We start from the raw sequence: 72,089 nt of genomic DNA, 5'->3' as shown, positions 1-72,089 counted from the left end.
AAAGATTAAAGTTTCAACGGAATGTTTTTCCTTGTGACCACATGGCGTGGCCAGCTTGTACCCAGGCGTAATAATTTGATAATACTAGATCATAATATTTCCACTTTACAAAAGTACATACAAATTACACAGATGGAGCATGTTTTCCAGAGAAAACAATATGTTCGTAGTGTATATTAATAATCGAAAATGCTACGATTTGCTATGTGTAACGTAACAATGGAGATCGAACATGCGCAAAATCATATGGAACAATTCCTGCAAGTTTAAATGATGTACTTCGAACACCTTCTGATAAGCTTGTATCTACCGTCAGGAGGACTGTCAGAAAGATAGACGGACAGACAAACGGACGGACAAACGTACACGGGGGTTCCAGTATGCATACAAAATAAGGGGGTTAAATACACTTCACAATTACGCACCAAAACAATTCTTCACTCATAACGCCCTTAATATAAACTTAGGTTCGTTTATGAAACGAAATTACTTCAAGTAGTGATTATTAGCTATAATGCATATATTAGTGTTCAAAATATAACAAATCGTGAAAAAAATGGTCTTCTTCTTCCCATTAATTGCAGGGCTCCTCTGGAGCATCGACTCAATTAGACTTTTGGGCCTGGGTAGAACCAATACTTGGTGTCTTTGGTGGAGATCGAACTAGAAATATCCCACAGTGGGGACACCATATCCACTACACCACCGCGATTTTGTTGAGTCCAACACTTTGCACCGGACAAACCTTTCGGACAAGCAGGTTAACATGCACCTGCTTATAGCACAACGTTAGAATGCGGTGCACACAGTTTACCGAACCTGTCAATAAGTTTACTGCGGCATATTATTATTTATTCGTTGTGGGCATTATTATATACTAGTATATCCGTTTTCATCAGACATACGAAAAATAAACTTTAGCACATCTTCATAAAAAGAATGCTTCTTTTCGAATGTGCTGTAACTGTAATCAGTGCTATAACAGATTGTAATGATAGTATATCTTTAAAGGCGTTAAAGGGAGAAACACACAAGCTACGGTTACATCTGACCATTTCAAGCGCATGAAATTGTTTTCTATTATTGTTTGGAAAATTGCTAAAATTTGAGACGACATATTCGTAAACCACGTTATTAAAACAACGTAACGAGACTAAACTTGAAACACCGGAGACCAAAAACGTGTTCGATACCATGTCGAAACCTATATATGTTACGTTACTCACAGTGTTTCAAATATATGTACTGGCTGAATCACCTTAGACAGTGTCTGAATCAATCAAACTGGATCCTAGTAAATATCAATGGGCCATGTATAAGCAGAATAACACGTTTTAAACACGGATTTGGAATTAAATAATGCGTTCATAGCATGGGTAACACAGTATCATTAATTTTGTAGCTGCTTAAGAACGCAATAGGAATTCACGTATATAATGCATTTCAGTAAGATGTTTGCCATACGTTATTGGTTTGTGCCAAAGACAATTATGGGATTCTTATGTTTATAGTAGGCTTCTATATAAACATTCAAATGAGTTTAACTAATAATGACATTTTAATATTTTCAATACATATTTTCCTTTAAGAATATAAAGTTAATCATTTAACAAACATCATATGATATCATGTTCAAAACATTAACCTTAAAATGTATTTTTTGCGTCGTTAATGCTATTAACAAGTGCCAAAATATGTCCCCAAACAACAGGGCCTGAAGATTACTGTTAGTAACCTATGATCGATTGTAGCAAAGAAAGACAAGATAGCAGAGACGAAGGAAGTAGGTCTAGATTAGGTGTCTGTTAGAAATCGGAAGGACATACGTGTCTTAATGTGTCTTAAAGTTAAGTCCTTTAACAGTCATTGTCATAATTCATATAATCCAAAATAAAATATTCCCCTGAATCAAATTTTATCCTATTTCCAGTAAACGTCAACAAACATCCGACAGCTGGTCTGCACATGCATCAAAATCTCGCTTAAACCCTTCCAATGCATCATTTATGTTAATCAGCTTTCATGGTTTGTTGTCAAAACTAGTGAACGATTTATTTCAAATATTCAATAAAGAACCGTATGAAAGTCCACACGGTGGGACAAATTTTATGAACGCTCAAAACAAACAAGTATCATACTATGAGTATTTACATTTTAATAATTGCATTCAAGTAAAGTACAAAATAGCGTCATATAATACGACAAGAACTTTACCACCGAACTTTCTATCCACCAGTATTATTTCCTCCCTCTCTGCGTTCGTCAGAAGGAAAATATATGTGTTTGCAATAATATTACTACTAACCAGAAATTAAATACAAAACAAATACATTATTCTTTAGAAGGTGACCCAATGTCCTTATATTCCTTGTGATAGAGAATATGCAATGTGATGCAGACATTTCCCACAATCTTTATTTCACACTCTTTTTTCTGTGATGTCTGTGTTCATTTAATACAAATATAACGAGTATTATTGAATGATTTACAAAACAAAAACTATTGCAAACTAAGTTATGATCAAAACTTGAAAACTTGCTCGAAACATCAAGATGGAATACCTAACAAAAGTTAAAGGCGCCAGATGGTTCTTCAAGGGCCTACCACTTTACATTTTTGTAAACAATAATAACAAAATAATGCATGTTTGTCTGCGACAGCTGTTGAAACAGGTGATAGAATTGTTTGTCAGCATGTTTCTTGATCTTGTAAATAAATCGACATGAAGTCAATACGTTTTTTGGCTCAAGAAATGAATCTCACGCCCATTTTGTTTCGCTCTTTTTATTTATAGACATGGGCGCTGAGAAGATCATGGTAATATTTTTCTGATAATTTGGTCTGATTATAACAATACAAATTTCGTTCAATAACTTTTTACATATTTTTTATACATAGTAAGATCGTGTAAGTATTCTAAATAGAAAAATATCTTTGTATGGATAATTGTTGTTTAATACACCCACAACATGATTTGATAGAACAGTAGTATTGTTAAATTTTCTTTGATAACGATGGTCTGTTATACGATTTTAAAGGCGTTTAACAATACGAATGTCTACATAAACAGATGAAAATTGTGCGTGAACATCCCCTAAAATAGTCTGTCATCACTTGGAAAACAGCAACAGGGCTTGTTTTTTTTTAACAAGATTGGTCTCGTGATGATATCTCAAAGATTATGTGGCCTTAAGAACCCTTGCTCCTCTACCGGTGTACAAGCAAGTCTTCTTGAGGCATTCCGTGTCGTTCTGGGACGTGCACAAGCCGCAAAGCACTCTAGAAATCATGGATATTCCAACTCCATTAATTATGTTTTTATTCCATTTTCCTGAGATTTCTGCAAAGAGCAAAATTCCAAGAGTCATATTGGTTTGTTTCAGTGAAACAGGTACTGACACATCAACAGGTGTTTAAATATCCAGTTAATGTTGACGCGCCATTTTAACCGATCATATTTCATAAATTATCAGCTTGTTATGATGATTCTTTAAATGACTTATAACTGAAGAATATGCTAATAAATTATATAAATTCACCATAAATCACGGCTTGGCTATGTGAGTGGAAACTTAAAATTCACATGTATCACCACGATGCGCAGATTCAAATTCAAATTTAAACAAGTTTAAAATATGCATTACGAATGTAAACATAGACGATGTTAAGTGGAACAGAAACAATAATATGGACATGTATATGTACAGAAAGCCAAAATAACATCGTTGAACGTGCATACTATTTGTATTAAAAACTCACCTATTGCATCAAGCTTCACTAGAATTAGAAGAAAAGTCAACATCATCGTTATGAAAACGTTCTGCCTGTTCCAAATATCCATTGTTATAAAATTGTTATGTACGTTTACAAGAATACAAGCATTTCATCTCTTGAATTAAAAAATCAGTTGCGTTACAATGCTCACTAACTTAAATAGTGTTCTTAACCTCAAGACCACATACACGCTTAGCGAATTTTAGCGAATTCTAATTGTTCGAGTTTGATACGATCTATCAACAATTTTATAACAGTTTTTTACGTCGTTACGTCTGTTTCTTAAGCTGATCGTGAAACGTTATTCAAATGAACTCTTTGGTGTAAGCTGTTGTTCGATTGTAATTGATTAAGTAAAACAACTTTTTTAAATAAATAATTGATGGACTTGCCTGGTGAATACATTCTTATTGAATGACGTCTTGGAAAGGGAGTTTTATACATGTAGCCATCACGGCTAAAATTAAGTTTGCTTCTCAAAAGATGCGAACGGCCGGTGATGTTTTAGGATGTGTCGTTTATAAAAAGGAGGATATAACTTATCATTTCTATAAATAGTAACCAATTGACGTCACGAGCGGATCGTTATCGGACTTGGCCTGAGTTTTCATATCCGAAAATAATTAGATCGCGCGACTTCAACTGAACTGAATGGTACAATAAGAACGTGTGTATGGTCTAAATCGATTTGGGTTTACGTATTTACCTTGAAAAAAATAACAAGCATGCACAACGGAAAATTAGCTATCAAATGTAATACTTGTGATGATATTCAAAGAGCGTGGCTTATCAGGGACGACGCATATTGTATAGACCGGATTTTCGTTAAAAAGATATTTGTTTTAACGAATAAGTCCATTCAAGCGAAACGTCTCGCCCCTGATCAGCCTGTGCGGACAGCACACTGTACGCACATGCATTAAGCGCAGTGTTTCCAGAACGAGGCTTATTCAATACCAGGATGTTAAAGCCGCATGCTATTGCACGCTTATAACGAATAAATTACCATTGACGAATAACGTTTTAACATGTTTATAACAAAAAAGGAGCAATACTATATTGTTCGGGATTACATACAAGCAAATGGTTAATCAACGTGTATATCGTGCACAAACCAGAAAAGGGCTAAGCGAAATCCTTTATAAAGTGATTAGACAATCAAAAACATAATATGGTTAGATTAATTTTAAACCAAACGAAAATAATCAACGCATTTGTTTCACACAGAGAATTCAAAGTTTAAATTAATTAACTAAAATAACAGATATCTACACCATAAATGAAATAGAAAAATGTCTGACTCATTAGACATCAGCGAGATATGCAAATGCTTTTAACTTTAACGAACGCAGACACCAACCGCAAATGCATTAACCACATTGATTTACAAATATAAAACAATTTATTGAGTGTTTTTTATTAGGCCGTGTTCTGAGAAAACTGATCTTAATTCAAGTGCGTAAAATTTCGTCCCAGATTAGCCAGTGCAGTCTGCATATAAACCGTATTAATCATATCAAAACCATAATATCCATGAATACATATATTTAACACATTGGAATCATATTATTAAAATTACTGTATTATCAAACATTCATAATACTCTTAAAATGTGTCATAAAGGAACCCTACACATAACAACATGATTACACTCATCAATCACAGAAAATTAATTTTTAATGAAAAAAACTTCAACTTTGATTTCATAAATTATACGCAAAGATAATCCCGATGCATGTGTTTATATCAGTCCCCCAAGCTGAATGACATGCGCATACACTTTGCGCACCAATAATAAGGTGCTTATAAAACGCCACCTGGCGCTTATTTCAATCCAAAGAAGAGACATTAATGTTCAAAAAATCCCTAACACTCAAACTTAGAAAAAAATAATTTTCATTTTGTTGCTAATTAGTCCAAATGCACACAACTTTTAATCACATGCTATTAAATATTTCTTGTTAAAAAAATTATAACATATTGTCTTATCTTATTATGTAAACAAGGTGAAACTTATCCTGGTTCACATGTGAAATACAATTGAGGAGCGTCGTGAGAAAACCGGGCCTATTGATATTTACAACGTCAAATGACGTTAAAGATCTCCGCGTAAATGTCGTACAGTTTTTTACCGAAGAAAGTTAACAGTAAAGTGATTCATAAGCAATATGTTGTGATTTTTCTCAATATGGACGTGGAATTAGAGGTAAGCACCTTTTACATTTAATTTTCTGATTTGGTTGTGAATTTGGCATGCAGTTGTAGTAAATAAACTTGTATTATTTGGCATGTCTTTAAGCACTGTTTAAATGTGGCGTGGTTTTCTCGAGAAATTTGGATTACTAGTAATTTTAGTTCCATGTACTCAGTTTGATCGTTTTGTTTATGACATGCCCGCACTTATATCATGATATTAATAAAGTAACAATTTCAGTAGCTCTGGTATTAAATAAACATCACCTCTACGACCGATGCATTGGTAAACAGGACAGAAGAGCCACCGCTTGTAATTTTGTTTACTAATTGTATGAGTTTTATTTCGTCATTTTGAGTTTATGCATAAGATATAAAAGTAAGAATTTATATTTCAGCTGTGTATAAGTTGCTTGTTGAATATGTTGTGAAAAACATGTTTGATATTAGAGTCTTGTCAAAATTGCGAAGTCATGATCGATATCAGTCTCGGTATGAATACAGTAAAAATTGTAAACATGTGAATGTTGTAGCCGCGGAAATAGCGCAGAAGGTTTAGTGGCAGAGGCAGAGACTGTTTTTAGTCGAGTTCGAGACCTGATGGACACACTTTTTTAAATGTTATTGTCAAATGATTGACTCCTTATAAATAGATAATACAACTTTCGTTTCTATTTAACAATATGTAATTAGATCTAGATGTTTAATTATCACTTTTTAAACGAAATAGAAAACCATCAATTTGGAAGGACCCACTGAAATACACTATTTGCATCTCAACAGTCATGTAGCAGTGACAGCGAGTCAGACGATCATCTCTTTGAACAGCATCAATATCACGCGGAAGTGATAATGTGTCGACTTCAGGCTGCTCTGCTAGAAATTCAAGATGAAGTTTTCGATGATGAAGACCTCTCTTCATTGGCAAATGATTCGGACTTAAACGAATTTATGAAAAGCTGTGGGTGTTCAAAAGCTGTCAAAAGCATTTCAGCTATGACAAGATCCTATCAAGTGTGTAAAATATGCGAGAAATGAGCAGAGCAGAGAAGGATCAGTTTCTTATGGGTATACTCAGCAACGGTTTCTTTTGTACTGAAACAACAAAACGGGGCAACAAAATACAAAGGGAAAAGAGGTCATTTGCTAAACATGGTAAAACTGTGTGTAAATCGACATTCATGTTGTATTACGATACAATACGCACTGTGCTTTCAAACATGTTAAAACATGCGACTTTGCACAGAGCTGTTCCCAGAGTCCACGGAAGCAAAGGCCGGCGGCCCTATGCGCGCCATACAGCTCGAAGATGTACAACGGTGGTGCATTTCTTGAAATATACTGCTGAGACGATTGGGATATTCTACCCGGCAGCTCCACGCGAAAATGACCGTATTCCGGTGGTGTTCTAACCATCACATAACACGAAACTGGGCATTCATATTGACTACAAGCAACTGTGCATCAACGAGGCTGTGAAGTATTCACGTCTTACAGCCTTTAAGACGATTTGGTCACGTTGTGTTTTACACATCAAGTTCGCCAAGCCACGTGACGATGTATGTGCGATGTGTGAGTCATTACAAACAGTCATCTCGAACGCAGTTACTGAAATCGAGAAATTGGACTTTGCCGCAGCCATGACCATTCATGTTAATGATGCAGAAAAGGTAAAATTGTGTTTAAAACTGTTAAGTGGTGTCTAATATTATATAAACTGTATAATATTGATAAGAATGGGAATGTTATTAGACATTCTAATTAATGAAAGGCATATATGAATATGTTTAAATGTTAATGTTTATAATAATAATAATAATAATAATAATAATAATAATAATAATAATAATAATAATAATAATAATAATAATAATATATAAAAAATACTTTTCTAAACAAATGCTTTCTTAATCGGGAGCGCGAGCTGTACATCGAGCGTGTGAGACTTGCGTCAGCAGACCCTGTGGACTATATCCATTTTACATTCGACTTCAGTCAGAGTGTCAGCAGTTCGCATAATAGTAGGCAAATGAGTCCATTGTACTTCTTGTCTTTGCTGAAGGTGATGATGTTCGGATTTCGAGTTAGCGGTGGGAGTCAAATTAATTTTGCATACGACGAGTCGCAGACGATTGGCGAAGATGGGAAACAGTCACAGGGCCAAAATGCTGTCATTTCTATGATTGATTGGGCGCTTAAGGTAGCGCACCTCTAATGGGCACATATCCAAATATAATCTAAATAATTATTTTCTTAATCAGCATCATTTCACTGAACTACATGCAAATTTGTAGGTAGGCTTTCCATGCTTTTTAAAAAAATATACCGATTTTTTCAAAACCACCCCCACGCTCGGCTTTTGTCCAGTTTATTTACACCCCTGGGGTATATAAAAGCTCCATAATTCATTCAAATTTCCAAATATGGGCATGCAGTTGGTGTGTACAGATGCTGTAAAGGTGTTTAAAGTTTAAACAAGATGAAATAAGTATTCTTTTACAGACATTTATTTTTTACAAATTTTTCTCTATGGAAGAGCGCCATGAAATGTAAGTGATTTCAGCCAAGTAAAAATGGGGTCGGTTAAAAACAAAGTGTCATAAAATTCAAAATAGTTTCATTTAAGTCATATTTTAAACTTAGTTTTTATAGAAACACTATATACAGCAAAAAAAAAACCAAGAACTAGACAGATTTACCGTTTACTTTTTGAAATAAAAATAAAAATGCAACATGCATGGTTCGTATTTTCAACAGTAAATCACCCAATTTCGCCATAACGTTGTTTTAATTTTAATAATTGAAGAATATGCATAAAAATTGCAACATATTTAACAATAAATATAGCTTATATGCCATATTAAATCAAATTACGTTAGAAAATAAATAAAACGCGTCGCAAAAAAGTATACGTCGTCGGCAGGATTCGAACCTGCGCGGGAATATCCCAAAAGATTTCTAGTCTATCGCCTTAACCACTAGGCTACGGCACCTAATAGTAGGCTCTTCAACCTTCGAAGAAATCGCGGGAAATCATTAGAGGTGCGCTACCTTAAACAGCACTGTCCATTGGCATCGTCCAACTTAATTCACGCAGACAACTGTCCTGGTGAGTTTTTCAAAAGTATTGCTTGTTCACGAAAAACAAGGTGTTTAATGCTTCCGACTTTGTCAACTGTCTACAAGTTGCAACATTATTTAATAATATCACTTCCCCATGGTTTTGATCTTTTTACTGCGTTCTAATGAGCTGAAGACCTAATGTTGCGTTATATTTTTTGATAAAGCGGCTTGCATCCATGAATACCTGATGCAGATAACAGGTATATACCGTTGCTTCCAACATAAATGCAATCATGCAACGGTACAGACTGACTGATGTGGAAACCCTGGTAGAGATGGCAGATGTTGTCGAGCAGTTTTCAGTTACCAACACTGCCATAACTTATCCGCTCTGGCCAGGGACTGGAAATCATTTCTTAAACCCCGCGTAAAAGCAGTTCAAGGCATTCGGTATTTATTTAGATATGTATTTAAAACAATAACTATAGTTAAAATATTTTTTTGTCTGAATATCGGGATACGTTGGCCATATTTTCAATAATTAAATTAGATTGTTTAATCTGTTATGATACAATGGCACGCAAACTGTTAATGAAAACAAATGTTAAAATGTTTATACACGAAAAATTGCACATCTTCATTGCAGAAATTTTCAGTACTTCCGATTTGATAGTGATGCGCCTGGGATCGTTTTCTTGCGAGAGCGACGGGATTCCGAAGATATCAGTGAGCACAATGAGCGACCGTCCGTTTTTTCACCAGCCGGACTATCTGAGAGCAGGCGAACCAACCTGACCAAGTCCGTGATTCAGTACATTTCTGAATCAAAGCGGAATGTGTTTATTTGAATCTCTGACTGATATTTCAAACACTGATGTGCGACGTGAATGTATGTTCTTCTTTAAATAAGAAGAATGAAAATAAAAATGAAAATATTGACACATAAGAATAAAAAAAGATAATACATTTGCTTGAGGTAATTATGGTAGAAATTATGTGTTTCTCATGATTTAAACTGTTGCCCTTTTATTTAAATGAAATTATGTAGGTTTTCCTCTACAAAGAAAAAAATCATTGTTAACTGACCGTCTATTCATAAACAACGTTCATATGTTAATAGCCCGGTTACAAATTCTAGACGTCATGACGTTGACGTTATTTACGTAAATTCCGACGTTACCATGGTATACAAATCAACGGTAATCACACATTTTTGAAAATTAAAATAAAGAGTTTTATGCATAATTTTAATCACAGGAAAAAGATCTTTCATTTAATATAGAAAATAATATAAAAAAATCGATTTGTTTTGTCAATAATGCAGTTTTTTTTCACGACGCGAAACAAAATCGTTTTCAATTATCTCTGTATCTGATATTTAGCACATCAATACATTCATAAACTAAAGCATTGGTTGTTTTATAATATAATAATTATAATATATAATTATATATAAGCCTTTTGAAGAATTATGCATTAAAGGAACAATGAAAGTAAAACAAAACAAACCCTACAATCTGCCCTCAACGTCAAGTAGAAATAGCAAATTTAAGAGTTTTTTTATGATAGTTCTATATTTGGTTTTGTCGTAAAATGAAGGATAACGATTCAGAGAATAATGTTTACATTAAAGTTGCATCAAATTGATACAATTATTTTTCGGCGTAAGCTGAATTAAGCCAGCTTTTCACCTCTCCTGACCTTTGTAAGTGTCTAATAAAATTCCAATAAAATTTCCCGCGGCTAGGTACGAATGAATACACTTCATTTATTCCATTGGCTGATTTGAGTATTCCACCAGAACATTGGAAACATATCCGCGTCTTTGTAACACTGTTTTACTGCATGAAACAATTTTATTTCTAATGAAAAGGCTTAATAGATAGAACAGTTTTACACTCAATTCTCGACATAAATACAGTTTGTGCGTACACCTTTTATTTTCAGAGAATTACCAGCGCAACGCGTTTATATTTAAAGGCTATGTTCTCATATTTAGTACTTACTTCCATATTCTTGTCAACATGTTAACATGTAAAAGTATAAAGAGCAGTGGAAGCGAGGCCTCACTTTAATACATTGCATTTCAACCCGGGTCAATTCGCGGCCAGTGTATGAATGTCAGAGTTTATATACAGGTCATCTCCGGAGTTCGCGGCCAGTAAAATAATAGTTATATAATAAATACGCTATCCGTGAACTAGGTGACCTGGAATTTTCTTTAGACCAGAAATATGTAGATTCTTAATGTGTTTTCAACAAAACAATGATAAATATTATTTTTGATTAATTTAACAATAATTATTCCACCATATTGACCAATGTATTAAGCATGAGCGCGATGATTATCGATACTGTTAATAATGGAATCAAACCACTAAAACAGGTTTGTTCGAAGAACGCGCCTATAAATACGGATACTTCTCGTGTGGCCGGTTGACTCGTATGTTTTAATTTCACTTCCATTCTTCTTTTGGTTTTCTGTTTTGTATCTATAGGTTTATGACCAGCAATATGTAAAAATGTAAAATAAGCCGCGAAAACTCCGCGTAACATCCCGTACTGCGTGTGATGCAGCTAAGAACTGCACAGAAAAAGACATTCGCTATCCTTGATCTCATTCAGTTATTGCTTTAAAACTACCTTTTGCCATGTCTAACGTGGCATTTATCTATAAATCAAACACGCACAACAGATGGAAAGAGGTATATTGTGATTCCAGTTTGCACACACATCAAAGGGAATACAAATACAATTATAAATTACGCTAAAAACGTAGCCGTCATTCATAACACACTTAATATAAATATTGGTTCGTTATTGACAATCAATATAAATAGAAATGCAAACAAATGAATAGTAAGGCTGTATATTGCAAATTTAAATGCCCCAAAATTGAACAAAATTGTAAAATAATTGTGGGTCTTGAATTATGCAGTTGACATTCAATACAAAAGTCTGAAAACTTACACCCGCGGCATAAGCGTTATTACATTTGCTATGTGCCACAGTTGAAATAAATGCATGTTTAATGCCCCTTTTCTCTGTGGTATTGGTTAGAAACATAACGTTGGTTCAAACATATTTATTTTTGCTCGATTGCATTAAAAGACTTGGGCTTATCAAACTGCTATCGAGTCTTTTTTTGGTTATGACCAGTACATGGTGTCTCTGGGAAGATCTTAACGAGAGCGCCGATGGCGCTGAAAGCATAGTTGCAAGATACAGGGAAGATGCTGCTGAAGTAAATGTTTAGGTCAAAATATACTAAATAGTTTCCTTATATGTTTCGATGTAAAAGCGACAACTTTGAGCGAAAATAAATACAACATTTTGCACAAAGAGACCCCCATAACCATACCTTTTCTTGACGGGCATTCTTAGCTGAATCGATTTAAGCAATAAAAAAGATTTGTCATGTTCAAACCAAAAACAAATTCGACTCAAATCAAAATCGACTGTTTTTGCGCCTTTTTCGGCCGTTTTCTAGTGGATTGTAACCTTTTGCAGTGCCATTTTTTACTTTAATCTCCAACTTTATCCTATTTCAGGGATTAAGTAGTGAACACCTATGCTTCCCCTATCAATATCTCCAAACGATAAAACCAGAACAAAGTGTACAACATGCCTTCGAGGAAAATATGATGATTTGTTTAGAAAGTACAGCCCTTCATGACTCGATTATTTAGTATATTGTAGCCTTAACGATTGCTGACATCACGAGTCGCCCCCCTTGTCAACAAAATGCTCTATTTTTAGAAACGGGAATTCCAAATAGTGACGAATGTGAATGGTTACAAAATGACATAACTATGAAAATAAATACGTAGAATTACATTATTTCACGCATACCATTATGCAACCATCCGTTTTCTTTTCCGACTTGATACATTTACAGCTTTCCATTTAATATTTTACAGACACAGCACTCGTCCAGAATTCACGCGAATCCATTAAATCCGATGCCACATTTAAACCGTTAACTCTACTCGTAACGTAAATTTCTGGCTCAAAGTAAAACATTTTAACTTCAATTAACACATCTCTTACTTTTAAACTCTACTTCATCAAATCCATAGAAAGGCACGTCAGAATCCATGTCATAAATCAGAAAACATTCATCGTACTCCGCCATTTTTTACACATTTTCAAAGAATAAAAGTGCTTTATGCCCCACTTCCTGCTGAGAATATGTTTTAATTTCTATTTATAATTAACCGATGAAATGTTCCATATACTTTAACCAGGGCCTTATTAATTCAGTTATGTAAACATTTGACCTCTCACAGAACAGTAAACGAAGGAAATAGAAATTGGGATCCCATATAGATCTAAATTAGGTGTGAGGTCACTATCAACAAGAACAGAATTGTTTTACGAACGAAATTTGTTCTAGGTTATAAGAAGATTTTTTGACATAAAACGGTCTTAGAAAAATTCACTAAAAACGGTGTCAGTAATATTCTTGGAAGAAAACGTTAGAAAAACGTTTCCCCCAAAAAAATTGTAAGAATTACCATATTCTAAATTAAATAGATATTTCGTCTGATTTTTAATCAGGTAAGGCTTCAGAAAGGTTAACCGACCGATGTGGATTTTCAAAATGTGGTATATACCTTAAGCATAGGTGCAAGCACCTATGCTAAAAACGCTCCCACATTGGGGATGAAACCCGTGACATCACGGTCGCTAGGCGGACAAAATATCCACTACGCCACGGCGACCTGAAAAAGTCGTTAGCAATGTACATGTGTACCTTCCAATATGCATCTACGGATCTCAGCCGCTTCGTACTGCAGGCCGGTGCTGTTACCGTAGTAATAGGAGCCCTCTTTTAAAGGGAACTCGTTGGTACCAGACGGCGTCAGGACACGCATTGGCGCGTGAAACGGGCTGTCGATCTGGTGTGATCAAATGAAAATCGTTCTGGAAAACTGGGTTTAATGCATGACAGTACAGTGTCGTCCAAGACAACTGGGTTTAATGCATGACAGTACAGTGTCGTCCCAGAAAACTGGGTTTAATGCATGACAGTACAGTGTCGTCCCAGAAAACTGGGGTTAATGCATGACAGTACAGTGTCGTCCCAGAAAACTGGGTTTAATGCATGACAGTACAGTGTCGTCCCAGAAAACTGTGTTTAATGCATGACAGTACAGTGTCGTCCCAGAAAACTGGGTTTAATGCATGACAGTACAGTGTCGTCCCAGAAAACTGGGTTTAATGCATGACAGTACAGTGTCGTCCTAGATTAGCATGTGCGGGCTAATCAGGAACTTCACTTTCCGCCTAAACCGGATATTCCTTCAGAAGAGACTTTGAACGAAAACTATTACAAAGGCGGAAATTTTCGTCCCTGATTAGCCAGTGCGATTTGCACATAACGCACATCTGCGGCTCAAATTGTTGTCGATGTATCTTGCAGTGGAAACTATTGGGCCCGAGATGGCGTCAGGACGTTATCGAAAGTGCGCATGCGTATATGCGGTGCTACAATTCATTCAAAACTATTGTACACTACAACGTATTATTCCACGCATGCGAAGTGTCCCAAGGGCAGCTTTTACTAGGAATTATAAATACATATATAACTTAGGGTTTATTTATTTTATTTTAAGCAGCCGTATAATAACTACATGATAACAGAAAATCTTATGTCGGTGATAACGCATAACCCATTCAGAAGGGTCGTTAATAAACGATTTACAGTTTTGATGCGCTAAAAGAGCCAAGCTTTCATTTTTGGTAGAACCGTATCTACAAAACTGAAAACGTTTAATTTTTAATTATTCAAATCATTTTATTGCAAATTTAGATTGCATGAATAAGATATTCTGATGGTTGAGGTAGGGGCCTATTTAAGGCCAATGTTAGAGCAGGAAAAAGCCATGCACAGCGAGCATTATTTTCAGTTGTTTACAGCCTTGCATAAAAACGACGAAACAATCTCAACAGAGATTGACGCGAGCGTTTTAACAAAGAGATTTGTACATGACCCAAATATAAAGATAATACTAGTATATTAACTGGTTTATCGAAAAAAATATAACATCAAATTGATAGGAATAATACTACATGTAAAACCTATACATTAACCTGCAAAGATATACTTTTACGATTCTAACCAACCCTTCTATCGTACTGTAAAATAATTAATTTAGTTTCGCTCGATTGAGTTGACCGCATTCGGATTCTAAATACTCGGTCAATGGCGTTTCATGACAAGAAATAATATTAAACAACCCACGCAAAAATCTTGAGATCGTACCCTGGACTTCATGATCTCTAAACGGCCAACATAGCCGCTAAACCACCATGGTAGCTCAACCCTTCCCCACTTTAAAGCAAAGTGAAAATGACAATGTGCAAGCAGCATAAAACCAGAACAGCCTTCGAGTAACTCGCAGTCTGTTCAGGCTGTATGCTGTTTGCTGCTCATTAGTATCTTAGGGTTGGAAATGAAGCCTTTAAAACTTGAATTTAGTGAGAAAGGTCTTTAATTAAATATAACTTTCTACGGGACTACAAATGCGTGAAAATACGTATCTAAGTAGTAAAGGGTTAATTCTTGCCTGAATCTGCCCTCTCGGTCCCATGATGGTGGCGCTGTTCGTTCATAGGCCTGCGGCTGTGTGGTAAGTCAAGTTGGCCAGCCCTCCACCTTTGTACTTCAGCACGATCACTGCACTCTCGTCCACCGCTGTGTAAACAAATATTTGAATCATAATCATTTAGTTTAAACCGATTTATTGAGCTCGATTGCCCCGAAAGACTAATGCTTATCGAATGCTCCGGATTCTTTTCCTAGATAGAATCGGTATGTGAAGATATATAAGAACCAGAAGATCTTAAGAACACACTCACTGTGGAGAGCGAACCTGGGACATAACGGTCGCTATGGAGACACCATATTGACTTCGCAACCTTTGAACATTGGAATAGTGAAAATATATAACAATAATCGAGTGAATTGTGTATACAGACGTCGGTCTTTTGTTAAAGGACATTGAAGAACTTCCACTAAGATACAGGACAATACCTACAACCCAACACTGAACATATACATGATTAAAGATCATTGTGTCCACAGGTGCCGCTTGTGTTTGTTCGTTGTATAATGGGTAATTAAGAAGAACTATTTTCATTTTCAGGCATTATGTGCACGAGACGCCTCCACTAAACCTTCGCAAAAGGAATCATACTGTTTATAAGTTCAACGCGTTGTGTGCATTAATTCTCTGCATAATTTTAATCAATCAATTGTAAAATCCTTCTCCGCTGGATTTGATGAATAAACAAACGAAATCACTTTAAAACATGACTTTAAATAATGCAATATAATATGCTTGTTTAGAAATAATTGTATTATTTTGCGGACTATATCCTAGTGCATGCAGAAATTGAAATGTGCTTTGGCATTCGATTACAGATGACCATTACGTACAACCTCCGCGCAGGGATTTGACGGGAACCAGCATAGCTGGATCAAATCCATGCCTTCATAACCAACCACGTGATAATAGCCCAGCAACGTGGTAAAATAATTTAACCGTTGTTATTTTTACTTTTCTTTTTTTAATGTAGGTAATTATTTTTTTTATTATGAACCTAAACTTATATACTATTTTCATATTGTAATAGAAAACGATAGCACCTTGCATAATATAATACTTAAACCAATAAAATAAAATCATAACAAATCTGGTAGCATTTTCTTGAAATGGCAGAGATTGTATGTAAGAGCAAGGAACTTTAACTCTGCGTGGAGATTGCATGACGTAGTGACGTCTTGGTAGTACATACATACATACATACATACATACATACATACATACATACATACATACATACATACATACATACATACATACATACATACATACATACATACATACATACATACATACATACATACATACATACATACATACATACATACATACATACATACATACATACATACTACATACATACATACATACATACATACATACATACATACATACATACATACTACATACATACATACATACATACATACATACATACATACATACATACATACATACATACATACATACATACATACATACATACATACATACATACATACATACATACATACATACATACATACATACATACATACATACATACATACATACATACATACATACATACATACATACATACATACATACATACATACATACATACATACATACATACATACTACATACATACATACATACATACATACATACATACATACATACATACATACATACATACATACATACATACATACATACATACATACATACATACATACATACATACATACATACATACATACATACATACATACATACTACATACATACATACATACATACATACATACATACATACATACATACATACATACATACATACATACATACATACATACATACATACATACATACATACATACATACATACATACATACATACATACATACATACATACATACATACATACATACATACATACATACATACATACATACATACATACATACATACATACATATACATACATACATACATACATACATACATACATACATACATACATACATACATACATACATACATACATACATACATACATACATACATACATACATACATACATACATACATACATACATACATACATACATACATACATACATACATACATACATACATACATACATACATACATACATACATACATACTACATACATACATACATACATACATACATAATTGCTGCCGTATTTGATCGACGTTAAGCCAAATAATTTTCATTTTATGTGAAATGTGAAAGGGACTGGTTTCGCAGATTTTCTTGATACAGAAGAATTATTCTAAATTAAAAAAACATCCATTCTTAATTCAAATAATAATAATTAATAATAATAATAAGCAACCGTCGACATGATTCCACCCCGGTTCCATTTGAAAATCTAACCCGCTACCACTCGTCCATTAATTCTTTATTGGTGATAGTTTAAACATCATTATGTTCTAAAGTCCGAATGATCGAGTGGTAGTGCATTAGAACTCTCTCCCAAAAGACCATGGCTCGAATTCCAACACAGACAACTAACTTGTTATGCCATTAACATTTCTCTTAAGACTGTCATTATTTTTTAATATTCGAAATACTGAAATGTTATTTGTAAATAAATGTAATAAAGTTTGTAATACGTGTCTGTGACTAAATATCATCAAGAGTGTAATCAATACAATGCAATGCAATACAATTCAATGTAATACACGGCAATACATTTCAATGCAATACAATACAATACAATAGTATACCAACCAAACCAAACCAATGTAATGCATTACAATACAATACAATAGAATACATATTCACCTCCCATCAGATTTCCCACGGCCGTAATGAATACCGGCATCTCATTGAACACCATACAGGCCAGCTGCACTACGTATATCCCGATGTCCAGGAAGCCCCCGCCATAAAATGGCGACGTTCTTCACCCGCTCCACCTTGGAGATGGGGACGCAAAAGTTGACCAACACCAGGCGGGGATCGCCGATGGCTCCCGCTGCTAGTTCCTTTTGGTAAGCTGGGAACCACCTACTCCAAACAGCCTGTACGATAAATGTGGCAGTGCTTTTGAACAACATCGAGAAAATATCATACATAATTATTTAAAGAGCCTTAGCAATATGAACAACAGGTGATTGAACTAGCCAAACCCAAAACCTAAGTAACAAATCTAAGGCGTCGTCGATTTGAATCAATTAACATGGTTTATCAAGTCTTTTTGGGACTTTGTAAATGTCCTTGGTCTTTTGCAAATTCTATCTTTAGTGCTACAATCAAATTTCCCACCAGTGTTACTCCAGTCAAATCAAAACATTATAAGGGAAAGATGAGGAAACGCCTATTCACCAAATAGAAACGTGCTCCGTCGTTTAGTTTAGTTTATGACAAACGGGAAGTACATGTAGAGGTAAAAGCAAATATGCCAATCAAGAAAAGTCAATGCTGTTTGTATTGAATGCAGCGCGAATGAATATTAGTCAATTATGACGTTTCCTCAGGATAGAGTAGTATATATTTTCCGAGGACAGGTAAAAAATTGATTAACTACATTGTTAAAACGTTAAAAATCACTATCAAATAAGGTTGTCAAGTAAAATAAATGGAATATGAATGTCATTTGTGGAACAGCCAAATAGCCCTTTTATCAATTTTTACCATTTATCCATTATCATTATTTATGTACTAGGACGTAACGAAGTGTTTCATAAAACGTCGTAATGTACGTAAGACGCGGCCTTCTACTGGTACTATGACGTGTTTGGAAACAGCCAATGGCGTCTTTCTTAAAGGGGCCTTTTCACGTTTGGGTAAATTGACAAAATTGAAAAAAAAGAGTTTAAGATCCGCAAAGTTTCGTTTTAGTTATGATATTTGTGAGGAAACAGTAATACTGAACATTTACCATGCTCTAAAAAAGCCATTATATACTAGTACATCTTTTGACAATTTAAAAACCCGAAAATTATAAAGCGTTGCAACGCGAAACGAATTAATAAGTGTCGTCTCAGATACGCATGTGCAGTCCGCACGGGCTATTCGTAGACGACACTTTACGCACATTCACTTTTATAAAGAATTTGTTAGTTTCGAGGAATTCTCTAAGCGAAAATCCATTATTAGCGTGAGCGTTCTGCACAGGCTAATCTGGGACCTTACGCACATGCATTAAACCCCGTTTTCCCACAGCTAGGCTCATTAAGTTTATCCCCGAAAAGTAAACCCGAATGTGATTGATAATACTGAAAAAATTACACTCTGAACAAATCAAACATCGAGATATGCTGAAAGTCAATGACGGAAGAAGGCTCACGGACGCAGAGCTAATTTCTAATTAGCTCACCTGGAATTACTTGATATGGGAACCAAAACAATAGAAGTACATTTGTCTTGAAAAATTGCAAAGCTTCGTTCGGTAATGTACTTCATATAACTTACTCGATGACAAGAACACGAAAGTGTGTTCGAATCGATTCTTAGAAGCTGTGTGTGGCGATCAATGAAAGCATTTTAGTGGCCATGGACAGTGAGCAAAAAGCACTTTCACTCAATCAAATTTCCAGCAAATACTATTCGCTATACTTTTGGAAATACAAACTTGACTTCGTCAGATAATACTCAATGGAATTAGCTAGCATACGCTTTATGGTCAGGAGAGTTAGATGTAATCTATCTATCCTCCCATTCATGCATCAATGTAGGCAGGCAGGCAAGCAGGCAGCCATGCAGACAGATAGACATACACACAGACAGTCACACAGTCAGACGGACAGACAGACAGACAGACAGACAGACAGACAGACAGACAGACAGACAGACAGACAGACAGACAGACAGACAGACAGACAGACAGACAAACAGACAGACAGACAGACAGACAGACAGTCAGACAGACAGACAGACAGACAGACAGACAGACAGACAGACAGACAGACAGACAGACAGACAGACAGACAGACAGACAGACAGACAGACAGGCAGGCAGCCATGCAGCCAGGCAGCCAGCCAGACGGACACACAGACACACAGAAACACAGCCAGACACACAGACTGACGGACAAGTATGTGTAATTATTAACACATATCTTAAAAGATAAAACATAAAACATAAAAGATAAAACATATTTCATGGTAAATGAGCTTTTCACGACCGTTCCAGTGGTGACAATTGTATTAATTGGAAAGATTTTTTTCCATGTTTTTGTGTTATTTATAGTTGTTGTTGTTGTTGTTGTTTAGCTTTGTCACACTGTTTGGCAGTTGGTTACTCCCGTAATGTCGCACATGCAATAAGCCTAGTTTTCGCAGAACGCGGTTTTAAGTATTGTGATTTTGTTTTCAGTTTAAGTTAAGTATGGTCGCAGATAACCACAGCGACGAATCGCCTGCAACGAAATTAACACAGGGTGCAGGATCACGTGACCTTATGGGGTTCAGAAATTGATGTTAATAGATGTAAACGCACCGGTAAGTGGTGCTTCTTTTCAAATCATTAAAAAAAATTCTTAAGAATTTCAACTAATGCATAAAAGACAATTTTTCATGCGGCGTGGCAATAAGTAAAACATTAGAATAACAATTCGATGTGTATCACATTCATAAACACGGTTTTGCTGCACGCAAGGGGAAATGTTGGCACCGATTTCGTAGGTATTCAATAATGTATTCTTAAATATTAAAATATCGAAAAAAAAACGCAAGACAAACTTTAATGCGCTTAAGATTTTTGCAAACATGTTTCAATAAATTGCGATATTTGCAAAAGTAATGTTCTTAACGGTGTGTTTTCTGTCCAGCCCGTGTGTAAACAACTGTGAACCCTGTTGATCGTGCACCCTTTAGCAGGCAGATTATCATTGGTAAAAGTTTTATGCAGTTTTTGAAAAATAAATTCGACTAACCGACATCGCTGTCCTGGCCAACTTCCTCGTACGAATCGTATGCACGTTCAAATCCGAACCTATCCGCGAATGTTTGCGCCTTGGCAAGATCACGTGACGCCACCGCGACAAACTGGAACATGTGAAACGGACATATTTCGAACCAGTGAATAAATTTGAAAGCAACAGGGTTCGGCATGATTTTTTTCTTTTCTTATATCGTGCTCCACATTTGATATATACATGTTATGTCATGTTACAAAATCAAATACCGAGGCAATAATATAATTAAACCGAAAGAGGGAGATAATATATGACGTGGGTGCAAGAGTGCGCACAATGAGTGTTTTAAGTGGGATGTTGGTGTGATTCAACGATTCACCCCAGGAAACCCGATACCTTGCGAGTCGTGTAATACCATAGGGGACTGTGGTGTGCATTTCGGCACGAACATAAATAGGGTAAGTAAATTGGAAAAAATAAATTTTTAAAAGTCCAATTTGAAACAACTGTGCATTAACATTTATAACAAAGGTATTGGCCGACATGTAGAAAAAATCCTGACATTTTTTCTTAAAAAATGAGCGAAATGTGGCTCCCTGAAGTAGAAGATCGGGCAAAACGGACCATGTTCAGTCATTTAGGGGAGAAAAAACTGCTTAAATTGGCAAGCCACTGCAATAATTAAAGGATTTATACAAACTTTCACATGTCTGCCATAACCTCTCAGCAGGGTTTCTCCAGAAAACTATTTATTGTGGAGAAATTTGCGTTTTTAATGACCATGTTGGGAAAACATGGATACCATCTGGTGAAGACCAGGAAACCTTATGTGTGCAGTGACTTTATAATTCTTTTTCAGCCATTTTGTTACAATTTCTTTGCTTTGTAGAGGCATACAGTAAGTGTATGTGGGCACATATGCATTCAGATGTACTTTTAATGCCTTATATATTATCAAAAGTGCCTTTTCAACAGTCTCGAGTTTTATTTCTTTTTACCAACACTATTTTGGAAAATATAAAGAAAGACTTGACTGCTTTGTCGCATTTATTAATTGGTAAGGTACATTAAAATGATGTGTTAATAAGTGTATATGGGGTTTATAATTGTATAATATTTATGTGACGTGTTCTTAGACTTTTGGTGCTTATTCGACAAGTGTCATAATGAGAAAAACCCATTTGAAATGACGTCGCTAATAATAATAAAACAATTATTTCTGTTCCACTATATGCAACCTAGTTAATAATATATACATACGATAGTTTATGATTCTACGAAATATACTGATAATAATTTTGCATTTTTTGATTGATTGGCAGTTCAATGGCACTATATCATGAACGTACGTCGTCATTTTTGTCCTGAGAAAAAAAATCATTTTTTAGTTTGCAATGAAGTTTTCAGGTAGGGTGAATTTTGTTTGGTAGGTAGTGGGAGGGGGAAACAAACAATATTTAAATTTACTCCTTGGTTATTAAGATGTAATTAATAAAGAACACTTTGTTTTACAGTAAGTTTTATTATCTTTATTTTTACATTTTTCTAACGTGCTGGTGTGTAAGGAAACACAACACACAATTCTGGTTTATACTATTATTACCATTTTTACATAAATGCCAGTTTAATTCTTTATAAATAATGTTTTGGAAAGAAGAAAACACCTTTCTTGTTTATACTTATCATTTGTTACATTAATTACTGTTTAATTCTTTATGATCAATGTTTCCATGGTAATCATTGTCTCAATCATTTTCAAATAAATCTATAAAAACTGTGTTTTTGCAATCTGTTATTCTTACTTTTTAAATCCTAACATTACATGTACATGTTATATCCATGTTTTAGTATTCAATGTTGTGTTGTCTATGCCCTTCAAATGTCTGATAAGCCTTTACGAACATGCGCAAGAATCTTGGATTCGTCTGATGAATGATACTGTCTTACACCTTTCTGTCGCTTAGCTGGACACTCCGGGGCACTAATGAGACCGCTTTTCCGTTTCCCTTTGACACGTATTCTATCACTGGTATCAAAGAAATGGTTCCTGTAATTACAAATCAGAACTACATTATGTCAAAAAATTGTAAATCTAGAACATTAAGGTAATATAACATGTGTCGAATAGCACAATGGAGTATTAACCGTATTATGTAATATTTTGACAACGAATACAGATTTTTCCTTGATTAGTTATGGAACATCATGGACAAGATTACCCTAGTAAGCCTGTAGTGCTATCTAGTTCAAGTTGCTTATATTTTATGTCCTGTTTCTGGTGGCGATGGTTGAGATGTTTAATTATTGCTTCAAACACTTCGAACTTTTCCGCACAATAGAAGCAGATGAAGGCAAACATCATGACCTGTAAGAAAAGGAATAATAAATCAGTTAATTGCGTCTGAGACAACTAGAGCAATCACTAAAGGTGATTCATACCCCCCGCCCCCACCACCATAAGCCTTGATTGAAAATGTGATATTATAGTGAAGAGATTTCCACTTGATATAAACGTACACTGTCTATGCCGGACTGAACTCATAAAGGTACAGCTACAAATGAAGTATGAAAGTTGCAATCCCTTTATTTTAGAGCCAATATTAAAGCGGAGGCAGTGCCCTTGACCTGTGATCTTAACGGTATGTGTTGCGCAAAATTCATTGATGCATCTACATATGAGGTTTTTAGAACCCAGGAAGCACCAATGTAATGTTTCTTTATCAGAGAACACAGTCACCTTTGACCTAATGACCAAATAATGTAGTGTGATAATGTAAAACTCATTTAGGTCAGGTGTATCTTCATAGGAAGTCTGAAGATTGCAGATGGAAGCAGTTTTGTTCTGAAGACAATATTAAAGTTTTCTATTAGAGGTGGAAGTGACATTGACATTTGACCTTGTAATCTGACATTGGATTTGTCCTGTAAAACTCATAGAGGTGCATCAATATATGGATTTTGACGGCTGTAGGTGGAAGCACTTCCATTATACAGTCTATGATAACGTTTTCTGTAAGAGATCACAGTGACCTTGACCTATGACCTAGTGACCTTAAAGACGGCGGGTGTATATATAAAGCTAATAAGGTTTCATCAACATATGAAGTTTGAAGGTTGTATGTTCATTTGTTCAAAATGTATTTCATGAAAATAAATCGGGCGCACACACGGACAAAAATCGGGACGGACGTAACATACTGGGACAAGGACGGTCGGGACAAACTGATTCCTATATAGCCCCCGAAACAGACTTTGTGGCGGTTTAATAATGTGTGTGTGGGGGGGGGCATCACTTGCATTGTGATACAATGTAATTTTAGCACAAACTGGCAAACGAGTTAGTTATTAAGATAAAACTATCATCTTTACATGTCTAAAGTGGACATTGAAAAACCACATTATATATAAGACAAAGGATTCAAGTTTCTGAAATGATGTTGGATGACAGCCAAATAATATCATTGAATGTATTAAAAAGCATTGAAAGTACATTTGTATGCATATGTGCCCACAAACACTTACTATAGGCCACTACAAAGCAAAGAAATTGCATTAAAATGGCTGAAAATTAGTTTTTTTGTCACAAAAAAGAATTATGAAGTCACTGCACACATATGGTTTCCTGGTCTTCACCAGATGGTATCCATGTTTTCCCAACATGGTCATTAAAAACGCAAATTTCTCCACAATAAATAGTTTTCTGGAGAAACCCTGCTGAGAGGTTATGGCAGACATGTGAAAGTTTGTATAAATCCTTTAATTATTGCAGTGGCTTGCCAATTAAAGCAGTTTTTTCTCCCCTAAATGACTGAACATGGTCCGTTTTGCCCGATCTTCTACTTCAGGGAGCCACATTTCGCTCATTTTTTAAGAAAATTTGTCAGGATTTTTTCTACATGTCGGCCAATACCTTTGTTATCAATGTTAATACACAGTTGTTTCAAATTGGACTTTTAAAAATTTTATTTTTCCAATTTACTTACCCTATTTATGTTCGTGCCGAAATGCACACCACAGTCCCCTATGGTATTACACGACTCGCAAGGTATCGGGTTTCCTGGGGTGCGATTAGTATAACAACAAAATGTTAATGATTATAACACAAATAGAAATGGCGCTATCTAATGTTTAAAGTATCATCAATATTGAACCCGTAAAGTCTTGATCGGACAATGTACATCCACAGATCCAAAAGACACGTTAAAAGTGAATATGCACGATTTTGTCAAATATGTATGAATTAATGTAAAAAGTGTAAAAAAAAAACTTATTATACATATATTTCAATATAAATTAAAATAAAAGTTAAGAAGAACATGTGTCGAAAAATGCGAAATAAGCCAGATATTTAATACTGAAATCGAATATGTCTGTACAGTCGAATTCGCCAGCATGTATATCATGCATGTACGATGTGAATCTATATTTAGTTTTGAGAATCATTTCTTGCAACGATATCTATTCATACGACACACGAACACTACTCCGATCCTAATAAAATGACGAATGCTTCGGTTATTGTAGGAAAATATGTACGAAATATCTTCCTCACAATCGGCTCGGGGCGCTAATTTGTATTTGCTGCATTTTATAAAATTCGTCTTCAATGTATAATTTGTCTTGCCTATTTTGTGTTATTGTATCATATTTTTATCAATATATTACAATTTAACACAAATAAAAGTCGTATAATCTCACTTTAAAATAATGTTCCTTTACCGGTAAACAGTAGGTGACAGTTGTTAACTGATACTGTGTAAATGTATAGTACATCTGTATAAGGTTATACGTATAAGAAACAAATACATATTAGCAACTTCATACCGTATGGACTACTTTATTTACTTGTGTGCGGGAACCTATTTAAGCGTTTCCAAAGCAATCACATTTTAACATGTTTTGATATCCGGTATCGTCCGAAAACAACGTTTCATGCGAAACGTGGCATTACCAGACAACACAGTTTTGTGCAAAACTGTTATTATTCGACAACATGCATTATCCGACAACCGGCACTATGCTTTTTCTGACTGAACAAGTCAGTGCTGTTATTTACATGTTTCGCTCTACCACATGTGAAATGGATATTAACATACTCAAAACACAAGTCTTTATTGTAATTGTTTTTGTTGTTTTCTTAGAAAATACGAGCCATGTTCTTAGAAACCTGGGCTTAATGCATGTGCGTAAAGTGTCGTCCCAGATTAGCCTGTGCTGTCCGCACAGGCTAATCAGGGACGACACTTTCCGCCTTAACTTGATTTTCGGTAAGAAGGGGCTTCATTGAAACTAAAAATACCATACAAGCGGAAAGTGTCGTCCCTAATTAGCCTGTGCGGACTGCACAGGCTAATCTGGGACGACACTTTACGCACATACATCAAGTCCAGTTTTCTAAGAACGCGGCTCACATTATGTTCAGTGTACCACTAAAAATGTCTGTAAAAGTATTACCACATGTTGGTATGTGAAGTTAACTCTAAACATATAAAATGTGTTCCTTAGCGAGCTTGATACCATTCTCCGATTAACACTCTTTAAACTGTTATCAAAAAATGTATGACTATAACAATGTAGCATCCTCACTGCAAGTACCTTTAACAACGTGAACGCCAGATAAGCACTATGGAAACGTAGTTATTTTTTCGTTATCTTAAAATGACATTATCGGAGCAAGCAACTGATTTGCGTCTTAATTATCATACCATACTTCTGAACGTTGATAGCGGCTCGAAACATCCTCTTCTAACGTGAATGTCACTTATGTGATAGCGGCTCGAAACATCATCTTCTAACGTGAATGTCCCTTACTGAACGTTGATAGCGGCTCGAAACATCCTCTTCTAACGTGAATGTCACTTATGTGATAGCGGCTCGAAACATCATCTTCTAACGTGAATGTCCCTTATGTGATAGCGGCTCGAAACATCATCTTCAAACGTGAATGTCCCTTATGTGATAACGGCTCGAAACATCATCTTCTAACGTGAATGTCCCTTATATGATAGCGGCTCGAAACATCATCTTCTAACGTGAATGTCCCTTATGTGATAACGGCTCGAAACATCATCTTCAAACGTGAATGTCCCTTATGTGATAACGGATCGAAACATCATCTTCTAACGTGAATGTCCCTTATGTGATAGCGGCTCGAAACATCATCTTCTAACGTGAATGTCCCTTATGTGATAACGGCTCGAAACATCATCTTCTAACGTGAATGTCCCTTATGTGATAACGGCTCGAAACATCATCTTCTAACGTGAATGTCCCATATGTGATAACGGCTCGAAACATCATCTTCTAACGTGAATGTCCCTATCTTCTAACGTGAATGTCCCTATCTTCTAACGTGAATGCCCCTATCTTCTAACGTGAATGTCCCTATCTTCTAACGTGAATGTCCCTATCTTCTAACGTGAATGTCACTTATGAAAAATGACGAATTATTGCAGGTAAAATGCAGCGAACAAAATGATAATCGGAAACTTTGTGTTTTTTATTTTAAGAATTGTGTTTCGCAGATTAGGCGACATGCTTCCTTTATATGCGCATTACCGTGCCCGGTCTACTAAGTTATATTTTACAGTTCCGGGCTGTAATTAAGGGGATCGTACAATTAAATCCCAAACCGAACACTTATCTTAGTAAGGAATTGGTCATACAATTATTTCTACGGGATTCTCCAATAAATCCGCTTTATAATAAAGAAGTTGTCTGATGCTTCCAAATTCGATTGAACATAAAAACTTATGTCTGTATTTTAACAATGCCCATACGGCGAATATTTCGAGTCTCGTTAAGGGAAAACTGGGCTTAATGCACTTATAAAGTGCCATTCCATATTTGCATTTGCAATCTGTACACATTTATCAGTGACGACAATTTTCGATTTGTTTGCCTTTTTTCTTTACAAAAAAGTCCCTTCTAAACGAAAATTCAGTTTAAGCGGAAAGTGTTGTCCCTGATAAGCCTGTACGATCTGCCCAGGCAAATCAGGAATTACACTTTGCGCACATCAATTAAGCCCAGTTTTAGCAGAACGAGGCTAAACCTCTTTAAAACACACAAGTTCTGAAATTATGCAATGCAATAATACGAGTGTCACGCAAGTTCTGGAATTATGCAATGCAATAATACGAGTGTCACGCAAGACGATACATGTTCATAAAATAATCTAAAATTCTGTCCCTCATCCTGACAGCATTACCACACGCCTTGTGATCCTGAGCCCTCATCCTGACAGAATTGACACACACCTTGTGATCCTGAGCGGGCAGATTCTCCTTAATTGCCATGAAAAAATCCTCTGATATCTTCCCCGGAACCAGGCATCCCCATCGAGTGGCCGCCATTATACTGCGAGAGACACAAACAATCAAACGTAATGAATAAATATCGAAATCATTTTTGGTTGTTTTTAATTCAAAGAATCTTCAAAAATCCGTGTTAAATATTTATTTACATCAACTCCGCCCACCCCCTTTTTATATGTGATACTGTACTCCGATGCACTGGAATAATATTTGATCACAGAGCCGTTGAGTTCAATAGTCAATACACTGGTGAAATTAAAACGGTGCATTCCATCAGTTTCTGCTAATAAGTTGACAGCAAAGAGCTCAGAAGTTTGTGTTTTTTAAACTGTCTTTAACGGAGACGAATAATGGTATGATTTTACAATGGAACAATAAATTTGAAATAAATTGGACTGGAAAACCCCATGGGCTATTAAATGTATGAACTGGGCTTTTAACTACGTGCAGAGTGGATACGTGCGCATGGATCAAATTAATATGTTCAAACTAACAACAATTACATAGCTACGCTCATGTCCAATACCCCATGTGACATACCATTAACTACGCTCAAGCACACTATCCATTACTACCATCTCCCGTAGTGATGTATCGATGTAATGGATATGGTGTCCACCTTGTTACGAGGATCATTCTAGAGATAATATCGAAGACTCGTAGTACGGATTTTTTCGCTGAAAACTGTCTAGAAAATGCCTTTAGAAGTCAACTACGTATGATGCACTCGTGCCAAATTAAGTAAGGTTAAACTAAACCACATACACAAATATAGATATACAAACCAAACTACGGATTTGAAGATGCCTACTAAGGTATATGTACATGCCTTTCTATGTATAGACATATACCTACTTAAATTTATTATTTATGTACATACTTATATACGTATATGTACATGCTTATCTACGTATATGTACATGCTTATCTACGTATGAGTACATTCTTATCTACGTATATGTACATGTTTTTCTATGTATATGTACATGCTTATCTACGTATATGTACATGCTTATCTACGTATATGTACATGCTTATCTACGTATATGTACATGCTTATCTACGTATATGTACATGCTTATCTGCGTATATGTACATGCTTATCTACGTTTATGTACATGCTTATCTCCGTTTATGTACATTCTTATCTACGTATATGTACATGCTTATCTGCGTATATGTACATTCTTATCTACGTATATGTACATGCTTATCTACGTATATGTACATGCTTATCTGCGTATATGTACATGTCGTCCTAAGTTTATTTACTACCTTTCCCCGAGTTTGTTCATATTTGACTTAGTATACATGCATACGAATACTAAGGCAGCTATCTAGGTATGCTATATGTAAAACCATAGTTTAATCTACAGCTGTGAATACTTATGTTTGCTTTACATAATAGTATTAAATAGTTTTGAGTTTATATGTAATAACCGCTATGTATAACAATTTGTGTTGTAGGTGTATTTTGTGCGTGATATATGTGTGTGATTTGTACGTGTGCTGTACGTGCGAGTGGTATGTGCGTTGTGTGTGATTTTGTTGTAGGCTACACGTGTTGTAACATAATTTTATGTGTGCTGTATGTCTTCTGTGTGTGTGTTTTACGTGTAGTGTACGTGTGTTGTACGAGTAGCGTTTATGTGTTGTACATGTATTGTTCCCGTTGTTGAACGTTTTATATGTACATTTGTTAAATTGAGTCGCGTTCTGAGAAAACTGAGCATAATGCTTGTGCGTAAAGTGTCATCCCAGATTGGCATGTGCAGTCCGCACAGGATAATCAGGCACGACATTTTCCGCTTTTATGACATTTTTCGTTTTAATGAAGTCATTTCTTAGCAAAAATCCAATCGAGGCGGAAAGTATTGTCCCTGATTAGCCTGTGCGGACTGCACAAGCTAATCTGAGACGACACTTTACGCACATGCATTATGCCCTGTTTTCTTCGAACGCGACTCAATTATTGTGTGGTATGTAGAATCTATACTTATTTATCTCCATGTTGCTCAAGTACCAGCTGAGACCGCTATCATATTTTACTGAGTCAGTGTGTATGTTATTTTACCTGTTAAATTTTTTAAGTCTATCCCCTATCATGATAAATTATGAAACACAGCTAAATCCTCTAATACTAATATAAAATAGCATAAACACAGCTAGATCCTCTAATACTGATATAAAATAGCATAAACACAGCTAGATCCTCTAATACTAATATAAAATAGCATAAACACAGCTAGATCCTCTAATACTGATATAAAATAGCATAAACCTCCATTAACATCATGCATCAACTACCGTATTTAGACACAAATCACAGGTAGGGCGAACTTTATAACTATGTGTTACAGCGGGTCGTCGTTCCTTGTACTCATCTAAATCAATAATATTACGATTTAAATATTTAAATACGCTTGGTATTGGTGACCCCGAGGTGACCGTACGAGTTTTTCATTATGAAAATATTCTAGAGACCATCCTAGCTGGCCATCATGTTCAAAGATCAATTTAAGATGCATGAGTTGAGTCCAGAGACAGCTATAATATTTAATGTTGTTGCGGCCTTGAACGCATGACTGTTACCAAGAACACTCAGTGACTGCACGTTACTAGCTTTTTCTTAGTTGAAATTGAGTCCATAATCTGTCGGTTCTCATTTTCCTCCTGCACAGCTATATCACTGAAATATAACACAATTGTTCCTTTAAAGTTGATGTTTGCCTAGTATTTATATGATATGTGCATAAATGTTACGCATGCACAATTATTTTCCTTCTATTTTACATATAAAATAGTTGAAGTTCGATATCATCTTTTACCATGATCAAGAGATAAGTCACTATATCACCATACATCATTGGAAAGATAAATGCATAATCTTTTGAAGAAAATGCATGTCATTGAATTCTATACGCTGTAACTCAAACTATTCACCTTAGAATTGGCACACCGGTTTTGACACCTGTGGAGGCGGCCATTTTGGGCCCACATAGTATGACCTACTTTCAAAGACGGAAACCATCAACAGAAAAAAGTAGAGCACAAAAAATGGATTTTTTCTTATTGCTTTGATATATACTTTCAATTTGACACCAAAACACACCATTTGCAATGTATTTTACATATCCTAGGCAGCATGCACTGAAAAATGTGTGCTTAGTATCAAGTTGACTGCATGTAACCCTGCAAACAAGAGTTCCGGTTTGATGTTATATTAGAATTTCAATAAGTCTCCGTTAAAAAAATTTATGCAATGTAACAAATTATGTACCAACAATTTTTACCATTTTTATTTATTAACACAAAATATTCGGACTGTTCTTATGTATTTGGCTTTAATAAGCCTTCCCTAAGTTGTTTCTATAAATTGACAACATTTTCGTCATGTTATTTAACAAAACAATTATATACTGGCGTCAAATATACAAGCACTTGTATAGCAGTAAAAACTGACGTTAGTGTTTCACGAGAAGTGTGACATAATCCATTATGATATGTGTCATCGTTTTTATATGATGCTCACTTTCAAATTGCATTTATAATTAAGTGTAAACACCACATATATACATTATTCATCCAGGTGTTAAAGGGGCCTTTTCACGTTTGGGTTAATTGACGAAATTGAAAAAAGTTGTTTCAGATTCGCAAATTTTCGTGTTAGTTATGATATTTGTGAGGAAACAGTAATACTGAACATTAACCACGATCTAAAATAGCCATTAAATGCATCTTTTGACGATTTAAACACCCGAAAAATATATAGCGTTGCAACGCGAAACGAAATTTGGATAGTTCTGTTGTTGTCGTTATATTATGTGGAACTAGAACTACGAGGATTGCTTATATAAAGTATAAAATACATATGACATTGTTTTCGGAAGAATGGCCGATTGGTCTAAGTGGTCGACTGTATTCCAGGACTCCAGGGCTCAGTAGTTCGAGCCCTGCTGAGTGTTACCTTTTCTTTTTTTTGAATTTTATTCTTGATTTTTTAATGGAGCTTTTTTATCCAATGCTTACATTTATCAATATAAAGCATTTCATGACAAACTTCAAAACATGCAAAATCTGTGAAAAGGCACCTTTAATACCAAAACCATGTATTATCCAAACTGGATATTAAACCGACTATTAACGTTCCATTTTATTTATTACTTAAACCTTGGTTCTAAATTAACAATCACATAAATTACTGAAATACGTGTACCTACTAAATTTCCATCTAATTAATAAGCCTGTCTAGCAGCGCCGTCTGAGGAGATAGTTGACACTTGTTGAATGGTCCTACCGCACGTATTTCCATTTGCCTTACGTTTAAGTTACTTTATGAAATACCGTTAGACTTTGCTCAGTATTGATATCGGTACTGAAGTGTTGCATTTAAACTGAATATTGAATTAAACGATTGTTGAAGGTTTAAATTCGCATCCGAATTTTGGAAAATTATGTTTAAGCACGTATACAGTTTTTTTCTTTAAGGTGTTATCATCATTAATATCCCATTGGTAAGTTTACACAAAATACCGGTAACGAGTTATTTGGCTCCGTGCTTTAAAGGGATCTTTTCACGCTTTGGTAAATTTACAAAATTGAAAAAAGTTGTTTCAGATTCGCAAATTTTCGTTTTAGTTATGATATTTGTGAGGAAACAGTAATACTGAACAATTACCATGCTCTAATGTAGCCATTATATGCATCTTTTGACAATTTTAAAACCTAAAAATTATAAAGCGTTGCAACGCGTAACGATTAAATAATTTGGAGAGTTCTGTTTTTGTCGTTTAATTTTGTGCAACTACGAAGATTGCTTATATAATGTATAAAATACGTGATACATGTGTACTCGGCGGAATAACTCAGTCGGCTAAAGCGTTTTTACTTCAGGACTCTGGCAGGACTCCAGGGGTCACTGGTTCGAAACCTGCTCCGGGCAATTTTCTTTTCCTCTTTTAAATTTTATTCTTGATTTTTTACTGGAGCTTTTACGATCCAATGTTTACATTTATCAATATAAAGCATTTAATGAATAAGTTAAAAAATGCCAAAATCTGTGAAAAGGCCCCTTTAATTAAATTGCATTTACTCGTACACATAAGCTTTGAGAATCATGCAAGCATAATTATGTACGAATGTAACAAGGAATTAACACGTCGATTAAATCATAAATTGCGAATCAAGCAAGAATGTGCATAAATGGAACATGGCATGAACAAGTCGATTACATTTGAAATACAGATGCCAGTCGTCAGTTACATGATTTAAAAATGCGATTTGTAATTCAACGAAATCCAACGAACACTTATAACGTGGTTGGCTTAATAGTAAGGATTCGTTAACACATGTAAGTTTTGCGAATAATGAATATGGTACGCAAGCATTCATATATAACATGAACTGGATTTCATAGATTACAATTTGAAATACAAATGTTATATATATTCAATAATTAATCAATTGGACGCAAAAAAATAGTGAGTTACCGGGACATCTAATATTAACGTATTTCCCTTCCAAATATTTCAAACAAGAAATATCTTTAAAAAAGATATACGGCGTAAATAGTTTAATGAATGAGATCAAGTATAGCGAATGTCTTTTTCTGTGCAGTTCTTAGCTGCATCACACGCAGTACGGGATGTTACGGGGAGTTTTCGCGGCTTATTTTACATTATAACATATTGCTGGTCATAAACCTATAGATACAAAACAGAAAACCAAAAGAAGAATGGAAGTGAAATTTAAACATATGAGTCAACCGGCCACACGAGAAGTATCCGTATTTATAGGCGCGTTCTTCGAACAAACCTGTTTTAGTGGTTTGTCGGGCATTGCTATTTGATTCGATTATTAACAGTATCAATTATCATCGTGCTAATGCTTAAAGTGATATTATGGGCATTTTGCACTGTTGAATTGAGCTGAAAAGAATTAACAGGTCAAAATAGTTAGTTAAAATGTGGTTACTGATTAATTATCTGCAACTCACCTTGCTACCAGTTATTTATAAAAATATATTTTATATTCGATATTCTTACGTGACCCACCCAGTCCTGTAAGCTGAAATGATCCGTAAAACAATTTCGTGTCTTTGTGTCGTATGAACAAATCTGCACTAAAACTAAATTTAGGTTCAACTCGTAAACGCATGATCAGTTATCAAACGAAAGTACGGTTGATATTCAAATGCATTATTTTTCTCTTTCTGGTATATTGTTTTAGTATGATGATTCTGCATTAATTAATATAAGTGTATATGAAGTAGAAACATCAAAAATAATCAACGGTTGCGATAGACACCTATAAACTGTTACATGCTCATAATATCACTTTAGTACATTAGGCAATATGGACGAATAATTATTGTTAAATTTATCAACAATAATATTTATCATTGTATTGTTGAAAACACATTAAGAATCTATTATTTACATACCATAATTATATTGCTGAATATCTTCATTTAACATATTTCTGGTCTAAAGAAAATTCCAGGTCACCTAGTTCACGGATAGCGTCTTTATTATATAACGATTATTTTACTGGCCGCCAACTCCGGTGATGACCTGTATATAAACTCTGAATGTCCGCGAATTGACCCGATATACCTCGCGGGTTGAAATGCAATGCTTTAAAGTGAGGCCTCGCTTCCGCTGCTCTTTAACAAATTGGCAACGACGATTTTGAGTTCTATGGAGGGTGAAAGAAACGAAGTCATTAGCGATCAATGACTGTCCTCAAAGAAAGCCATGTAACCTCTATTACTGAGGCGGTGCGGCGTTTCATTGCGCCTGTTTGGCAACTAATATATTTGAATTGCGCTTTTGGAAAAGGGTGCATGCATAGGCGGATCCAGAGAGGGCGGACGCGGCGTACGCGCCCCCCCCCCCCCCCCCTAAAATCGCCAAAGTAAAGTCAATTCATTTGATGTTTCACACTTAACTATAAATCACCTATTTAAACTTGTTAAAGCCTTCAAAAATAACTAAAATCGTGGAGCTTCCAGGGGGCCCCTCTGGACCCCCAAAACTATAAACTATGCACTTTTTTTGGCACTATAAGAAGGTACTTTGACAAAGTGACCTATCCTAGACATATAAGGCGTGACATGCTCGATAAGTGGTTGTCAAAGCCTTCATAATCACTAAAATCGTGGAGCTTACGGGGAGCGAACCTGGACCCCCCTAACAAGGCTTTGCCCTGCACCCATCAAATCTTTCAATATTCCCCCCCCCCCCTAACCAGAAATCCTGGAACCGCCCCTGTACAAGTATTAATAACGTCCATTCTTTGCCTGTGCAGTTCGCACAGACTAATAAGGGACGACATTTTCCGCCAAGACGATATCATCAGTTAAGATCACAGGTGGTTAGCGTGTGGCTATGCTATTAATTAGTGAAAACATCATTTTGAATGATAAATAATCATATTATAACGAAAAATTAACTTTTCTGAAAAAAAATATTTCACTATCAAATATATATATAACAAGGTATGCAACTCAAAATCAGCCCAAAACGGGGTGCATCGCTTTGAACAGCCATATCTTTATCAATTTTGCAGCGATTTTCACGATTTCGGTCTTATTCAACGCAGAAATGAATTTCCTTTCTGGAAATGTATATGTCTTGCAATATTTTTACAAATGCTGGGTCAACTTTTAAGAAATAACACGATACACAACACGCATGACCCAGTTGACAGTGATCATGTATTCTTTATGAATGAAATCTCCAGTTGTAAAGACACACCTCCGCATTGGACCAATGAAATCACTCGTATGTTTAAAATGTCAGTTAGTTGAAATGTATGTAAACAAAGGTTTCAAACGGCGCTGGACAGTTAGTCTTGATGCAGAATGTAACGACAAGAACAGTAATAATGTTTTTTCATACGTTTTATTGAATTATGGTATCGAACTACATGAACTTTATAGGGAAGTTGCCCTTTACTCCGTGAAGATTTCAGTCTTAAAGACAGCATGATCACTGTCAACTGGGTCATGCGTGTTGTGTATCGTGTTATTTCTTAAAAGTTGACCCAGCATTTGTAAAAATATTGCAAGACATATACATTTCCAGAAAGGAAATTCATTTCTGCGTTGAATAAGACCGAAATCGTGAAAATCGCTGCAAAATTGATAAAGATATGGCTGTTCAAAGCGATGCACCCCGTTTTGGGCTGATTTTGAGTTGCATACCTTGTTATATATATATTTGATAGTGAAATATTTTTTTTCAGAAAAGTTAATTTTTCGTTATAATATGATTATTTATCATTCAAAATGATGTTTTCACTAATTAATATCATAGCCACACGCTAACCACCTGTGGTTAAGATGGGTCGAAACACACGCGAAGTTATCGAACAAATCGAGTGTATTCAGTTGTGTTCATACTTCAAACATTTGAACTACTTCTGACGCTTACTTCTAGGTTTATACTCATCTTGTTACATCGGCAACTTTCGGCAAATCTTTGCGCGACCTTCAAAACATTAAATTGTTTAATTGAAGGTGAATGTATACATAAACTTGATTATTAGACTTATAAAAGAACTAATGTCTTTCGCAGATGTAGCAAATACTGTGCGGCTTTATGTTATTTTGTTTATTAAATGTTAATTAAATCTTATAAATAAATTTAAAAGAACGTTATCAATAAACGTAAACATTATAAAATTTAAAAAAAACATTTATTGCAAGAAAACATTTTGTCAGAAGTGGGATTTGAACCCACGCCTGGAGAACCAGACTGCGACCTGAACGCAGCGCCTTAGACCGCTCGGCCATCCTGACATGCCACAGGTTAACTCATATTATAATTATAAACAAATACATGAGTGTTTTTATACTGCAAAAATATCACAACTTCAATCTCATAAATAGTGAAACTTTCTCAAAAGTTGAATATTCTACAACAAATAATATATAAAGCACATATATGCATACATTAATATCATTTGGTAAATTTGGTAATGTTGCCAAATGAAAATCTTAAATTTCATTGGTTAATGTTTTACATGACGTCAATATGGATTTCCCCAAAATGTTTACTTCCGTTTTTACATGAAATTTCTAACTTTACTTTATTTTAGTGATATAATTTGGAAATGACTGGTGGAAAAAATGGTACTCGGACGTCAGGAGAGACGTTTCTTAGACATCTTCCTTATTCGGTGCTAAGAAGGCTTAGTTTGATGCTTGACATCGACAAACAATGGGAAAAACTAGTTACCCTGATTCCCAAAAATATTGGAGACGTTGGCAGTGTGGATCTTTCCAGTGCATCCAGCGAAAAAAGATATTCCCATCTGCAGATACGAATATTCGAAGAAAAAGGCAAACGTCCGGAAGGAAGTCCAACAAAAGCTATAATTGGTTATTATATGTGATATTTTGTCAGAGATCCGGTCTTGAGTCCGTGTCTCAGTCGGCTCGAACCAATGAATCTTCGTGAATGCTTTGTTGCTTTTATGAATACTAAGGTACACAGGGTGCAAAATCACGTGACTTTGTAGGGTCTGCCCTTTTAACTTTAATGTATGTAAACACCATGTTAAGTGGTGCTTTATTTTATTTTTTTTTAAGCTTATGTCAATATGAAATACATCAGATTACTTAATTTCATAAGGCTCAATTGGTCATTGTCGGCTTGGGTACTACTTATATGTACCCCAGGTACAGTAAATTTGCTTCAAGGGATCTTTTCACGGTTTGGTAAAGTGACAAAATTGAAAAAAGTTGTTCCAGATTCGCAAATTTTTGTTTTAGTTATGATATTTGTGAGGAAACAGTATTACTGAACATTTACCGTGGTCTAATATAGCCAATTTATGCATCTTTTGATGATATAAAAACCTAAAAATTATTAAGTGTTTCAACGCGAAACGATTGAATAGTTTGGAGAGTTCTGTTGTTGTCGTTAAATTTTATGACTAAGAAGATTGCTAATATAATTCATAAAATGCTTCAACCAAGTATGCTTGGCAGAATAGCCGAGCGGGCTAATGCGTTTTTACTCCAGGTTACTCCAGGACTCCGGGGGTCACTGGTTCGAGTCCAGCTGAGGCTACTTTTTTTTTCTTTTTTAAATTTTATTCTTGATTTTTTACTGGAGCTTTTAAGATCCAATGTTTACATTTATCAATATAAAGCATTTAATGACTTATTTCAAAACATGCCAAAAACTGTGAAAAGGCCCCTTTAAACGTACCCCGTCGATATTAGACTGTGCCCGAGTTGTAACTTGTATTCCCCCCCAAATTCAGATGTCGTAAAACGCGCTACAGTTTACAACCTGCTTTTTGAGTATGAGTTTCAATAATATAGAGGCCATTTAACAGAAAATAGACTTAAATGTGAACATAATTAATAAATAAAAATATCTGACAACTACCGATATAGCATTAAAATTCCCGGGTATGTTTAAGTATATTTACCAAACCCAGGGTATATGTAAGTATACTGAAGAATACCCGGGGAACATGTAAGTAGTACCCGAGCCGACAATGACCAATCAAGCTTTAATAAGCCTGTGTTCTTGTTCAGTGCTCCAGCTAGGCCTAAATTGAAGGGCGCCCTGCCCTCCCGAACCTCCGCCCTCTTCCTTGGGCCCCCCTGCCCTTAAAAAACAAAACAAAAAAACATATGATGATAAATAAATCTCTTATTACATTACATTACAATTAATGTATTCCTCATACCGGTAGTAGACATTATAATTGAATTGTTAAATAAAAAAAATTTCTAACGATTATTAATAACATATAAATTTACATATAAGAGGAAGCATTCCAGAAACGCCCTTTTGACAAAAAAGCCCCCTGTCCTTTTCAAATCCTAGCTGGAGCACTGTTGTTCAAAGTTCATTTGTACTACACGGATATGCTTCACACAACTTGAATTTGAAGTTGAATTTTTGTCACCGATTTCAGACATATTCAAGGATTTATTCTTTAACCGTAAGATATCGGCACAAACTGCAAGAAAAAGTTTCTTTTATGCACTAAAGATTTTTGCAAATGTATTTCAATAACTTGAGATATTTTCAAAAATATTGAGTTCTTAACAGTGTGATTACATTCTCTACAGCCCGTGTGTAAACCCCTGAAAACCCTGTTGATTCTGCACCCAGGTACAGTTCAAAGTTGTTCTGAGTAAAGGCAAAAACTGTGTTAAAAAATTATCTCTCACTTGTATAAATAAAATCCAGTTCAATCAACCTAATACATTGCATCAACTACAAAACATGTTGCCATCAACATCAATTTGTTTTTGTTTTGTAGAGAAAGCTCAATACAAAAACTGGATAAAAACTGTCATCAAACCTAATGTCACTATTAAGTGATTCAAATATATATTTGTGTGTTTGATTAGCTATATTAACCCTTTCAGCGCTGGAACCGAATTTTAAAGGCCTTTGCAAACAGTTTGGATCTAGATGAGACGCCACAGAACGTGGCGTCTCATCAGGATCCAAACTGTTTGCTATTCTGATAGTATTCTTTGGAAAAAAAATCGAAAAAATGCTAATTTTAGAAATTCAGCAGACAACATTTTAGCAGACGAAAAATTTCCCAGCATGCAAAAGGTTCATTTCTTGTAAGGCTCATTGTCATTTTGCCCTTCATGTCAATATCCAGGCATTAAAAAGGGAGGTGATCTTTTATTTAGGCCGCTTTCGTTACTTCAGGCCATCTTGACTAGTCTGACATGGGCACTCAAAGCTACTTTCATTTATTGAACCCTGAAATGTTTTTCAGAGATTACAATTTGCAAAGGTTCATAGCGGATGATTTTTATATTAAGTTCTCAAGCACATAGGTCCTGTAAAAAAATAAGAGGTTCTAAAGTTGTTATTATTTTATAGGACCTAATGTCCTGTAACGATTTATCTAGTTTGGATTTGACTGATGTAAGCCAACTGCATTTGATTTACAAACTAACCTGAGGCTACTTATAAGTCGCCTGCCAGTGAAACCGAAGGGGACTTTTGGTTTGCGGTCTGTGAATCTGTTAGTCTGTCACACTTTGCTGGATCCTGCGATAACTTACATGTAACCTTCATCTTTTTCTTAAAACTTGAAACATGGACAGATGCCAATATGGAGATTATGCACGTTATTTCGTTTAGTTCCTACGTCAAGAATTCTGGTTGCTATGGCAACAAATAGACTAGAAATATTGCTGAAAATGGTGGATCCTGCCATAACTTTGAAAGTTCTTCATATTTTTTCATTAAATTTGAAACATGGATAGATAGCAATATGGAGTTTATGTACATCATTTTCTGTTGTTCTTACGTCAATAATTCTGGTTGCTATGGCAACAAATAAACTAGAAATATTGCTGAAAATGGTGAAGTTTCACCGGTAGGGGACTATTATTGCTTGGCAATAGTCTTGTTCAATCTGTAGGAAAGGTTTTCTCATAATAATTCTTGATACAGTTTTTGTTAATGCACACTTAAGAGTGTATGCATAACAGATATCTAATACACATTAAACAGCTGAGAATGGGTCGAATCAAGATCATATTGAAAAGCAGGGCTTTTTTATGCCCCCGGATCAAATGATCGGGGGTATATTGTTTTTGGCCTGTCTGTCTGTCAGTCATTCTGTCCCAAAACTTTCATCTTGGTTAAAGTTTTGCGATAACTTTTGCAGTATTGAAGATAGCAACTTGATATTTGTCATGCAAGTGTATCTCATGGAGCTGCACATGTTGAGTGGTGAAAGGTCAAGGTCACCCTTCAAGGTCAAATATATGGCTTCAAAGCGGCGCAGTGGGCGGCATTGTGTTTCACAAACATAGCTCTTGTTTCCTGATGTTGTGAAGCGGTCCTGGCCCCCTCACTTTGGGAAAAAATGAAAAAACTTTTCATAATTGTGAAAAAGTGAGTCGAAAACTTCTAAAAATTGCGGAAAAACGAGTGGCAAACTTGTACAAATTCTGTTATTCAGTTTGTTTAGAATAAGTATAGTAAAAGCATGCTTAATACCATTTACATTAAGATCAACAATATTCAAACTGGTAAACTCTATTCAAAACCATAGAAAAGCCTCACTACTGTAAATATCTTGTTTCGCTCATGTATATATTAAATCAAATTGTAATTTTGAATTGTGAAATGGCCCGTTTTTGACAGTTTTAAGCCAAAAAAGACCCATTTTCACAGTTAAAAATGGCCGTATTTTTAAGTATTTTAAGCCTTGCTAGATTTGTGATATGTCAGTGTTTAAATTGTGTAATGGCTGTCCACAGCCATTCTGTAAGAAGGAAAAGAAGCCCTGGAAAGGCAATATTTTTGTTAGTTTAAAAGCAAAGATACCATTATCATTTGGTATTACTTTATTAAACCATTTATATTTAAGATGACTGGGCCACACAAAACACAATGGTGAAGCACCTGGTTCGTGTCCTTCAAGAAGCACATTTAGGCGAAGCTGCAAACTATCTGCACGAAAACGTCTTGAACATGGGTCCACTGAGGGACCTTTCAGCACCAAGCAGCGCATGTAACAGTTTGTCAGATTTACCTGAACCTCGCTGGATACCAAACAGATCTGGCGACATACATGTACCGTCAAGTAACGTCAACGAAAAGAGTGAAAAGGAGCATCTTTGTGATAAGCAAATAGAGTACGAAGGACTGAGTAAAGGTAGCGTTGATAATGACTATTACAAACTGAGGTCTGGGTCAGAAGGTCTTCTGATTGGCTTCTATGAAAGTGGTGGCAAATCAATGGATCTGGAAGAAGGTGTGGGAGATGCTGTAAGTAGACAGCTTGTTTATAATAATTATGGTATTAAGAAATACAGAAACATGTATCAGTCATACCATATACATACTCTGCAAGTTTACTATTACAACTTGCCAAAATAATCAAAAAGTAAAAATAAGCCTAAACAATGTCGCTAAAAATCAATTTAGCTACAAATCTTTGTTTAAGGATATGCATTATAACCAACTAAAATGGAAAATATGTGGGCAAAATTAATTTAAATCATTAAATGCCAGAATAGGTTTGCAGCAAAATTGTTTTAGTTTTTTTCCGTTTCAAAATTTTTAGGTGCGGCAAATCCGACGAACATTTAATCAATTTGTTGTGGCGTAATCATATAATAAAAAATCACAAAATGAGAAGAATCATGATATAGTCATTAATGTGGCGACAGATGGTTTTTAGCCATGTGAAGCTCTGAATTATAACCATGCATGAAGTCTCAGGAGGAATAATTTTGAGTCATAATTTTGGCGATTTTCCATTTCATGTTCTGAATGTATTTTTGTAATTGCCTGTCTTTACTTTTAGTGTATTAAGAACGTTTTCATGACTTTCTTTTTTTCTTTTTTTTCAATTTTAACTGTAACTGCATTCAATCATGCATTAGCATTGTTTCATTTTTGGGGGCTAAAACAAACACGCTGATAAAGCATCAAGTTTTGTAGTAAAACAATTATAGGATTCAATTATATATAAAAGTGTGTATTAAACTAGTCTTAGAATTTGTCATCATAAATGATGAATCTGCATATGATGAATTTAGGTAAAAACTGTATAATCCAAGATTGATGTTTTATTCCAATTTCACATAATGTGTATTCTAAGGTCTTTTGCTAAGTCATTGTTGTTGTTGAGTTTTTTGTTGTAAAAAATTGGGTCAGGTATTTGGTCGGCCACATTCCCAATATAAAGGATATATTTTTCCCAGATGGGACCTAAAAATTAACAATTGAAGGTTTTCTCAATTTTTATGTCCCTGAAGGAGGGCATATAGTGATCAGACCGTCTGTCTTTCCGTCACACTGTGTTTAGGTTTCGAAAAATGCTCATAACTTATATGTCGCTTCAGATGTAACTTTCATATTTTGTATGCATGTGTATATAAACAAGGCCTTTCCATATGCTTACAAATTTTGACCTCTTTGACCTTGAACTTGGGGTCCGCGTTTAGGTTTCAAAAATCTGCATTAAGGTTTTGAAATATGCTGATAACTTCTATGTTGCTTCAGGTAATACCTTCATATTTGGTATGCATGTGTATATAAACAAGGCCTTTCCATACGCACACAAATTTTGACCCCTTTGACCTTGACCTTGAACTTAGGGTCCGTGCTTAGGTTTCGAAATCTGCTTTGAATAGGTTAGGTTTCGAAAAATGCTCATAACTTCTATGTCGCCTTAGATACAACCTTCATATTTGGTATGCATGTGTATATAAACAAGGCCTTTCCATACGCACAAAATGGTTGACCCTTTGACCTTGACCTTGAACTTTGGGTCTGTGTTCAAGTTTTGAAATCTGCGTTTAGGTTTCAAAAAAGCGTTTTCCGGGGGCATATGTCTTCTGATGGAGACAGCCCTTGTTTTTTGTAGATTTCAACATTTTGTTCATCTCCCATACAGACATATCAGTTAAACTTTATTAAAAATGATAATGAAAAACACTTGTATTCTCAATTTGTAGCATATTTTAGCAAAACAGCAACAACACTTATTTCCCAAATTTAGTCAAAATGCTGCAAATTTTCCCAATTCAAAGGGACCCAGCCCCATTCCAAAAAATGGTGAAAAAAAAAACTGTTTAAACTTTAAAGTATAATTGATGCACTTGCAGGTCTACTCCATGCAAAAAGATCTGTCTGTTGGCGAAAAAGACATATATTCCATTGCGAAACTGCCAGAAGCAAAGCAGCAAATGCATGGTGCGAAAGAGCCAATAGAATCTGACGACCGGGTAGAACTGCAGCAAAAACGAACAGAAGCACAAAAGCTTTCAGCCAAGACGGACATTTACAAGCTGATAGGTCCTCATAGAGAGATGAGTTATCAGGTCTTACAGCATATCACTCTTGACTTCAAACAAGGCGAAGTGGCCAACGGTGGACGGTCAATCGGATCAGGTGGCTTTGGCGAAGTTTTTCTGGGCGTGTTTGACAACGGACACAAAGTGGCGATAAAGAAACTTAAAAAGCTTGATGAAAAGGAGGAGATGATGAAGCAGTTTAAGACTGAATTGGAGTCGTTAACGAAGTACAGACATCCAAATATCGTGTGTCTGTATGCATACAGCATCGACGGGCCTGTGCAGTGTTTGGTGTATGAGTATTTACCGAACGGTTCGCTCGAAGATCGGCTGCAGAGAAAGAATCAGACAGTTTCGCTGTGCATTAAAACCCGTCTGCAGATTCTTCAAGGCACTGCCAAAGGTATCGCCTTCCTGAACACGCAAGGTATAGTGCACAGGGACATAAAAAGCGCCAACGTTTTATTGGACGATGACTATAGCCCAAAAGTAGGCGATTTCGCAACAGCTCGAGCAGGTCCAATGGGTAACCAAACAAAGCCAATGTCCACATCTGTCGTGATAGGTACCTCGGCGTACTTGGCCCCCGAGGCAATCCACTTTGACGTCTCAACGAAGCTTGACGCTTTCAGTTACGGAATCATCGTGCTGGAGGTATTGACGGCTCTGCCTCCGATGGATGATACACGGGAGGAGCGTGATCTTAAGAGCCACATGGATGAGCACGAGCAGGACATCAGCAGCCTGCTGGACTGGACAGCTGGACAGTGGTCAGACAAGCTGGTCACTAATCTTATGGACATTTCTGTAAGGTGTACAGCCAGGAAAAAACAGAGGGTCAATGTTGCTGATATTTTGTTAGAGCTGGAATCACTTGATGCATTTTTGTAGAGGAGTTGGATGTCTAATTGTATGCGATATGTTTATGAAGCTACTGAAGAAATATGTGTTTATATTATAAGAGCTGGACTCACTTGATTCTTTAGATCAGTAAGCTTTAACCCTTTGCATGCTGGGAAATTTGTCGTCTGCTAAATTGTCTTCTGCCGAATTTCTAAAATAAGCATTTTCTTCGTTTTTTTTTCAAAGAATACTATTAGAATAGCAAACAGTTTGGATCCTGATGAGACGCCACGTTCTGTGGCGTCTCATCTGGATCCAAACTGTTTGCAAAGGCCTTCAAAATTCGGTTCCCGCACTGAAAGAGTTATAATTGTTTGAAATTGTGATATATTCATGAAGATAAATGTGTGTTCATATAATTATGTTTGTTGTTGATCAATGTTTAATTTTACTAATGTAATCTTTTTTGTAGATTTGGTTTAATTTTATTCCTGTTTGTTCATGTTCTAAAAATTTGGTGCTTACGGTAACCATTGGATTGGTTAAATTATTGCTACAACTTTTGTTCCAAATCTTATTATTCAGGATTTATAAAATCTATTGCATGGTAATGGTGATGTATTTCATTGTTACTTTTATAAACCAACAATTAATCTACAAGAGAAACATGTCTGATTTAAATAATGTATTGAAAACACTATGTTTCTGTATGTACTTCCTCTACAAAAATGAAGTGAAAGACAGCATTTTGCATGCATGATCATAATTCCGAAATTCGAGATGTACATTGTATTGAATTGTATTTCAGTAAATGGACTTCACATGGTTTAGGTGATAATGCGTTTATCTGTTTTATGTATCTACCTTGTATCAACCTTTTTTGCAAAGCAAATCATGGGTGGTGGTCTAGTTGCATTAAAAATTCCAAAGTGCTTAGATATGATACAATATATATTTGTAAATAAATCTAGAAAGAAGAACGTTAAGTATTACTTACATTTACTAAATAAAAAATACTTGATATGCATTGTTTAAACTAATAGATTTTACTGGGTTTGAAACAATACAACATTATAATATGATGATTTACATAAGGTATTCAGCTGATTTTTAAAAGAATTTAATTTTATTATCAATTTAAAATCTCTCAGATGTATTGTTTTAATGTGTGGTTTTCAGTATTTATGCCCCCCTTCGAAGAAGAGGGGGTATATTGCTTTGCTCATGTCGGTCGGTCGGTAGGTCGGTCGGTCCGTCCACCAGGTGGTTTTCGGATGATAACTCAAGAACGCTTGGGGCTAGGATCATGAAACTTCATGGGTAGATTGATCATGACTCGCAGATGAACCCTATTGATTTTGAGGTCACTAGGTCAAAGGTCAAGGTCACGATGACCAGAAATAGTAAAATGGTTTCCGGATGATAATTCAAGAACGCATACGCCTAGGATCTTGAAACTTCATGGGTATATTGCTCATGACTCGCAGATGACCCCTATTGATTTTGAGGTCACTAGGTCAAAGGTCAAGGTCATGGTGACCCGAAATAGTAAAATGATTTTCGGATGATAATTTAAGAACGCATATGCCTAGGATCATGAAACTTTATAGGTAGATTGATCATGACTCGCAGATGACCCCTATTGATTTTCAGGTCACTAGGTCAAAGGTCAAGGTCACGGTGACCCGAAATAGTAAAATGATTTTCGGATGATAACTCAAGAACGCATATGCCTAGGATCATAAAACTTCATAGGTAGATTGATCATGACTCGCAGATGACCCCTATTGATTTTGAGGTCACAAGGTCAAGGTCACGGTGACCCGAAATAGTAAAATGATTTTCGGATGATAACTCAAGAACGCTTTTGCCTAGGATCATGACACTTCATAGGTACATTGATCGTGACTTGCAGATGACCCCTATTGATTTCCCGGTCACTAGGTCAAAGGTCAAGGTCACAGTGACAAAAGTCGCATTCACACAATGGCTGCCAGTACAACGGACACCCCATATGGGGGGCATGCATGTTTTACAAACAGCCCTTGTTGTTATTTGTTATTATTAGTGCTGGCTTTAATACATTAAAACTGACGTCGTAATTGTATAAAATATTGTACTCGTTTCCCTTTGCATGTCTGCCAACCAGATAGCGTGGCCACATTACTTAAAATGTATAAAGAAACAATGCCGAAACTTATGTAAGTGAACGTCCGAGTTGAGGATATGATTTGCCTCTCAACATTTTAACAGAGAACATTCAATTGACTTATAGAGCGCACATTGGAATTTTTGCTTTATTGAGGTTTTATTTATATGCCAGAGACGGTCTGCTACGCATTGACTGCAGCGATTGCAGGACAAACGGCATCCGAACAATCGGCTTCCTGCGTGTTTGCATGCCCGGAACATCGGCACCTCGTTTAATAATTACTTTGCCTAGCTTTCATTTAATGACACTTCATATATCAATTGAATTTTCAGTGCTTCAACACGATTAATTTCCCTACAAAATTTCAGTTCAATTTATACCATGAATATCATAAAAACAAAACCTATGTATTAAAGTGAACACCCTTATGGTGGATAATGTTGCAATACGTGTGTGAAAATATTTACATACATGAATTGTATAAAAAGGAACTATGAAGAACAAGAACATAATTCAAGTAATGTGTTATTAGTTAAACCAATACAGCGAGCGAACTTAATTGTCCGTGAGATTTTGCCTGAGGACTCAATTTCTGTCCGGTTTTGTAGAAAACATACGAACCCCAAATTATGAAGGTACGGAACTTAAAACGCTGGTTAATTTGAATGTTTATACAGTTTTACCTCCCTCCCCGAAGAGCAATTCTTTTTTGAGTTGCGCGCGACACAAAATTATAAGGTTACTTTGCTAAATAATGGTCCCAAATCCCATTACAATTATTATACATTATAGTATCCGAACAAAAATATGAAAATGCACAAGTTCATATGCTTGTTAATACGAATGCAAAGCAAGAACGTAGATCTACGTCTCTGTGCAAAGTTAGCAAAAATATTTTTGAGTTACGCGCGACACAAGTAAAAAGAAATGTAAGTTTTTTCATATAAAAAGGGACCGTAGTATAAGTTTGTTTATGTAATCCTATGAACTTAAATACGGAGGTACGCACGTTCACATTGTGGCTAATGTGTACGACAAAAAGTGTAATATGTTTGCAAACAAAAAGGGTCTTTTAAGGGACCATAAATCCCGTTATGTCGAAACTATCCGAACCAAAAGTTTCGGTAGCTGGCATCCGGATTAATATATATTTTCAAATCATCAATCCTCTAGCAGCAATTCTGGTTGAGTTACGCGCGACACAAAAGTGGGACGGACGGAAGTACGGACTGACAATAGAGAATAAATATGCTTCCACCCCTCTTAAAATGGGGTAAACACAATGAAAGCAGCGCAAGCTCTGGTTGGCGTAGTGATTGGTCTAGCCTAGCGTAGCCTCGGTGACCCGTGTTCAATCCCCGCGCCCGACACATATGAGCCTAGTAAGTGGTCACCATTCCGGAGAGGGCGTTAGTTTCGGGTACTTTGGTTTCACCCTCAGCGCAAGAGCACACTAAAAGTAAATGCCTTTCAGGAAAAAATGGCTGAGTAAGAGCTGTATTCAAAATAAGTCCCAACCTTCGCGAGTTTGTAAGTTAATTAGATAAGGACACACTTTTGGTCCTCAAATAATTCACGCTCATTCGCGGAAGGAAACGTTGAAATAAACACATGAAAGCCTCGCTTCACAGATATGTGATTGCATATGATATATTTCTCAAATATTCTGTTGTATCGAAACGGGGCATTTTCCTTACTGCTTTATTGAAACAGACATGCATTTATTATGGTCAAACTCCATTAAAACTGTATAGTATGTGTCCCTACAGTCGCATAATTGTTTGATGATGACACGATTGTTGTTACTCAATATTGTTGATTGTATTAAATGTTCATGAATCAAAATTTTCTATAGCTTTTTACTTTATATGTCAAAATCTATGAATTGCTTTGTTTTTTAAAGGATTACTTGTGACCATGATTGATGCTAATGATGATTTTAACCCGTTTATGCCTAGCGTCTAGAAAAAAGGCCTTAGCAAACAGCGTGGACCCAGATGAGAAGCCGCATGATGCGGCGTCTCATCTGGGTCTGCGCTGTTTGCTTAAAGGAATTTCTGTAAGAAATATTCTAAATATGTAGAAATAAATATACTAGACATCCCTAATTTTGGAAATAAATTAATCCAGTTTAGAAGGATGGGAGAGTCCACTAGGCATACATGGGTTAATTGTGTATTATCCCAACATTAATAATTACCTCTTCCAGTTTTGCCTCCTCCTGTGAAAACTTTTCTCGTCAGACTTCGAGGATATTTAACTGATAAAATCCTCGACTATTTAACCGTATTTATATTGAGCAAAATCAAAGTTGAACTTGATGCCAATATTGTTTCACGCCGTCGTCTTTCATATCAGGAAATGCGACGTACCCAGAAGTTCTGCCAAAATCTTTTTATAAATTTAACTTTCCGTAATCAGATTTCGCGGTCGTTCACACTATGAGCCAATATATACAGAGAAAGACTAAGTTTTCCCAAGAGAAAGAAAAGTAATAATGTTTTGTGAATCAACACTGTTCATAATCCTATTGCCCCTTTTCTTATAAGATCACAAATCGCTAGACTATCACCTGGTAGCCATATTAAATCACATATAATCGTTTTAAATATTTCCCTTGCGATGGGATGTTTGCACTTCTATATCTTGCAGTGGTGTTGATACAACAGTTATAACTTTTTTTTCCAAAAGTGTAACCAATTTATGCAACAAAAGTGCAAGAAATATCGAATGCTATGGGATTATAGGTGGAAATGTTTTTGTTTCCTAATTTCTTCTAATAACATGGTATTTCTTCTTTAAATATTAATCTTAATTACTGATTCATTTACTGCATTTGCCTTCTGACAAATCAAGATTTATACTTGAGTGGATTATTTGAGAAAACATTGAGCTTTTTCAACACGCCAGACAATTCAATGCGTGCAGTTGGTGTGTACATACCGTAAAAGAAAACTTCCAAAATTACTGTTTGATTAAAGCGATCTATTTAGAAAAATATGAGGGACTGAACGAAAATATGCAAGACAAAGTACAGATATAAGCAAACATTCTCAGGGGCACTCGACTTTTCCATGCACATTTCTGGTAGGCAAGAGCATGATCGAATTTTATTTAATGGGTGTGTATGGAAAACGGTTCATATTTGGCGTAACCGCGAGTTGAAATAAAGTGGCTCTATAGCCCCGAGTGTTATAAATATTCAATCATTCACCGAAAGAAACAATTTCTTTGTTATGCTATGCTTTCATGCAATAACAAAAATCAAAATTTGCGATTATATTATGACGTCGCCAAAATCTTTGCGTCATTAAAGTTTTAAGACTTTTATGATAGTTTTCACTGAATTATGGGAATTTATGACATAGTCTTTGGCAGAAAAAAATGGCCAATAGCTACGCCGCAGCTTCCCTTAAGTACATGTCACAAACAATATTTGATGTACTCTAAATTTTTTAAGTTACCTAATGCCATGTGAAAAAAATGCAGTTCTTTATTAAATAAGCATGGCTAATTAATGCCTTAGCGCGTCCCCAATTGAGTTGTATCTTAAGAAGTAATTTACTTGTTCTTTGAAAATCATGACCATTTCCAGGGACCTATACAAACACATAGGTCCCTGCCATTTCGTATACATGTGGGAAATATGAATGGGTTTATATCTCACGGGCTCATAAGTTCATACTTTTTAAAGTTCATATCAAAACCTGTATAGATTATTGGTTTCCTTTAAATAGTACACATACTAGTACATGTTTTATGACATGCTTTTATTAGAAAAATAATATGATTGTACGACTTACTTTACTTGGTATGGCCTTGTTATTGAGTTGAAAACAGCTGCATAAGCCTGAGGTTATAGGCTGAAGGCTAAAGGCTTATAGCAGTCCTAACAAAATACCACCAGTCCTCGGAAATTTTCCGATAATAATTTGAAAAACTTGGAAATTGATTCTGATAATCAAGGACCCTCGTTTCCGGTAATACAATTATGGGTAAATTTGGAATTCCATAAGCTATTTTCAGAAAAGTTTCAAGTCAAAAGTAATATTTTACCGAATTATTAATGAATACTCAAATAATGTAATGAAATAAGTGTATTAACGGAATCCGAAAAAAAATTATACGACGTCAAAGCTAATTAGGAAATACGTCATCACTATATGAGTTTATTCCGCAAAGGGAGAGAATCAAAATGGAAAACCATGCGCGTTTGGATCCCGTTTTATCCGTTAAATTCGTAATCAATTTGAGTTACAATACAATTACGCAACATTCATTAAATAAACAAACACAGAAACAAATATAAAAGTAAATTGTTAACTTGCTCTCAATGGAATAAATAAAGTGTAGCTCCCAGAAGTACATTATTTTATCAAGAGAAATTGGGGAATTATGCTTCCGCCAAAGTAGTTCTGCGTAGGAATGAAAATGTTAATAATGAAAGAAAAACCGTTTTTATTGTGTGTTTAAAACGGAATGTTGTTTAAAGAAATGTTATTTAATAATGTTTAAATATGATTTTGAATCTCTATTAAGACTGATAGCAATTATTAGAAGCACGATGACCAGACCTACTTTCGCTTTCGCTTTTTACTCGTAAAAGAAGTGCTACCCACAATTCCTTTCGCGTTAGTACACAGGTCAGAAAGATCGGTGTGTACACAATGTCCGGTGTGTACACAATGGTTATTAAAAAGTATAGTATTGTAAAAATGTTAAAATATTATATTGCTATTTAAAAATCTCATGTTTGTCTTACTTCATAATTTACCCATTTTTGCCGGAAATTAGCAGTCCGGGACGGCAATACATTATAATTTTAGGAAGGACTTAATAAGTTTTGTTTTGGAGCAATGTTTATTGATAGCGCTGTGTTAATACTAAACCATATGTATATCTCCATGCATTTCTGACGTAATAATAAAAGTGTCATTATCAAAGATCAGTGTTCTTAAAAAAACACGCTGTTATGGACATCCTTTTGAAATTGAAATTCATTTATTTTAATGGGGCTTGGTAAATGTTTTAAAGATTAGGGGCATTCCTTCTCGACGAGGCCTTTATTGGTGTTAATATAAATTCACTAAATAAGTGGTATTAGCATTTAACGTATTTATTGAAATCTTATTTAAATCAATGTCTAGGACAATGAAACCATAGTATAGTGATAGCACAATTGTTGTTATTCGAACAGGTCATTGTCGATGGTATTTAACTCCGCTTTATGATTGACATTTTTACCAACATTATTCATAGTAAAGAACATCGCGACTAAACTGTGTGGCAGATAGTGTTATGATAGTTGTCATTGATAACAATCTAATAAAATAAAAAGGAAGTATACATTTTCCCTTTTTATTTGGGTAAATTTCTTATTAAATATCTAAATTCATTTTAACTACTTACTTCGTCTACAAGTCTTAGCCTTTAACCAGGTGCATTGTTCTAAAAACATTACTTGAACATTTTACATTTAAGAATGCTTCAAATGCGCCATATTGCATTCATATCATGCATGTGTTGTTGTAGACAAAGTACATTTCAATATGTGCCACAGTATAATTTTCTAGGTTTCAATTTATGGTATCAATTATAATAAATATTAATAAGATGCACCACACATAGACCCAGAAGATGTCATTTTACTTATTTGCTCTTGTTCAGACAAAACAGGGTTTTGATTATTTATATACTACGTTTGGTAAATGAAATTTTGTTTAGATGGTTCTCGAATGTCATTCTCGTTTCACATAAGGTGTCCGTACTGTCATAAAATCAAATCAGTGAATGCTATTCTCACAGTTAGTCCCCATACAATCATTTAATAACTTCAGCGAATATCGAGGTCTGAGGCAAAGTACCTAGAGAAGGTTTGTGTTTTTCTTTGTGTTTCTGATGTTGGTCTTAAGTGGACGTCTTTGCCTGGCGGAAGTGGCGGCCGTCCGCGCATGCGCAGCACGGAGTCCGACTGTGGTCGGCGAGCGAATCGAGAATACAAAAGTTTCTGTTTTGTTTGCAGCGCACTGGATGTGGGTCCACTCGCAACCGGATCTGAGTTCGGAACATGAGCGTCAGAGTCCCTCCTGCTGCTGCTACCCATCACGTTATACGGCTTCATGCCGTACCAGGCGTCAAACGTGGACTTGTTTGCGTCAAGCCAGGAATCGTCACTTCCGTTTCCGGCCTGGTGGTCGGCGTCTTCTAGATCGATGATGCCCGTAGGATAGTCGTCGGCGAGCCCGTTGAAGCTGATCGGAGTCACTCCCGTCTGCAGGTGCGGGTATAATGGAAGCTCGTATGGAGCGCCGGCGTCGGTCCCGTCCATGTCGAAGCTATGCAGAGTGTCTGTGCTACCAAATGGGGTACTCGCCTGCGTGGCATTCCGGCTATTCAGGGTCTCACGGCTGTTCGCCGTCCACGTGCTCACACCGGAAGTGGGTCGATATTGCAGCGCTACATCGGGAGTCATAGTATTGGCTTCCTGATGTCCCATGTCAAAAGGTTTAGGCCTTCTCGACGTCTGTTCTGCCTTTTGGCGCTTACGTAAGCGCTTTCGTTTACGAGTGTCCCTGCTTTTTTGTAGCTCTTGCTCGTAGAGTGCCTTTGGCGTGCTTGGTATTGGGGAACTGGCAACTCTTTGGACATTTGGCTCGATTGCTTCATTTTGTGTTTTGTTTGATATCGTCACAGCACTTTTGTCAATCACGTTTTGCTCACCGTTATTTCGGTCAATCGAGCCGTCTTTAAACGACAGTGAATTGTTTGTCTCTAATGTATAACTAAGATTGTTTTCAAGTGTTTCGCTCTCATTACCTTTATTACTGTGTGTATTATGTGAATAATTTCCGAACACAATGTCGTCTCCGTCGCCGTCACTGCTAACGTCAGTTAGCTGCAAGCTAGCGTCGTATCGAACAACACTCGGTAGCGCATTATTAAGTACTTCCGGGTCTTGATCGGCGTTTTTATTTGTTTTGTCTTGTAAGTGTGGGAATCTTGCGCCTTGTCGCGACTGTGCTGATTTCGCTGCATTTCGGGACTGCGGTGGTATCGCGTCTTGTCGGGTACGTGGTGATTTCGCGTTGATTTGAGTTTTCGGTGATTTCGCGTCGTTTCGCGATTCTGGAGATTTCGCGCCTTGTCGGGATTTCGGTGATATCATGCCGTCTCGCAATTCTGGTGATTTCGCGCTGTGTCGCGAGTATGGTGATTTCGCGCCATGTCGTGGCTGAGGTGATTTCGCGTGTCTTCGCGAATGGGGCGGCTTAGCGTTTGCGTCGCCAGGCGATGACCTGAATTTTATGGGATGATTAAGCTTCTGTTTTAACTCATGTCCAGTCTGCGAAGCTGAATTTGGTTCATGTAGCGCTTGAGAGGGAATTGCACCATTTTGCTGCAAACTTAAATTGTGCGTGTCTGTCCGCAACTGCAACGCGTTTGAGTCATGTCGCTCTTGTGTTGGCTCCCCGCTCTGCTGTTTTCGTCGGATTAGAAACGTCGGGGAGTGGCCATGGGACACGTCATCCTTAAGGCGAGGGATCAGTATATCGGTCGCAGACGGATTCTTCCGCTCGTTTTCCGATAAATGATGGCGGGAACCACTAAAACGTGAAGGTATGCAGTCAGCATGGAATATACTGTGATCTTACTACTAATGCATTATGCATTGTAATTAATGTTACATTTTGAAATAAGTTTTACGTTTCAAAGAAGGACTTTTTAAGTTTGTGTTGTTCATAGTATTGCCTTTGAAAAATTTTGCTGCAGTGACTGAATATCAAACTTTTATCAGAATCAAGTTCAGTTTCACGTAGAAATAACATGTATGTATTATTCAAATATAATATTTCTCAAATATTCATAAGAAAAATGTTGTACGGACAATATACTTTATATACAAAATACACGTAGGTTTGTATGATGCAATCAAGCCGTGCATGTTGATACCGCGAGGTTTATATAGCCGATATTGAAGCACAGATAAACGGCATGAATCACACGCTTTCCGCAACACTTATAGTCTCCCGCCTAGGGACCAGCGGTTTTTACTTTAAATGACCGAATGTCTTACAAAGCGCTTATAAATAATGTTAAACTTAAAAATATGTTACAACTTACGCGGGTATAATGATGTATTCATAATTACGGACGTCGGTAGCATGAATAATCATGCACTTTCGTAGATTGTTATGTTGGATATACGGACATCTTAGTCTTAAACCGACATATTTTGAAATAATAATTCCAAGTATCGACCTTGCGTGAAAATAAAGGTTTACATATAGGTTGATCATCAAAATCTTTAATATATCGGCCTGCTGTAACAAACACATCAACACAATTGACAATAGTCTTCGATATATCGATCGTGTTTTTATAAAAAAAGGCCTAGTAAAAGTTCACAATAATGTTCGATATATTGACCCTGCGGTTATTAAAGGCTTATATAATGTGTAATGTTGAGAATAGCATTCGATTAATCGACATCGTTACCAAATATGTTTATATAAAGATGTCACAACCCTCTAAAAGTCGACCGTGTGGAAGTTATTTTGTTAACATGGAATATGGGGTGTGTGTATAGGGTGTTCAGAGTACAGAAAGCACTTTGTCGGTTTGGCAGCAGCTCCTGTAAAGGACGGGTACAACTTAACAGTGTTTCTCGCCTGACAATCATCTCTCACTTTTGATTCCGTGACCTTGACCCAACCACATCCTGGTTCACCGCTTCTGTTGGTGGGCGAAACGGAGTGAGGGGCTTGCATGTTTCGTACGACCAGCTGTTATTTCTTAGAGAGGAGACACTGGCGACCAAGACTCAAGACAAGTCCATTGAAGGGAAATCAAGAGACCAAGACTGCCAATCCGAAATGGTCAGGGTCCGAAATAAAAACGCCTTTCCCCAGGGTGGATGCGAACAATAATCTGCTGGAGCATACTCTTCTATCAAGATGCCAACACAGGCAACAACCACTAAGAACACTCTACGTAAGTAGAGTAAGAATGCGTGCGGAAAGATCCAGGAACGGACGCACGAGCTGTTGCACTACCGCTGAGACAGCATAAGACTAGCCGAGGTCAGGTGGGTGGGTTTATGAGAAACATCAACAGACGAAGGGCACAATATACGGTTCAGTGGTGAGGATTCAAAACATCGCCACGGGGTTGCTTCCATCGTAAGATAGGGTGTAGTCAACAGCGTCATCAGTTGCATCCCAGACTCTAGCAGGCTCATCTTCATCCGTTTCTCAGTGATACACCACAATATCACTATCACCCAGGTCTACACGCAAACATCCCGAGGTAAGACATCACCATCGTCCAAGGCGACTGGAACGAAAAGTTGGGCCAGACGCCTACCAAGACTTGTCAGGGACAATAGGTAGTTTGGCATAGGATTGCCCAAAGACAGAGGGCTGAGACGTCTAGAGCACGCTAGATACCGCCTAACACACTGCAACCCCACAAAGCCATTAGACAGCGATATCGCACGCTTCAAATGGTTAAAAACACAACCAGATCGATTTTATACTGGCGCCGCAATGATTCAAGTCCAGACTCAACAAGGCGAACACTAGAACGTTTGTTGGCGTAAACATCGGAAGTAACAATGACATAGTTCTCACCACCATTACGCTGAAACTAAACAATACGCGCATCAACACGATCCCTCGCATAAAATTTAACTTGTAGACACCGAACGATCAAGCGATAACCGAGGCATTTCAAGTACGATTGGCATGTGTGCAGCCCTGATTATCGCAGACGATGACATTGGCACCGTCACTGTCAACATCAATTAAGTCATCTGCCGAAGAAATTCTGAGGATAAAGAGAGATGGAATAACAAACAATGGATGGCGACCGAGATCATGTACGTCTGCGATACATGGAGGCACATGTGGAGGCGAGGGGAAGATGAAAGAGGCCAATGAGGAAAGGGTTGAGGAGCAATGTATCAACATTGACAAAGAGATGTCAAAAGGCAGCAGAAAGAATGTCTACAGTACCCTCAAGACCCTCATAAAGACCAGTAAGCGAAAAGCAACAGACGCGGACGGGAACACATTCTGACCAAGTGTCGCAGTCCTAAACAGGTTGACCTAATACTTCAGCGACCTCTTAAACTACCCGCTTTAACCAGACTTCGGTCTCCCTCAGAATGATCCAAGACCAGAAGCTGACAACGCAAGTCGTTCTAACCTTAAGGCAAAGATGAAGGGGGCAGTGTGCAGTCTGAAGGTAGGAAAATCCCCGAGATTTGATAACGTCCCCTCCGAGCTGATTAAGCACAGAGGAGAGGAAACGACTGCAGCAACGACGGAACTAGGTCAGAAGTTCTGGGGGGATAAAACGTAATCACCCTACCGCAAAATGGCAAATGCACGAGAATTACCGCATCCTGTGCCTCATAAGCCATCCCAGCAAAGTCGTAATACGCAGCATCCTCAACGGACTGAAAAACTGCCAAAGAACTGCCGGCGGAAGAGCAGGCTGGATTCAGAGCTGGACGGAAAACAGTGTCACAAATCTTCAACTGCTGATTCATCATTAAGAAATACCTGCAGCACCAACGTAAGCTCTTCTCCAACTTCATCGACTTTAAGAAAGCGCTCGAATGCGTGTGCCATGATTAACTTCGACATTTCATTAGAGGATTCTACATTGACGAAGAGCTAGTGCGAGTCATCCAAGCACTCTACGGAAATGCCAGCAGCGCAGTACTTCTCGATGGAAAGATGGGTGACTTCTTCAGGACATCAGTGGGGGTCCGTCAGGGATGCTCTCTCCCGTTCTGTTTAACCTTTTTCATGAAAAGATACTGTTGGTTACCCTCTAAGACCAACACACCGATCTCAAACTTTAGACTCGCTGACAACATTGACCTCATGGGTGGCACCATCAGTAAACAACAAGGCCTCACCAACAGACTCTATGAAAGAGCAGGAGCATACGGAATAGAGGTCAGCACGGAGAAAACGAAGATTATGGCGAACTGCACGAACAACACCAGTGCATACATCATTATGAACGGATTGAAGGATTGGCCAGCTTCAGGTACTTGGGGACCACCAATCAGGTGCCAGAACCGCTTAAGTCAGAATAAGAACCGCAATGGCGATCGCTGCGATGACTAGACTGAGCAGGATGTTGACAAGCAGCTACATTGGCTTCCCAACCAAGCATAGGCTCTACAAATCCCCCGTAGTCTCCTATCGTAAGGCTGCGAGGCATGGGCTCATCATGCGGACACTCAAAACGCAAGATACAGGCCTCAGACGAAGTCTCTCTGAAGACTGCTCCGAATCTCCTACGTAAAGCACAAGGCCAACGAGTATGTCCGGAACATGACAGCATCACTTGTTGGTCCACAAGAACCCTGCATGGCGATTATCAAACGACGAAAGTTGTCTTTGTTTTACACGTCACGATTCAAATCTCTGTGCAAGAATGTTCTCCACGGCCATTTAGAGGGATGCAGCCGTCAAACCGTCAGAAAAAGCTGCATTGTCAATATATAAGAGTGGACTTCCCTCCCGATAAATGAGCTACTCCCTGCAGCCAACTACAAATCTTAAAAGGCGGATGATCTTTGTGTCGTTGTCCCTCATTTTTCCCCAAAGGCCAAAACGGTCAAGGAAATGATGATGATGATGATGATGATGATGATGGTGATGATGATGATGATGATGATGATGATGATGATGATGATGATGATGATGATGATGATGATGATGATGATGATCAAAAGTTTCATGTTTGTAGGTTAAATACGACACAAATAGGCAATTAAAATAAAGTAATGGACATGCTATATACAAATATTGCACCTCGCAGGAATCGATTTCCTTAATCTATATTGCCGATCTAGAACCGTACATGCGAGATGATTATACTATAAGTTGTGTATTGTTCTCGTAAAATCTAATAATTTATAATATTTGGGTACCGTTCTGATGTGCTTCATTGCTATGCATTGTGTTGCTGCTCTGTGTGTTTTTATTTTGATGTGGTTTTTGCTAAGTTGTTTATGTTGTCCTTGTGATGGTTCCTCTGTACCTTTTTGCTAAGGGTTGAATTTGTGTTTATTGTTTTTCTTTGTTTCACCATCTGTCGTTTTTTGTGTGTTTCTGTGTGGTAAGGTGGTTTTCTTGGTGAAGGGGAAATGTATCCAATAGAACCGATTGTTATTACGTCTTTAGCTGTTGTTTGTAAGAATTTTGCTGAGTTTGTTATAATATTCCAACACGTAAAACTGAGACGAATTTAATAAAATTGTGTTACGATGGGACGGGGTCGGGGGAAATTCACAACAACACATTGGGAAGGTTCCGACTTTATGTACGCATCATCTAAATTAAGCACGGGATTATTATTCGTTTATCACATCGCATTTTGTTTGCAATATTCACGTAATTTCGTTCCTAATTTAACGCACGAATATCACAGATCCGGTCTAGGTAGCACTGGCGTCCGCTCAGACATCGGTCGCGGCATCGATACGAAAGAGCTCACAACGAAAGTTCGATTCCTTATGGGCAAGTCCGATTTGGGTCGCAATGTTCGTGGTACTACTAACCTTATGGTAATGTCCGTATCCGTGTCGAGTTCTTCAAGTGCCATATCACTGTGTAAAATCTCGTGAGTCTCTTTAAGTCCGTGCGATCGAACGTGACTTCCGGTGGCACTGCGCACATGCGTCGAAACACTGTTGGACTGTTGGGAAATGTGGTTTCTTTGTGGGAGCACGCGCGCGCGCACCTCATCCGGCATTTCCTGCTCAACGGGCTCTAAGTCCTCAGCGTACTGCACGTTCAATCCCGGGACATCGAACGTCGGACTAGAATCAGGACTATGAGGCGGCGATGGTGGAGGAGGCGGCGGTGGAGGTTTGATCAGCACCCGAGTGTTTCCATTTTTAGTTCCAGCTTTCCCGTCCGCCCCGTTTCGGGGGGAATGTGTGCCGTTTACTCCGGTAAGCACGAGTCGCGGCACTCGAGCAATTCCGTTGACGTCCGTCGTGGCGAAGCTTCGCGTGTGACGTATGGTCGTCCGGGCTCTGCTGTACAGGCACCCCATTGCGGCACTGAAATAGGGTTCACATGCGCCATATTTGAACTGCGTTTATCATCAATGAACTATAATGCATTTGAAACCATAACGAGCATTCAACCGATGCGATTAAACAAACTTAACATTACTGGACATATGTAGTTTAAATTTTGTATAAACATGAACAAATAAAATAAAATAAATAATTACCTGGGCATTAAAATTGTTTAAACCAGCTTATGCCATGCTTATAACGAAACATTAATTATAAAGACTGAGTGTCTAAATGGGGAGTGGATCATTTCGACTCATTCCGATTTTATTGATCACCCAGTTCACTAATATTGAAAAGAATTTCTTAAAAGGTACTTATAATTGAAATTGATAGCCATTCCTGATAACGTCAGATTTTCTACGCTGATTGCTTTTATTTTGTCATTTTCCGTGTCATCGAATTTGAGTATGTATTAACCAGCGTTAGGAATGGCCCAAACATTGTTAACATTGTGTGACATACCATGTCTTTATATCTTTACTTCTTGACTGGCCTTGCGTGTAACGCCGACCTAGATCAAAGGCCCCAAATAGACACTTTTTGTTTATTTGCTCACATTAATATAATATGCATATTAAATTGCATACGAGTTTGGTTAGAAGTTATTTAAAATGTAGTGTGGAGCATACCGCCTAGGGCACTCTGGATCAGCAGACGATTTATCTAATATTACGGAGGATTCCGGAGATAGTCGATGTCTAACGATTGGCACTAAGGGTTGCAACGCATACTTGATGCATGTTATCGATTTATAATGTAAGAAGTATAATATAAAGCCTCATGAACTGTTTTTTAACAAGATGACTTGCTTCCTTGATATCTTATAGAAGTTTCATATAATTGAACACTAAATTATCAATAATATATTTTAATAATGGACTCTGCTTTGGTGAAAAATCAACACAAAATTACGCTGAAATGTTTATACTCTTTCGATTTCCTTCTAGTATTCGGTTCAACGGACATTTTTTGTACAAATACATTCAGTTTAACATTTTTTATCTTCAAAGGTACACACCTCTGTGATTTTGCTTTAGGTTAATGACAGAAAACTAAATGAATAGTTTGCTAATCCATAAATAACAAACAGTACAGATGAAAAAACTTAAATTTATTTTCGAAATAAACAACACAGAAACGTACAAAATAGTTTGCCCATTCAAAAATGCGCCGTGTTCTTTAAGCAGTGTTGCGATTTCAATTATTACTGACTTCTTTATGCCATAGTTTCCGAACCGCCACGAACGTCTTTCTATGACATGGGAGGCTTCGCTACACTGTGATGCCTGACCATACGTAATAATATGATACTTTACGCCTTGTTGCGATTTGTTCACGATTTGAAAATTACACTTGTCAAAAAATGACCACGGTTTGATTAGATACGATTACGTACGGTCCTTTGAGGGCGTTTATTCCACGAATAAGGTCTCGATCCAATACGATCGGGCTTCTCTGATCAATACGTTCATGTTCGAGTTGACATGTTACCAAATGTTAATCAATATTCAATGCTCTCCTTTGCGATACAATACGACTGAGGTCGCGATATCTTTCACGATTTTTTCAATGGTATTCCCGATAAGAACCATAACTAGACCTGTCTGATAAACATACAACCCGACAGACAATCGCTCTAAGTTTTGAGAACGCAAAATTTGTCACAGAACGGGGCGTTTTTATGTGATTGTGTATGTGTGTTCAAAAGATCAACTGAGAATTTCTGAAATACGAATCAATTATACGATCTGTCGCGCTTTTTACGATAAAATTAGATCTTATGCGATGATTCCAAATAACAATTTATCAAAGTTGATTATATTGATCGTAGACTTACGATTGCAGAACGGCTTAGACCTGAAAAGATCGAAAAGGATCATCACGATTAGTGCCCGATTAGAACCGAGATTTCAATCGTGGCGCAAATCGTGATACTGGGAACGTCACATTAGTCATTCAGGAGATATTTATTTAAGTCGTGTTCTGAGAAAACTGGGCATAATGCATGTGCGTAAAGTGTCGTCCCAGATTAGCCTGTGCAGTCCGCACAGGCTAATCAGGGACGACACTTTCCGCTTTTATGATATTTTTCGTTTAAAGGAAGTCTCTTCTACACGAAAATCCAATTAAGGCGAAAAGTGTCGTCCTTGATTGGCCTGTGCGAACTTCACAGGCTAATCTGGGACGACACTTTACGCACATGCATTATGCCCAGTTTTCTGAGAACGAGGCTCATTATATCAGTCCAATCGTGCCTCAAATTAGGCGCATCGTAAAGGACATTTCACCTACCTTCAAAAATATCTTTACGGAGCATAGAGAGATTTTTTGTTAAACTATGGACACATTTTTACTGTAACAAGATTGTCTCAAAATTGTTCAGATCGATCGACACGATCAGTTACGATCCGTAGGGCGAGTCATGTAAAACCACATATCACAACGTAGTAGATCGTATTTTAATAAGCTCAAAGGGTTATCGGATGTTCGTTTAACAGAATACACGAAATTAGTTTGTCTGTCACTTTGGAAAAAAACATCTCTTACATAGCTGGCTGGCTAATCTGTAAGAAACACGTTAAATGACCAATAAATAATTGTATTACTAACCTGAAAGTTCGTGTTATACTTACCTACAAGTTCCAGTAAGACTTTCCTGGAAATTCGAATATGACTTACCAAGATGTTCCAGTATTACTTACCTGGAAATTCGAGTATGACTTACCAGTGTAACTTACTTATAAATTTAAATATGACTTACTTATACGTTTCATTATGACTTACCTGTAAATTCGAGTATGACTTACCTCTAAGTTCCATTATGATTTACCCATTAGTTCCAGTATAACGTACATATAGGTGCCAGTATAACTCGTCTATAAGTTCCAATACGCGTATGACTTACGAATAAAGTATGACTAAGGACGCAGGGAAAATTAAATGGGTAATACAAGATTCACGCGTCACGTTTTTGCAGGCATGTTCTGATTTTCTGTTTACATATGTGTCTTGTTCTGAACAAATTGGGCTAAATGCATGTGCGTAAAGTGTCGTCCCAGATTAGCCTGTGCAGTCCGCATAGGCTAATCAGGGACGACACTTTCCGCTTTTATGGTAGTTTGAGTTTCAAGGAAGTCCCTCCTTACCGAAAATCAAGTTATTCGGAATGTGTCGCCCCTGGTTAGCCTGTGCGGACTGCACAGGCTAATCTGTGATGACACTTTCCGCACATGCATTAAGCCCTGTTTTCTCAGAACGGGGCTCATATGTACATATTATTAAAATCTTTATAGACGCCCATGTCGCGTGTGATTATTTCTGAGATAAGGATGAAGCTTGAATAGCTATCAAACCAGTTTATACCCGAGTGCTTTGCATTTGCAGGTTTCAAGTTGGTGATCTCAGGTTTAGTCATTTTATGTTGATGGTTTGGGATCTGTTATAAAATAAGTGAATAACACCAATAACTTATCTCCTGATATAGTTTCTGATGTTTCATTGTTTGCTTTATCACGGGGAGTGGTGGGGGTGGGGGGGCATGCGTATTAGGGGTCTTACTGTGTTTAAGTGAGGTTCGTTGGAACTGACTTACAAAATGGCGTCGTTTTGATGATTTTCGTAAAGGAGTAACATGTATTTCCCTCTTTTGATTCAACGCTGTTTTAACTTCACTAGTTTTTGTGTTTGTTTCAAGATCGAAGAAGCCGAATATAAATGCTATTGAAGGAAAACCGTCCACAAATGAGTTGTTTAATAACGTGACCTTTGAGTAATTTGATGTACAAATTTTTTTTTCTCTGAAAAGAACAGTATTTGTGTAATGTAAAATACAACACATCACGATTATGATATCAACCCGACGCGGTTTTACGTCGAAAAATAATTTATAGTCGAAATATATTTTACCCCCACCCCTTTCTGGAACTTACTTTCGATTAAGCACATGTTGGGACATGGCTTTGAAATGATAAACAGCTCTTTATTGTGTTAAAGGGTCTGAAACAAAATATCAACCCATTTTAAATAAAGTTTTGAAATGTACATCGAAACAAAATACCAACCCATTTTTAATAAAGTTTTGAAGTGTACATCGAAACAAAATACCTTCCCATGTTTAATAAAGTGTTTTATTACGTTACTTACTGCAGCGTTATAATTATTTAATAATATTATAAAAATGATGTTCGAAAAAACTGCTGACTGACTGAATCAGTTCAGCTATTTCCAAGCGGATTGGTTGTGAGGTACTAGATAATAAAATGTTCATCCATCAGCCATTTCAGTAATATTAATCTTATGTATTTAATGATGTGTCGATCTTATTCTGAGATGACCTTTTGTTTAACCATTCTTTTTACCGTCTTTTCAGATGATGCAGGTCTCAGAAGTATTCCGAATGTGACCGGTTTACCTTCAAGAGCTTTTTTATTCTAACGTCTACGATATTGAAACTTTTCTTTTCCTTACATGCTTTTTTGCGATAAATAAGTCATACAATTCACGATATTTTCTTGCGTTTGAAGTCATAAAAACGTAGTCACAATACACAATCGTATCAATGTGGAATTCATTCACGACAGTTATTTCGTGTATTATTTTCTAACATAGGTATAAGCTGTATTTGTCGTAAGGATGTCAGGTTCCCAAATGCTTAAAAGAAAAATAGTTTCAGAAAGGAGGGTTAAACCATTACAGTTCGGTTTTAGATGAATAATTAGAGATACAAATGATTTGAGAAAATAAAATAATCGTGAATTATGTTACATTTTACTGTAAACATGCACGGGTATTGTTCATTTTAAGTGGAAATGATATTCATACATCCATAATCTCGCGGGTCATGTAATTAAACGACTAATTTTGTGACGGTTTACCTCCACTTTTTAATTCCGACGTCTACGATCTTAAAACAAAAAACCGAGGGATGCACACCTTAGAGCCGAAATGGAATATTCTTTTAAAAAAAGAAATAAAAATATATAGTGGCTAACCGGGTGAAAGTAAACGCTACCCCATAGCGAAAATCATTTTATCATAGTTGTCACATTTGATTTTCACGTGTGGTCTAAAACGGACCATGCACATTATTTCCCTGTCTTATAATTGCGGTTTTAAAACGTTTTGCATATATAAGTGTGTATGAAAATGTAAATGATACGACTATGGCGAGTGAAAAATGGTATACCAATCTTCATATTTGTGAATATGATATGCCTTTTGTCACTTCTGTGTTCAATAGAATTCGTGAGACAATGAAGCAGAGGCGTATCCAGAAAATGTTCAGAGGGGGGGCTCAACAGGGGAGGGTGCGGGAGGGGAAATGGCACCTTGAAATGATGCGATTTCCTGCTATCTAATCAGCATTTTGCATGATAAAAGTGCATGTAAAACAAACAAGAACTTGAGTTCACACATCAAGTGTGACAGACACACGGACAGACAGACACACAGGGGTAAATCAAATGTCTCTCAAACCACTAAAGTGGTGGGAGACATTATCTTTATCCATAACTTTTTTAACAGAGTTAGATGGGTGGACCTCCTATTTAACCTTGTTGGATATCCTACTAGGTCAACTTAGATACAACATTAAAATGTTTATGTCCATGTCCCTATGAATGGAAAGCAGGCACACAGCGGACAACCTGTCCTGACCCATTGATGATCTTAGTTTTGTCTTAACAAGTCCTTGGGCACTGATACTCCTTTCACACTCGCATGATGTAACAGGGAACACACATGATATGGACAAAACAGTGTAAATGATGGGGTACAGCTGGGAATCACAATGTGCAACAGAGCCCTGAAGGGTAGTAGGTGGGTTGGGTACACCTTTTCACCTAGCCTGCCATATAAAGTGCAACTCAGCAGGGAGGGACTGAGGGGAAGGGAGATCATCAATGAACCATTCAAGGTCACTAGCACTGACAGGAGAGGCGCACATTTGTTCAGGTATAAACTTCAATCCCATGGCTGCCTTAGTCTGCAAATCACTGAATCGGGTGTCCATTTCGTTCACAAAAGTGTTAACAAAGGGAGTCGTTAGGTTTCTGTGTAGTTTAATTTGGGTGTTGCTGCCTCGATGTTGTCACACCTTAAGAAAATGATTTAGTTTCATATAGCAAAGTAATTCTCCATTTTTGAGTCTTTTTTAATTTTAAAAAGTATGGATGAACATCAAAGCAGTTAGCCCGATTTGTAAGAAAAAAAAAAAAAAAAAATGCCATTCATTAAGTGTGCAGTTGAATTTCACTGGCAATAACTTGTTACTCAAAAGGATTATCACTCTAAAGAGCTAATACCAATTAAATTCATCAAAGAAATTACCGAAAAAATAATTATGATTGTCCATTGTGTTCGTCTAAACTCTTTAATTGCTACAAATTGAAATACTGTTTTTCACAAGTCTCATGCGGCAGCCATTTGTAAACATTTATCTATAGCTAAATGTATGGATGAATTTCATTAGTTGAATGTATCTTCTTCAGCCAATCAAATAGCGCAGTTTATTACTTACAGTCAATGAAGCGTGCACTTTAGCTGACGAAGGTTAGATCGTCTATACACATGCCTGGGGGCTAATCACACTACGGTAATCGACAGCTGTTTATGGCTTAATTAGGGACATATGACAGGAAATACACAAGAGGATTGAAACTGTATGGGGCTCATTTTTATTAAAAATCGTGTCTAGCCAGCCAGCTGGGGGGGGGGGGGGCTTTAGCCCCCTAGCCCCCCACTTAAATACGCCGCTGATGAAGTCGTAAAAGGACTGCGTCTTAGTCAGAATTTAAGTTTGATCTAAGTTTAACATAGCGCGAGTCATCGGCATATTTTATATTGAAATGCAATATTTCCGTGACAGATTTACCTTTTCTCGATTTATTCCATATCAATCCATTTTGTTTACTTCGTTTCTTCATCCAAAAAAATCACACACTTAATAACACATGGACACATGCTTTATTTATTTACCGCATATTAACCAAATTAATATAAATAACTACCGGACTGAAAAAAATGAAAATTATAAATATCAATTAAAGTGTGCTTATTGATCTTCACTAACGTTCTTTTATTCTTACTTTTAACCTCTTTTGTGTTTTCGGTAATACACCGGCTAAAACAATGCCGATGACAATGGTTTTATTCGTGCGCGATGTCGCGTGGCGGGTGGTTAAATTCTCGTCTGCCGAAAGAAATGAAGATCCGAAAATCACGGAAACCGCGAGAAGAGACGAGACCGACTTACAAGTTCGTTAGTGACAGTGTATGAACCACTTAAAACTAGTATTTTCGGAGTAAGAGCAAAAGCTTTTCCACCCCGTAACGATGAAATATTGACAGGGTATGTAGTAGCACTTGCACATGATTGGACATCGTCCCTGTACGCTAATTTTCTCAAATGTATGTGTTTTGTAACCTTTTGATTAATGTAATTTGAGATCTCTAAACAAAAACCTCCAGACAATAAAGTGAGTTTATATGGCGGTATTTTTTACACATAGAATGCTAGTAACAAATAAGACGAATTTTGTCAGATTTCTTTCCATGCGTATATTTATAGAAAACATGTCGCCTATAATTTCTTTCGCTACAATTGGATACCGAAATTCGCTGGCATTTTAAACCTTAACAAAGTATAGTATTTAATATTTTGTTTGCATCGAATGCTTTTTTTATTATTCACACTCGCCTGTGTTTTGAATTAAAATGCTCCGCGCAATTGTCTTCAGGTCACAGCCCACTACAAGATTCTTACCCTAACTTGTACCTACATTAACCTTAAAATGTAAAATCTGATTCTGAACCAGCCCACAGGCCCAAGATCTCTTCCTAATCATACAAAACGGTGGCCATGGCGTTATGGGGCTCGCATTGGGACTGGAAGGTCCGTGTTCGAAACCCACCTCACTTTTCAAACAAGGCCCATCAGGTTACTCAAGTATCACAGTTGCCAGAATGTGAAACTTCTCCAAAAAATTTAAACCAATAGTTTACCCGGTCACCTTATAAGTAGCCCTTTGTTCATAGGCAGCCTTAATCAAAATAAATTTAAAAAATGAAATGCCCGAGTATCGAACCAAGAAGTTCTCATATTTTCCCAAAACGTTCTCATATATATAATTCGCCATATTTTTTTCAATATAAACGCATCAGCACAAAAGCCGAACTCTCGAACGCCAGCGACCCGCCAACCTAGCAACCAAGTCACCTGGCAACCATGTGGTGCTGCTCGGCTGTGGACGTATACGTCAGCAACCCGCACGGGGAGGACACGGAGAACGTCAAGGGCTGCTTCATTTCCGGTTGTACCGGCGGGACGCTCTCCCGGAAAATTACGCCGAAAACAGCGCCACCTAAGGAGAAGAAGAAGATCGTGGTGCCGTCCCCGTACATGTTCATGCACATCGACGATCACGTGCGGAAGGTTTGTCAATATTCTTTTTTAAAGCCCTGCCCACCGCAAGTTATAGTAATAATATGTTATCCGTATGCAACCATTCTTTAAAAAAAAAACACATCTCTGTAGATGCAAATATCGCTGACCTATTTTAGCCTCATATTGTGAAAACTGTGCTTAATACGTGTACGTAAAGTCTTGTCCCAATATTAGCCTGTGCAGTCCGCACATGTTTATCTGGGGCGACACTTTCCGCTTTTATGGAATTTTTCGTTTATCATCTAAATGAAAAAATCCAGTCTATGGGAAAAGTGTTCGAAAGCAGTTGGTGAAAACAGAGTATACATGTATACATCGCCTAACGATGTTCACGAACGTAGTTGACATAGTGTTTATTGTGCGACTGTTATGACAATTAACCAATATCACATGTCTTATTATTTTTTTTATATAAAAGACAGTGTTATAAGACACAGGTCTTCAACACAAATTCCCTCCGATCACTTTCGGTTAAATCAGGTCACTATCCTGTGCTACTCCCTAATGGTCTTTTATTTTTTATTGGAATTGGTTTAGGTACGACTGTCTTGAAAAAATGAATTAAAAATAAGCCTCGCCGTCATGTTATCTCCAGCCTCACCTGATATGGACCGTGCTCTGTGAAAATGGGATTTAATGCATGTGCGTAAAGTGTCGTCCCAGATTAGCATGTGCAGTCCGCTCAGGCTCATCAGAGACGTAACTTTCCGCTGTTATTATATTTTCTGTTTGAAGAAAGTATCTTCTTAGCAAAAATCTAGTTTAGGCGGAAAGTGTCGTCCCTGATTAGCCTGTGCGCTCCAGCTAAGCACGGCCCATATGACAAAACGATAATGCAGTTACCTGTTATTGTCTCTATTTACCGCTGAGACATCACCCATAAAAGCGTGTATGGAATCAGATTACCTTATACCATATCGTTACTCTATTTTATTTGCTTTTGCATCATGAGGGCCCGGAATTGAATCCCGGTAAAGGCAATATTTTTTATTCAACTGTATACTTACATTTGTAATAAGCCAAGAATACTCAAAACAATGCAGATTTGATAGTAAACATAATTAACTATATTTAAACAAACATCTGCCAGCAAGTCTCTGTCAGATTAGACTTAACCTCTTGTTGAGATTCTTAATAATCATACACACTGTTTCCTATCGAGCAGTAATGGTGTTGAAACTTTGTCCAGGTATCTATCGCGAAAAAATACTCGTTAGTGGAGTCTCGTGGAGGGAAAACAGAATTTACTGCATATGTAACGACCCAGATAAGCCGGAACCGCGGTCTGCACAGGCTAATCTGGGACGATACTTTACGCAGATGCATTAAGCCCGGTTTTCCCAGAGCGCGGCTTTTTGTATGCATTTATTTGTCTTGATTTGTCTACACATGTTGATGTCAACGTTTGTTGTCGGTCTATCCGGATCCCAAACCTCGTCGTGTTATTTATGGTAAAAAACATGGATCAATATTGAATAACAAGTATAAGACTTAGTAGTAAAGAGATAAGACATTATTAAAAGGGGCCTTTTCACGTTTTGGTAAATTGACTAAATTAAAAAAAAAATTGTTTCGGATTCGCACATTTTCGATGTAGTTATGATATTTGTGAAGAAACAGTAATACTGAACATTGACTATGCTCTAAAAATCCATTATATGCATATTTTGACGATTTAAAAACCTGAAAAGTATAAAGCGTTGCAACGCAAAACAATTGAATAATTTGGAGAGTTCTGTTGTTGTCGTTATATTGTGTGATACTACGAGGATTGCTTATATAAAGTATCAAATACATCACTCATTGAATGAGCGCGGATGGCCAAGTAGTCTAAGCGATAGACTTTTACTCCAAGGGTCAGTGGTTCGAGCCCTGTTGAGGGTTACTTTTTTCTTTCTTTCATGTTATTATTGTTGTTTTTACTGGAGCTTTTTAGAACCCATGTTTACATTTATCAATATAAAGCATTTAATGACAAACTTCAATACATGTCAAAATCTGTGAAAATGCCCCTTTAAGATACTGCATTTGAGTCTTAAAAACTGCATACTAACTATTTTCAGAAACTTTTCTACTCTACCGCAAATTGCTCTTTGCTTCGCTATGTGTAATTTATCTTTCGGTTTGTAGCTATTTGCCTGTTTAAAAAAAACATACAATAAAACATTGTTCTGTTTTAATAACCAACGGAGTTGAATCCCTTTGAACTATAAATAACTCCCGTTCAACAACAAAAACTCGTTTCATATAACGATTTAAGCACGCCGGGTATGCGGATACTTTGATAACAGATGGCACTTCGATACCAGATAACAACAAAAGTCACGCGCAAGAGTTGAGTTCTTCAGCTTTTTTTGCATTTATGTTCTGTTCATTTGGTTTTCAGACACGTAACATTGTTTGGTCGATTAATGGTATAGAACTTCGTATTGCGGAGCAAGAAAGTCGTGAAAAAAACAGTGGATTATAAAAAAGAGATTAAATTTCATCGATAATCGTCATTAATTTGATGATCAGTACGTATTTCAACAAAATAAAAATACTTGGAAATAAACCAAGAACGTGCCAACTAATCGAAATAAACGATCAATATGTCCATGAATGTTACACCATGTTAAATTTTAGTTGAATAACGTATTTGAGGAAATTCAAATGTTTTAAGAGTTGGATGCCAAATTTTCATGGACACTTTTTTACCGATTATCTCAAAAACAATGACACTTCGATTCCAGATAAATCGACACTTTTTACCGATATAACACACTCTATTTAGTGAATCAGAAATGCATAATTCGATGTGGAATACTGCTATAGTAAGCAGGCAATAAATAAAAATGTATGTACTGACGTAAATTAAAAACGAATTACCGAAACATGTTCTTATCCCT

The 72,089-nt window shown here is 36.6% G+C and overlaps 4 protein-coding genes and 1 non-coding gene across 6 annotated transcripts in view; 2 read left to right on the top strand and 3 right to left on the bottom strand.

The window, feature by feature from the left end:
• Positions 1-15,644: 15,644 nt before the first annotated feature.
• LOC127835852 (trans-1,2-dihydrobenzene-1,2-diol dehydrogenase-like) lies at positions 15,645-28,874 on the bottom strand. The gene is made up of 7 exons (XM_052362279.1): positions 28,730-28,874; positions 23,854-23,884; positions 23,422-23,566; positions 21,538-21,649; positions 20,608-20,686; positions 18,443-18,561; positions 15,645-15,730 (listed from the first exon to the last, which is right to left on the bottom strand). The coding sequence occupies exons 1-7, from the start codon at positions 28,872-28,874 to the stop codon at positions 15,645-15,647; spliced, it is 717 nt and encodes a 238-aa protein (XP_052218239.1).
• An 8,680-nt stretch (positions 28,875-37,554) lies between these two features.
• On the bottom strand, positions 37,555-37,638 carry Trnal-cag (transfer RNA leucine (anticodon CAG)). Its single transcript has one exon. It is a non-coding gene; the product is annotated as a tRNA-Leu (tRNA).
• A 232-nt stretch (positions 37,639-37,870) lies between these two features.
• Positions 37,871-46,475, top strand: LOC127833977 (uncharacterized). Its single transcript, XM_052359503.1, has 3 exons — positions 37,871-38,220; positions 42,216-42,616; positions 44,464-46,475. Exons 1-3 carry the CDS (start codon positions 37,953-37,955, stop codon positions 45,541-45,543), a joined length of 1,749 nt encoding a protein of 582 aa, XP_052215463.1. The 5' UTR covers positions 37,871-37,952; the 3' UTR covers positions 45,544-46,475.
• Positions 46,476-52,870: 6,395 nt separating this feature from the next.
• Positions 52,871-60,732, bottom strand: LOC127833975 (uncharacterized). The gene is made up of 2 exons (XM_052359498.1): positions 60,231-60,732; positions 52,871-55,251 (listed from the first exon to the last, which is right to left on the bottom strand). The coding sequence occupies exons 1-2, from the start codon at positions 60,728-60,730 to the stop codon at positions 53,481-53,483; spliced, it is 2,271 nt and encodes a 756-aa protein (XP_052215458.1). The 5' UTR covers positions 60,731-60,732; the 3' UTR covers positions 52,871-53,480.
• Positions 60,733-68,953: 8,221 nt separating this feature from the next.
• LOC127833979 (kyphoscoliosis peptidase-like) overlaps positions 68,954-72,089 on the top strand; it is an 11,582-nt gene continuing 8,446 nt past the window's right edge. For both annotated transcript variants that reach the window (XM_052359506.1, XM_052359505.1), the window contains exon 1: positions 68,954-69,189. In XM_052359506.1, the coding sequence (XP_052215466.1) occupies positions 68,983-69,189 (207 nt within the window). In that variant the 5' untranslated portion in view covers positions 68,954-68,982. The remainder of the gene's footprint in view (positions 69,190-72,089) is intronic.

Source organism: Dreissena polymorpha, chromosome 6 (assembly GCF_020536995.1).
Source record: "Dreissena polymorpha isolate Duluth1 chromosome 6, UMN_Dpol_1.0, whole genome shotgun sequence".
NCBI lineage: Eukaryota > Metazoa > Mollusca > Bivalvia > Myida > Dreissenidae > Dreissena > Dreissena polymorpha.
The sequence above is the reverse complement of the archived record's forward strand: the minus strand, read 5'-3'. Positions and strand labels throughout refer to the sequence as shown.

Excerpts from the sequence above, each read along its gene's own strand:
- LOC127835852 (XM_052362279.1), bottom strand. The coding sequence starts at position 28,874 with ATGGCGGCCACTCGATGGGGATGCCTGGTTCCGGGGAAGATATCAGAG. Across the intron at positions 20,687-21,537 it reads TGGCCAGGACAGCGATGTCG|TCTGTGTGTCTGGCTGTGTT; the intron begins GTTAGTCGAATT and ends CTTGTCCGTCAG. Across the intron at positions 18,562-20,607 it reads GCATGGCTGCCTGCCTGTCT|AACGTCGCCATTTTATGGCG; the intron begins GTCTGTCTGTCT and ends GAGCGGGTGAAG.
- LOC127833977 (XM_052359503.1), top strand. The coding sequence starts at position 37,953 with ATGACTGGTGGAAAAAATGGTACTCGGACGTCAGGAGAGACGTTTCTT. Across the intron at positions 38,221-42,215 it reads TCCAACAAAAGCTATAATTG|ATGACTGGGCCACACAAAAC; the intron begins GTTATTATATGT and ends TTTATATTTAAG. Across the intron at positions 42,617-44,463 it reads AAGAAGGTGTGGGAGATGCT|GTCTACTCCATGCAAAAAGA; the intron begins GTAAGTAGACAG and ends ATGCACTTGCAG.
- LOC127833975 (XM_052359498.1), bottom strand. The coding sequence starts at position 60,730 with ATGGGGTGCCTGTACAGCAGAGCCCGGACGACCATACGTCACACGCGA. Across the intron at positions 55,252-60,230 it reads GATACGGACATTACCATAAG|TGGTTCCCGCCATCATTTAT; the intron begins GTTAGTAGTACC and ends TTCACGTTTTAG.